This window comes from Nomascus leucogenys, chromosome 10 (assembly GCF_006542625.1).
Source record: "Nomascus leucogenys isolate Asia chromosome 10, Asia_NLE_v1, whole genome shotgun sequence".
Lineage (NCBI taxonomy): Eukaryota > Metazoa > Chordata > Mammalia > Primates > Hylobatidae > Nomascus > Nomascus leucogenys.
The window spans coordinates 60,620,277-60,676,054 of NC_044390.1; the positions used below are offsets into that span (position 1 = coordinate 60,620,277).

General features: G+C 54.3%; 1 protein-coding gene across 4 annotated transcripts; it reads right to left on the minus strand.

Moving 5' to 3' along the window:
- Positions 1 to 486: 486 nt before the first annotated feature.
- On the minus strand, positions 487 to 54,146 carry PDE4A (phosphodiesterase 4A). Of its 4 annotated transcripts, XM_030820874.1 has the most exons (16): positions 54,015 to 54,146; positions 53,137 to 53,342; positions 23,470 to 23,661; positions 21,228 to 21,264; positions 20,942 to 21,012; positions 19,450 to 19,499; positions 19,161 to 19,273; positions 15,218 to 15,311; positions 12,022 to 12,245; positions 10,627 to 10,725; positions 10,367 to 10,531; positions 9,007 to 9,106; positions 8,524 to 8,678; positions 8,204 to 8,326; positions 6,243 to 6,425; positions 487 to 3,218 (listed from the first exon to the last, which is right to left on the minus strand). In XM_030820874.1, exons 1-16 carry the CDS (start codon positions 54,060 to 54,062, stop codon positions 2,484 to 2,486), a joined length of 2,595 nt encoding a protein of 864 aa, XP_030676734.1. In that variant the 5' UTR covers positions 54,063 to 54,146; the 3' UTR covers positions 487 to 2,483. The 4 variants fall into 4 exon arrangements, with proteins under 4 accessions (XP_030676734.1, XP_030676733.1, XP_030676735.1 ...); XM_030820873.1 differs by lacking the exons at positions 53,137 to 53,342; positions 54,015 to 54,146 and adding an exon at positions 49,934 to 50,520; XM_030820875.1 differs by lacking the exons at positions 53,137 to 53,342; positions 54,015 to 54,146 and adding an exon at positions 39,265 to 39,506.
- Between the last annotated feature and the right edge of the window lie 1,632 nt (positions 54,147 to 55,778).

Below are 55,778 nucleotides of genomic sequence, written 5' to 3' on the forward strand. Positions count from 1 at the left end.
CACCTGTAATCCCAGCACTTTGGGAGGTTGAGACGGGTGGATCACCTGAGGTCAGGAGTTTCAGACCAGCCTGACCAACATGGTGAAACTCCATCTCTACAAAAAATACGAAGAATTAGCCAGACGTGGTGGTGGGCGCCTGTAATCCTAGCTACTTGGGAGGCTGAGGCAGGAGAATCACTTGAACCCGGGAGGCAGAGGTTGCAGTGAGCCGAGATGGCGCCATTGCACTCCATCCTGGGCAACAAGAGGGAAGCTCCATCTCAAAAACAAAACAAAACAAAACAAAACAAACCCTGTGTGGCTTGAATTTCCATTTTATAACCCGATTCAGGCTGGGGAATGTCTCTGTCCAAGCTCTACTTCACAATTCCGTCTGCTGGGAAACAAGTAGGGACAGAAACTCCCTCCCCAACCCAAGCAGACGGTGCAGCGGGGAGACACCTCAACAAACAACGTGGGGAATGAAGCCACATCAGCCAGGAATATCGGTGAAAGCCTCGGTTTAATTGGAGACAAGATCAAAGGATTATTGATCAACAGACCAAATGACTGATCGTCAAAGTGGACAATACACAAGCAGCTTACAGAGGTCCTGTGCCCACCCTGGGGAGAGGAGCCCTGCTTGGGGGTGGGGTCTGTCTCTCCAGTCACCCCCTGGCTCCTGGAGAAAGGGGAGGGGACAGGCTCTGCCCAGCCCCAACCCCTAGGATGACACGACTTCCCATAAAACAACAGCGGTGAGTCCACCCTTTTCCCAGGACTATGGTACAGTTTGTATAATACAGCAGGAACAGAGACTCTCCCAACGGGAGACCCCCTTCCCTACCTTCCCGACTGGGTCAGCCAGGGAAGGGCAAGTTTTTATTTTCCCTTTTTGCCTCCGTAGAATAATTTACAAACCAACCTTACAGTATGTACAAAAAAGAAAGAAAGAAAAGAAAAAAAGATAAAGAATGAACAAAAAGAAAGAAAAGGCCCACTCCGATCGCCGGCTGGGACAAAAACGACTTTCGCTACAAAATATGAACCCTGTACAGACAGCATCAAGGGAGTGCGAGTGGGGGGTTACATCCCCCTGGGGTGGACAGAGGGATGGAAGGCTAGGGAGGAGCTGGGGGCTACAGTACCGTGTGCTCAGAATTGGGTAGGGGGCAGGTGATGAGGTTGGTCCAGCTGCAGAACCAGGCCGAGGGGCGAGGGGAGGAGGGAGAGAGGGGGTCTTTCCTTCCAAACAGTCCCCCATGGCTTGGAGAAAAATGGCCTTGCATCTGTCTGCCGTATTGCTCAGGGACTAGCTGGGGGAGAGGGAGAGGCTTGGCAAGGTACGGATGGAGGAGAAATTATTTTGGTGCCAGGGTGGAAGGAAGGGTTGCCCAGGAATGAGAATGAAGGTATACACCATTATTGCTTCCTTCTAGGGCAAAAGGTCGGGGGGCTGTGATCAGAAAGTGGAAGGTGGGGTCCGGGGAACCCTGGAAAGGGGGGTGAGGCCAGGATGGGGGTTCTGGGCGCCTGGCCCTGCCTCACCCAAGGTGCAGGCGGCCACTGCAACCCCCTTGCCTGTGGCCGTGGGAATTATTAAGGCAGAAACAAGAGGAGAAGCAGCTAGAAGTGGGGTGGTGGGGGGGAGGTGTGAGTGGATCAGAGCCACCACCCCCCAAAACGGAAAATTCAAAGTGAACCCAAAATGGAAGGGAAAGGGGATGGAGAGTGGAGGAGGTCTAGGGCCCTCCTCAAATCCCAGGCCTGAGGCTGGCGGTGTGAACGCCCCCTTCCACACCACCCCCGTATCCTAAAGTGAACAGCTCCCCCAGCTCCCTGCCTTTCTAGTCAGTATCGCCAGGAGTATCGCCGGGATTGTGCAAAATCAAGCGGAAGACTTTTTTAGGGGGGAGAGGAGGCAGCAAACCAGACGGGCGCTGGAGCTGGGACCTCCCACAGTGACTGCTCCCCACCCTGGCTCCAGCCCCGCCTAGAATGGCTATTCCTGACCACGTTCTAGAAATCCTCCAAAATTCAGAAGCCCAGAAGGAGGCCCCACACCTGCTTGGGCCCAGGTAGAGACTCCCAGGCGGCTGGAAGACTGAGCCTGGAACTTGGGGGGCGGTGGGGGAAGGTGAGGGGAGGGGTTTGGAGGTGGAAAGGGGGAACCAGGAACAGGAGCATCTACAGTTGCTGTGTTTCTTTCTTTTTTTTTTCTTTTTTTGTTCTTTTTCTAAAAATGTTACAATTAAAATTCAAAAAAATAAAATCCCTTCCGGGACCTCAGCCCCTCATTCCCCAGCCCCCACCTCCAAAAAAAGGCCCCGTGGGTGGGGGCAGGGGGAAAGGGGAAAAAAGAAAAGAGAAAAAAAACAAAACACTTTTCGTTTTCTTTTTTCTCAGGAGGGCCAAGAGTCTTTGAGGCAGCGGAGGAGGTGGTTGGGGGAGAAGGGGAGTGAGGGGAGGAGTGGAGGGGAACAGGGACAGAGGTCTGGGGATCAGGTAGGGTCTCCACCTGACCCCCCCCCACCAGGAGCTGGGAGTGTGGATGTGTCCTCCCCGAATGTCCCTGCGCAGGCACTGCAAGCCCTCTTGGCAGCCTGGTGCTCTCGTTGGGCCTCCACCTCGGCCGCCGTGGAGGGGAGGCCCGGGAGGCCCGGGGCATGCTCTGAAACAGACAGGGTCCTCCAGGCAGGGAGAAGGGGGCTTTGAAGAGCCAGGGCAGAGGGGCTGCTGTGGCTTACAGCAACCACGGATTCCTCCTGGGACAAGAACTCATCCTGAGCCACAGGTGCACTGCCCGTGGACTGTGCCTGCTGTGTCAAATACACTTCCTCCAGCTCGGCCTCCAGGGATGCTTCCTGTGCCATAACTTCCAATGACTCCTGGGCCGGGGATGCCTCCTGGGCCCTGGTTGCATCCAGAGCTTCCTCGGCTCCTGACAATCCCTGCGCTGTCAATGCCTCTTGGGCTGTGCACGGTATCTGGGCCATTGATATTTCTTCCTCTTCTTCCTCCTCCAGCGTCAGCTCAAACTGGAACTTGTCAGGCGGAGGTGGGTGGCCTGGCCCCCTTGACTCCTCCTCGGGTGGCGGAGACGGGCTCTGCCGGATGGCGCTGTAGTACCAGTCCCGGTTGTCCTCCAAAGTGTCCAAGATCTCCTGGGCATCTGGGTGGACAAGGTCCGCCCAGGTCTCCCACAATGGGTGCACAATGTAGTCAATAAAACCCACCTGGTGGAGGGGAAGAAAGTATAAACGGGCGGCCTGTGGGGTGGATGATACCACCACATTATAGGAGCTAATGAAATGAAAAACATGCTTATGGGCCGGGCATGGTGGCTCATGTCTATAATCCCAGCACTTTGGGAGGCTGAGGCGGTCAGATCATTTGAGGTCAGGAGTTCGAGACCAGGCCAGCCAGCATGGTGAAACCGCATCTCTACCAAAAATACAAAAATTAGCTGGGCCTGGTGGTGCGTGCCTGTAGTTCCAGCTACTTGGGAGGCTGAGATAGGAGAATCGCTTGAACCTGGGAGGTGGAGGTTGCAGTGAGCTGAGATCGCGCCACTGCACTCCAGCCTGGGTGACAGAGCAAGACTCCATCTCAAAAACAAAAACAAAAAAATGTATACATTGATGCAGTTTATACACACACAGACACACACACACACACACACACTTTTCTTTTTTTTTTTTTGAGACGGAGTCTGGCTCTGTCGCCCAAGCTGGAGTGCAGTGGCTCGATCTCGGCTCACTGCAAGCTCTGCCTCCCAGGCTCACGCCATTCTCCTGCCTCAGCCTCCCAATTAGCTGGGACTATAGGCGCCCGCCATCGTGCCCGGCTAATTTTTCTATTTTTCGTAGATAGGGGGTTTCACCATGTTAGCCAGGATGGTCTAGATCTCCTGACCTTGTGATCAGCCCACCTTGGCCTCCCAAAGTCCTGGGATTACAGGCGTGGGTCACTGCACCCAGCATTTTTTTTTTTTTGACACAGTGTCTCACTCTGTCACCCAGGCTGGAGTGCAGTGGTGTGATCATAGCTCATTGCAGTCTTGAACTCCCCAGCTCAAGCGATCCTCCCACCTCAGTCTCCCCAGTAGCTGGGACTAAAGGCGCACGTTACCACACTGTTAATTACTGTATTTTTTGTAGAAACCGGTTCTTGTCACATTGCCTTGGCTGGTCTCAAACTCCTGAGCTCAAGCGATCTGCCTATTTTGGCCTCCTAAAGTGTTGGGATTAGAGGTGACAGCCACTGTACCCAACCCTGTATGTATTTCTCTGTTTTTCTTTTCTTTCTTTTTTTTTTTTTTGAAGACACAGTCTCACTCTGTCACCCAGGCTGCAGTGCAAGGGTGCGATCTCGGCTCACTGCAACCTCTGCCTCCTGGGTTCAAGCGATTCTCCTGCCTCAGCCTCCAAAGTAGCTGGGACTACAAACATATGTCACTATGCCTGGCTTGTTTTTGTAGAGATGGGGTTTCACCATGTTGACAAGGTTGGTCTCGAGCTCTTGACCTCAGGTGATCCACCCACCTCAGCCTCCCAAAGTGCTGGGATTACAGGCGTGAGCCACTGCACCTGGCCTATTTTTTAAAAAGCTAAATGCAATTCCAGCTACTCGGGAGGCTGAGGCAGGGAGAATTGCTTGAACCCGGGAGGCGGAAGTTGCAGTGAGCCAAGATTGTGCCATTGCACTCCAGCCTAGGCATCACAGCGAGACTCCGTCTCGGAAAAAAAAAAAAGTAGGCCGGACGTGGTGGCTCACGCCTGTAATCCCAGCACTTTGGGAGGCCGAGGTGGGCGGATCACCTGATGTCTGGAGTTCAAGACCAGCCTGGCCAACATGGTGAAACCCTGTCTTTACTAAAAATACAAAAATTAGCGGGGCATGGTGGCGGGCACATGTAATCCCAGCTACTCAGGAGGCTGAGGCAGGAGAATCGCTCGAACCCGGGAGGCAGAGGTTGCAGTGAGCCAAGATCACGCCATTGCACTCTAGCCTGGGGGACAAGAGCGAGACTTCATCTCAAAAAAAAAAAAAAAAAGCTAAATCCACAAACTATTGCTAGGAAGTTGCCTATGAACATAATAACTACATTATAAAGTGTATAACATTAGTTTTCCATGGGGTGTGTGTGTGAGTGATTTTGTACTCCTAGGGGACATTTGGCAATGTCTGGAGACATTTTTGGTCTTTACAAATGAGCAGGGGGAGGCCGGGCATGGTGGCTTATGCCTGTAATCCCAGCACTTTGGGAGGCTGAGGGAGGCAGATTGAGTGAGCCCAGGAGTTCGAGAACAACCTGGGCAACATGACAAAACCCTGTCTCTATGAAAAATACAAAATTAGCTGAGTGTGGTGGTGCATGCCTGTAGTCTCCGTTACCCTGGAGGCGGGGGTGGAGGATCATTTTAGCCCAGGAGGTGGAGGTTGCAGTGAGCCAAGATCACGCCCCTGCACTCCAGCCTGGGTGGCACAATGAGACCCTGTCTCAGAAAAAAAAGAAAAAGAAAAATGAAAACAAGGCCGGGTATGGTGACTCACCCCATATCCCAGCACTTTGGGAGGCCAAGGTTTGAGCCCAGGAGTTCAAGACAAGACTGGCAACACAGCAAACCCCTATCTCAACAAAAAATTTTTAAAAATTAGCCAGGTGTGGCGGTGTGCGCCTGTATTCCCAGCTACTCTGGAGGCTGAGGCAGGAGGATCGCTTGAGCCCAGGAATTCAAGGCTGCAGTGAGCTATGATCACACTACTGCATGCCACCCTGGGCAACAGTGCAAGACCTGGTCTCAAAATAAATAAATAAAACATAAATAAAAGAAAAACAGGAGGCTGGGCGCGGCGGCTCACGCTTGTAATCCTGGCATTTTAGGAGGCCGAGGTGGGTGGATCACGAGGTCAAGAGTTCGAGACCAGCCTGGCCAACATGGTGAAACCCCATCTCTACTAAAAATACAAAAATTAGCCAGGCATGGTGGTGCACGCCTGTAATCCCAGCTACTTGGGAGGCTGAGGCAGGAGAATCACCTGAACCCGAGAGGCGGAGGTTGCAGTGAGCTGAGATCATGCCATTGTACTCCAGCCTGGGCAATAGAATGAGACTCCGTCTCAAAAACAAAACAAAAAACAGGACAACTTAGCATTGTGGAAAGGCAGAGGAGGAGCTCCTGGGCCTCAGAACTTCAGGCCAAGATGGGCTGGGGAGACCCACCCTGTCCCCGTCCATCAGTGCCCCGAGCCTGTACCTGAGACTTCTCCACGGAGGCAGTGTGCTTGTCACACATGGGGCTGATTTCCATGCCACGCTCGCGCTCACGGTCACCCTGCTGGAAGAACTCAGCCATGATGCGGTCTGTCCACTGGCGGTACAGCTCCAGTGGCTTGGTGGGGTTGCTGAGGTCTGCACAGTGCACCATGTTCCGGAGGACCTGCATGAGTTCGGGGCACAGGGGAGACTTCAGAGGCTATGCCTCTGTCCCAGTCTGAGACCTCAGGCATTCTTTCTTTTTTAAGAAATGGGAGCTGGGCGCAGTGGCTCACGCCTGTAATCCCAGCACTTTGGGATGCCGAGGTGGGTGGATCATGATGAGGTCAGGAGTTCAAGACCAGCCTGGCCAACATGGTGAAACCCTGTCTCTACTAAAAATACAAAAAAATTAGCCAGGCATGGTGGCACATGCCTGTAATCCCAGCTATAGTGGGGCTGAGGCAGGAAAATTGCTTGAACCCAGGAGGCGGAGGTTGCAGTGAGCCGAGATCAAGCCACTGCCCTCCAGCCTAGGCGACAGAGTGAGACTCCATCTCAGAAAAAAAAAGAAAAGAAAAGAAAAGAAAAAGAATGGGGCTGGGCGCAGTGGCTCACGTCTGTAATCACAGCACTTTGGGAGGCCAAGGTGGGCAGATCACTTGAGGTCAGGAGTTTGAGATCAGCCTGGCCAAGATGGCGAAACCCCATGTCTACTAAAAATACAAAAATTAGCCAGGTCTGGTGGTAGGCACCTGTAATCCCAGCTACTCTAGAGGCTGAGGCAGGAGAATTGCTTGAGCCCAGGAGGCGGAGTTTGCAGGGAACCAAAATCCGTGCCCTCTAGCCTGGGTGACAGAGAGACCCGATCTCAAAAAACAAACAAACAAACAAAAAACCAAAAACAGAAAAGAAGAAAGAGAAAGAAGAAGGAAAGGATAAGACAGGACAGTAAAGGAAAGGAAAGGAAAAGAGGATCTTGCAATGTTGCTCTGGCTGGCCTCAAACAGTCCTCCTGCCTCAGCCTCTGGAGTAGTTGAGATTATAGGCGTGAGCCACCACACCCAGCTTTCAGGCTTTCTTATCTCCCACCTGGGGAGGGAGGGAGTAGGGAGTAGGGAGAGGAGGCGGGGAGAAGAGAGAACAGAGGAGGTAACAGGGAGAGGTGTGTGGGAGATGGAGAAAATATGGGAGGAGTCAGAAGGGGGGTGAGGGAAGAGAAGATGGTTAGGGAGAGGGACAGGGGACCTGGAAGGGGTTAATGAGAAGAAAGGAGGAATTGGGGGAAATGGGAGGAAATGGTGGGAGAGATGGGATTGGAAAGTGAAGATGGAGAAGGGGACAGACAGAAAGAAAGAGGTCAGGTGTGGTGGCTCACGCCAGCTATCCCAGCACTTTGGCAGGCCAAGACAGGAGGATAACTTCAGCTCAGGAGTTTGAGACCAGACTGGGTGACATAGTGAGACCCCAACTCTCCTTTAAACATACGAAGTAAATAAAAATAAATTTTAAAAAAGAGGGGTGGGCGCGGTGGCTCATGCCTGTAATCCCAGCACTTTGGGAGGCCAAGGCAGGGGGGCATCACCTGAGGTCGGGAGTTCGAGACCAGCCTGACAGACATGGAGAAACCCTGTCTCTACTAAAAGTACAAAATTAGCTGGGCATGGTGGCGCATGCCTGTGATCCCAGCTACACGGGAGGCTGAGACAGAAGAATCGTTTGAACCCGGGAGGCGGGAGGCGGAGGTTGCAGTGAGCCAAGATGGCGCCATTGCATTCCAGCCTGGGCAACAAGAGCAAGACTCCGTCTCAAAAACAAACAAACAAACAAAAAAACAGAAAGACACAAGAAGATGGGCCACTTGGGAGAAAGAGGCTGAGGAAGGTGCAGTTAGCTACCCAGACCTAAAGGCGTGGCTGGGGGAGTGTCCCCCCCTCCTTAAATGATGGGGCGTGGGGGCACCTGGATGCGGTCGGAGTAGTTATCCAGCAGGAGGACCCCTGAGCTGGTCACTTTCTTGGTCTCCACCATGGTCTTCAGGTCAGCCAGGAGGGTCATGTGCTTGGACATGTCCGTGGCCAGCACCTGCGGGCAAGGGGGGGGTCACTGGGGCCGCTGACACCCGCCCCCCAGACTGACCCGGGCCTCTGAAGTTTTCACCAGGTAGAAGCCGCCCGTTCTGTCCAGGTTGAAGGTTCCTCTGGGACTCAGACCCACTCCTCCCCAAAGCCCTCGACTCCTAGGCTTCCTTTCCCGCTCCGTCCCGCCCCAGCCCCGCCCACCATGTCGATGACCATCTTGCGTAGGCTCTGCCGCTGGCGCTTGCTGAGGTTCTGGAAGATGTCGCAGTTGTCCTCCTGCAGCAGCTTGAAGCCCACGGCCAGGTGGTGATTCTCGAGCACCGACTCATCGTTGTACATGAGCGCCAGCTCCGAATCTGCAGCCCAACCCGGAGGTCAGGGGAGGGCCCACGTGTGCAGCCCCAACCGCAGGAGGGCCAGCTCCGCCCCCAACTAGCTAACCCCTCCCCAGCCCGGCCAGCCTCGCCTCCAGCCCAGTCAGCTCTACCCTAGCCCGGCCATCCCCTTTCCAGCCCAGCAAGCCCCGCCCCCAGCCCCGCCTCCTGCCCGGCCATCCCCTTTACAGCCCAGCCAGCCCCGCCCCCAGGCCAGCCAGCCCCGCCTTCAGCCTAGTCAGTTCCGCCCCCAGCCTGGCCAACACGGCCTCCAACTCAGCAAACCCCGCCCCTGGCGAGGGCCACTCACTGGTATTGATGAGGAACTGGTTGGAGACCCCAGGGTGATCTACATCGTGGATGGCAGCCGCAAAGAGGGCGGCAAGAATCTCCAGGTCCGTGAACACTGCCTGGGAGTACAGAGACGGATGTTAGAAAAACAGAGTTGAAGCTATGCATGGTGGTGAGCGCCTGTTGTCTCAGCTACTTAGGAGGCTGAGATAGGAGGATCACTTGAGCCTAGGACTTCAAGGCCAGGAGTTTAAGGCCATCCTGGGCAACATAGCAAGGCCCTGTCTCAAATTTAATTTTTTTTTTTTTTTTTTTTGAGACAGAGTTCTGCTCTTGTTGCCCAGGTTGGAATGCAGTGGCACGATCTTGGCTCACTGCAACTTCCCCATCCCGGGTTCGAGCAACTCTCCTGGTTCAACCTCCCGAGTAGCTGGGATTACAGGCTCCCACCACCACGCCCGGCTGATTTTTTAAATATTTTTTGTAGAGACAAGGGTTTCGCCATGTTGGCCATTTCTGACCTCAGGTGATTCACCTGCCTCGGCCTCCCAAAGTACTGGGATTACAGGTGTGAGGCACCATGCCTGGCCCTCCCCAATTTTTATTTTGTTTTATTTTTTTTGAGATGGAGTCTCACTTTGTTGCCCAGGCTGGAGTGCAGTGGCGCAATCTTGGCTCACTGCAACCTCCACCTACTGGGTTCCAGCGATTCTCCTGCCTCAGCCTCTGGAGTAGCTGGGATTACAGGCATGCCCCACCATGCCCGGCTAATTTTTATATTTTTAGTAGAGACAGGGTTTCACCATGTTGGTCAGGCTGGTCTTGAACTCCCGACCTCAGATGATCCACCCATCTTGGCCTCCCAAAGTGCCAGGATTACAGGCATGAGCCACCGCACCTGGCCTAAAACATTTTTTTTTTTTTTTTTTTTTTAAATAAATAAGAGTTTTGGCCGGGCACAGTGGCTCATGCCTCTACTCCCAGCACTTTGGGAGGCCAAGGTGGGTGGATCACGAGGTCGGGAGTTTGAGACCAGCCTGTCCAACTTGGCGAAACCCCATCTCTACTAAAAATATTATAAAAACTTAGCCAGGTGTGGTGGTGGGCGCCTGTAGTCCCGGCTACTTTGGAGGCTGAGGCAGGAGAATCGCTTGAACCCAGGAGGTGGAGGTTGCAGTGAGCCGAGATCGTGCCACTGCACACTAGCCTGGGCGGCAGAGCGAGACTCCATCTCAAAAAAAAAAAAAAAAAAAAAAAAAAGAGAGAAGTGGGGTCAAAGAGAGATGGAGGTCAGAGACACAGGGTCAGAGAGACACACAGGAGGCTGAAGAGGCAGTCACAAAGACAGACGGGGACGGGGAGACAGGGCAGTCACTCACATCTAGCGCAGGCGTGGCCAGCAGTACGTGGGTGGACTGCAGCACGTCGGCTGCGTGCAGGCTGTTATGGTAGGCCACGTCAGCGTGGTAGTGATCCTCCAACGTCAGCATGTATGTCACCATCGTGTCCACAGGGATGCGGAATTTCTTCAGCAGGTCCCGCTCCTGAGAGCAGGCAGGGCAGGGTGGTGACCTCCGCCGGCCCCCAGTGCCCCGCTCTGAGCCCCTCACCCGGGCCCACTCCCGGCTGTCCCCATCACCTGGAATATCATGTACATGATGCAGGTGAGCGAGCGGCCTCCGGCGTAATCCGACACGCAAAAGATGTTCAGGCCCCACTTATTCAGGTTCTCCAGTTCCTGGTGGAGATGGAGGCCAGAGGTCAGTAGCCTGTAAGACTCAGGGCTCTGGAGAATATATCCTAGGAGTTTGAAGCCTTGGTCTGAAGGAAGCACCATTATTCCTCACCCAGTGGGTGACAGGTTCAACAGCACAGAATGTACTGCCCTGGTCCTACTGGGCTGCAAAATAACGAAAGCAATCACAGCCACTGTCTTTTGAGCACTTATGATCTGCCAAGTATTGCTCTAAGCACTTGATCTCATTTGGCAGGTGAAGGCACCAAGGCTCAGAGAAGCGATGTGACTTCTCCAAGATCATGCAGCTCATAAGTGGCAAAGCTAGGATGGGAACCCAGCACAACTGGCCCCCAGCACATCTCAGCCTCTTAGCTAAGCTGTTTACGAGCCCCAGGGGAGAAAGGAAGAAGGGCTTATTTTCCATGTCTCTCCAGAATCCAGAAAAGGGCCAGCACGTAGTAGCTGCTTAATAAACACCAGTTGGCTGGCTGCAGTGGCTCACGCCTGCAATCCCAGCACTTTGTGAGGCTAAGGTGGGTGGATTACTTGAGGCCAGGAGTTCGAGACCAGCCTGGTCAACATGGTGAAACCCCATTTCTACTAAAAATACAAAAATTAGCCAGGTGTGGTGGCACACGCCTTTAGTCCCAGCTACTCAGGAGGGTGAGGCAGGAGAATCGCTTGAACCCAGGAGGTGGAGGTTGCTGTGAGCCGAGATCACACTACTGCACTCCAGCCTGGGCGACAGAGCGAGTCTCCATCTCAAAATAAATAAATAACTAAAAATAAATAACTAAATGCCAGGTGACTGAATGGAAGATTCACTGGAGGAGGTGGCTCAAAGAGGGTTACAATAAGCCTCAGCTGAGTGAGTCACCAAAGATGGATCACTTCCACTGCCGCTGTCCCTTGGAAGAGCTAGGAGTGAAACCCCCATCTGGACTGTTGGGGACACTATGGGGGCACAGTCTGGATCAGCGTCACTGGTGTACACCAATCCCCCTGCAGCTGGGAGTGTTGCCTGCTAAGGCTCAGAGCTGCCCGCTTTTCCAGAAGATTAGTCCCAACAGGAGCTACAGGGAAGAGGTGATACGTCCACCCCTGGGGATGGCCTCCAAGCAATGAATGATACAGAGGTACAACGAGCCAGCATGCTTGCCTCAAGATGGGCTCAAACCCTCATCTCAGGCTCTGCTTCTAGGAAACCTGGCCTAAGACATAACCCAATGCCCAGTCCTTCTCAGGGTCCCAGGAGACCACCCCCTCCAGCCCTGCCCCTACTGAGCCCCCACCCACTTGGGCCAGGAGCTCTTCTTGATCGGTCTTCACCCCAAATCGGGGAATGTTAGAGTTGTTCAGGCTGTTACTATGCATCAACTTTTTCACCCCTGTGATTTGGGACATGGGCTGTAAGTGTGGTACAGGGGGCGGGGGCGGCTGGGAGGGTCTTGGTCGCGGCGCTTGCTGTTTTTCTCGTTCCTTCATCGTGGGTGATGGGATCTCCACTTCATTCTGTTTGTCTGCAGAAGATGGGGAGTGGGAACAAGTGTGAACACCCCCTCCACCCCTGGAGGCTCCCATATCCTTCAGCCCTCTACCACGTACGGGGAAGGCTCACCTGAAAGGGCAGAACCCTTCCAGCTGTGATGCTGCTGGCTACTCAGAGTCAGGAAACCAGAGGGGATGTGGGAAATCTTCCGGGAGGTGGTGGGCTGGAGTGGGGGCCCAGGGCTCTGGGATGGGCCCAGTCTGATCATCAGATTTGGATGGAGAGTGGTGTGGGAAGTCAGGAAGGGAGGTGGGGATGCCAGGGAGAGCCGCTGCCTACCCCAAACACCCAGGGAACCTTTTTGGGTGGGGAAGACCCTGGCATGGGGGCCAAGAATGCTGGTGTGGGGGGGTGGCATCACTGGGAAGAAAGAGGGAAGAGTGGTCTCTGGCTCCATGTCCCTGCCCCCCCCCTCCCCCACCCACCTTGGCACCAGCCTGCCTGGGGAACAGCCCCAGGAGCCTTTTCCTGAGCTTTCAGCGGCTTCCAGAGCTCAGCCAAGGTCATCCATTGTGACCTGGAGCTAGCTAGTCAATGAAAAGGCCTAATACGGGTCATTTGCATGTTATGCTCCCATTGGGTGGATCCTCAGAACTCAGAGACACACCCTCACTGGTGGGAGCACAGGAAACTCCGAACACTTTTTCTCTTGAGACGGAGTCTCGCTCTGTCGCCCAGGCTGGAGTGCAGTGGCGTGATCTCTGGCTCACTGCAGCCTCCACCTCCCGGGTTCAAGTGATTTTCCTACCTCAGCCTCCCGAGTAGCTGGGATTACAGGCACCCGCCACCATGCCCGGCTAATTTTTATATTTTTAGTAGAGATGGGGTTTCATCATGTTGGCCAGACTGGTCTTGAACTCCTGACCTCAAGTGATCCACCTGCCTCGGCCTCCCAAAGTGCTGGAATTACAACAGGCATAAGCCACCGTGCCCAGCCCCAACACTTTTCTTGAGCTTGTCTGGGCGGTTCCTGAATTTGGGGGCCTTTGGGGTGTGGTGATAAACTGCGAGGATTAAATGATCCTGAGTTTGGGGGGACATCTTTAGCTTGAGGGTTTTGAGGTACCCATGAACTTAAGGGTTCTAGTGAATCTGGGGTATTCTGGTGCATTTGGGGTTCCATTGAATTAGGAATCTTACAGGTGTTTGTTTTTTTGAGACAGGATCTCAACTCTGTCGCTCAGGCTGGAGTGCAGTGGTGCAATCATGTCTCACTGCAGCCTCGAACTCCTGGGCTCAAGTGATCCTCCTGCCTCAGCCTCCCAAGTAGCTGGGACCACAGGCACATGCCACCATTCCTGACTAGCTTTTTATTTTGTTTATTTTTATTATTTTTATTTTTTTTGAGATGGAGTCTCACTCTGTCACCCAGGCTGGAGTGTAGTGACGCGATCTCAGCTCACTGCAACCTCCATCTCCCAGGCTGAAGCAATTCTCCTGTCTCAGCCTCCTGAGTAGCTGAGATTACAGGCGTGCGCCAACATGCCCGGCTAATTTTTGTATTTTTAGTAGAGACGGCGTTTCACCATGTTGGTCAGGCTGGTCTTGAACTCCTGATCTCATGATCTGCCCACCTCGGCCTTCCAAAGTGCTAGGATTACAGGCGTGAGCCACTGCACCCGGCCTAGTTTTTAATTTTTTTGTAGAGACAGGTTCTCACTATTTTGCCCAGGCTGGTCTTGAACTCCTGGGCTCAAGCGATCCTCTTGCCTCAGCCTCCCAAGTCCTGGGATTATAGGCATGAGCTGCCTCTTCCTGCCTCTTACAGGTTCTTAAGCTTGATAATCTTCTAGAGATTAGGGTTCTAACATTTTGGGAGTCTACTGAATTGGGGGGGTCATACCAAGTTTGGAGACCCTATTGAATTTGGGGGGTTTTTCAGTTTGGAGGTTTGCTAAAGTTTGGGGGCCTTTTGTGGACTCGGAAGCACAGAACTTCCCTTCAGTTTGAGAACTGTACTGAGTTTGGGCATCTCTCTTGAGTTTGGACGTGTCTACTGAGTTTGGAAGGGAGTCAATCCAAGTTTGGAAATTCTATTGAATTTGGGGTTATACTCAGTTCAGGAGGCTTTTCAGCTTGGAGGCTTTTTTTTGTTGATTTTTTGAGACAGAGTCTCACTCTGTTGCCCAGGCTGGAGTGCAGCAGTGGCATGATCTCGGCTCACTGCAACCTCTGCCTCCCGGGTTCAAGTGAGTGCCTAAAACAAAGAGGTGTTTGTTTGTTTTGAGACGGAGTCTCACTCTATTGCCCAGGCTGGAATGCAGTGGCATGATCTTGGCTCACTGCAACCTCTGCCTCCTGAGTTCAAGAGATTATCTTGCCTCAGCCTCCCAAGTAGCTAAGATTACAAGCACACACCACCATGCCCAGCTAATTTTTTTTTTTTTTTTTTTTTTTTTTTGAGACAGAGTTTCACTATTGTTGCTTAGGCTGGAGTGCAATGGAGCGATCTTGGCTCACTGCAACCTCCACCCCCTGGGTTCAAGCGACTCTTCTGCCTGAGCCTCCTGAGTTGCTGGGATTACAGGCACCCACCACCATGCCTGGCTAATTATTTGTATTTTTAGTAGAGATGGGGTTTCACCATGTTGGCCAGGCTGGTTGAGAACTCCAGTCCTCAGGTGATCCACCCACCTCGGCCTCCTAAAGTGCTGGGAATACAGGTGTGAGCCACCGCGCCCAGCGCTTGGAGGCTTTTTAAAGTTTAAAAGGGTTTTAAGCTCACAGATGATTTCAAATGTTGGGTTCTATAGAAGCTGGGGGTCCCACAGAGTTTGGAGGCATCAGGAATGTGAGGGTTCTTGGATAGAGTGACTGTGACCTTTGGGGAGTTGAGAGTCAGAGTCCCTGGGAAAATGTGAGCAACAGGACCCAGGGTCAGGGGCAGCCCCCTCTCTACCCCAGGTGTCCCCCCTCCAATCCCACGTGTTTCCCCTCACTCACCCAGGAATGTTGTGGAAATGTACTCTGAGACCTGGTTTCCCGACCTGCTCATTTCTGACAGGTGTGTGAGCTCACGGTTCAACATCCTCTTGAACTAAGGTAAAGGAGTCAACAAGGAAGAAATGATGGGGGAAGCACAGTGGTGGCGAGGGTGTCAGTCCCTCCCAAGAACACCTGAAGACCCCATGAGTCCCTCCTATTTTTCTGCTCAGCCAACAGAGCCCCTATAAGACTGCTGGGGGGGTGGGGTCAGCCTTTCCTCTCCTCGCAGCTCTGGATGGAGGTCCCCAGGTTTGGGGCGTCATGATCAGCATAACCCTCCCTGCCTGAGGAAAGAGGGGCTTCCCTCCTCATTTCCCCCAAGGAGGAGCTAGAGGGGCACCTGTGGAAGGGAGGGGTTCCTGCCTAACAGGGAGCCAATGGGGAAGCAGGAGAATCCCGTCGCCATGGCGATGGGAGTCTCCTTAGCAACTCCCCCTCCAACCAGCTGCTGAGCTAGGGAAAAGGGGGGCAAGCCAGAGGCCCCTTAACCCTTGCCTTCCTAGAGCTGCCCCTGACCCAAGTCTTCCCAGACATGGACCCCAATCCTGGGGGTCCTGGCTCCTGGCCTCCAGCTCAGTTTGGAAAAAGGGAACGTGGTAGCCAAGCTCAGGGGGACAAAAAGGTTTGGCCGGGGTAGGGGAGAATGGTGAGCTGAGGAAATCCCAGTTTGATCACCCAGGGGAGGGGGAGGGGGGTTCCCATCATAGCCCCCTCTCCCCCAACCCCAGAGAGGTGGACAGATGCACGGATGAACAGAGTATACCCAAAACCGGGCTTGGAAGCTCCTCCTGGTCCCCCCATGCCACTCTGCACAGGCCTCTGCTGTGACATTGTACACAGAGGAGAAAGGGCATTGGCTCCCCACCCCCAAGCTCTGCCACAGCACCCCAAAAGCAGAAGCAGACTCTGTCCAGGGAAGCAGGAGGGACACCTGGCAGGAGGGGTGAGCCTGCATGGCCCAGGCTTGGACAGGGCACTCCCTCCTCCTGGTGCCACCCAGAGACCCTGGGTACAGAGACACACACATCCACACAAGATGGACCCACAAAATCTCACACAACCACACACACAATCACAGGCTCTCAGTCCTACACAGCGTCACACAGCCCAGACACACAGATCAAAGGGCATGCAAAATAAGGTGGTCACTGACATTTGGGGTCACATGTCCCCAAAATATCAGGCAGCTCTGGGCTCAGACACACAGCCCAACACACAACACCACGGTCAGAGCCAGATGATCTCAGACAGGGCCACACAGTGACCCAGGCAAACAAGCCTATACTCAGGCAGACACACACCATCGCAGACACACACACACATCCAGGCACTGACACAGTCACACCCAGTGAGGGACCCGCAGTCCACCCCCAGGGAGAGTCACACACCCCCAGCTGCCCGCCATCCACGCCCAGCCCTGGGCCACACACAGAGACAGTCACAAGGCTTCATCTCCAGGCCATACACGTGCACAGCTGCACACACAAGCCCACACTGGGGGCCCAGCTCGCCAGGATGCCTGCCCACCCACTACCCTGCACTCTCCTACCTGGTCCCACCAGCCCACCAGCCACGGCTTGGAGCAGGTCTCGCAGAAGAAATCCACCAAGGGCATCTTGGAGACTTAGCCCGCCTGGGGCTGCTGCACACAGAGGCTGGGCTTGGGGAGTCCCGGGGTTAACAACCACTGGGGAGGGGGTGCAGGGCAGGTGGGTAGTGGAAGGGGGAGCCGCGGAGGGGCCTGGGCCGGCCCAGCAGGGCTGGGGGCTCCCTTCCCCTCCGCGCTCCCGGCGGCAGCCCTGGTTACATGGTCCGCCAGCCCTGGGCCCCCATGGGCCCCCCTGCGGCAGTGGGTGGAGGCGGTGGGGGGTCCGTGCCCATGGGAGGGGGACAGGGCAAGGGTCCCAGGAGGCGGCTGCGGAGCTCTGTGTGTGCACCCGTGTGTGTGCGTGTGTGCTCACTGCAGCACTGGCAGGCTGCATGGGATGTCAGGTGGTGCTGGGGGTGGGGGGGCATTAAAGGGGCATCAGAGCCCATGGGCCTCAGCCAGAACCTAGGTGGGCTGTCCCCATCAGGACCCGTCCCCTCCATGGACACACCCAGAGACAGAAACACACACCCACTTTACACTCACAGATGTACAAACACCCTGAGACACACCTTCCAGGGACACCCACACACATCCAGGCACTTGACACTTGAATATACACAGATACCCAAATGCTTTCTGTTGTACACTTACAGCAAACACACACACCCAGAGACAGTCATAACTCTGATGTCCAACACATTTATAGGTCCACAGCTGAGCATATAGCAAACGCCTTCAGACACGCCCCATCCAAGGGCACAGACCCACATCCAGACCCACACCTATGGACAGACGCCGAGATACCAGCCACAATTTTTTTATTTTTTTTTTGAGACGGAGTTTTCACTCTTGTCACCCAGGCTGGAGTGCAATGGCACGATCCCGGCTCACCACAACCTCTGCCTTCCGGGTTCAAGCGATTCTCCTGCCTCAGCATCCCGAGTTGTTGGGATTACAGGCGCCCTCCAGCACACCCGGCTAATTTTGTATCTTTAGTAGAGACGGGGTTTCTCCATGTTGGTCAGGCTGCTCGAACTCCCGACCTCAGGTGATCCGCCCGCCTTGGCCTCCCCAGCCAGCCACACTTACAGACACACACTAAACACACCCACAGACACACTTTCCAACCATTGCAAATATCCATTGCCCTTGGACACAAACATATTCCGACAAATCCATAAGGAAATACACTCACAGATGCAAAAATACACACACACACACACACACACCATTGCAGAAACATCCTCAGACCCATATCCAGAGACATAGCTACATTTCAGATGTTTGATCCACCCTCAGGGACACAATCGCCCTCGGACTGCTATGTTCCCATACAAGCCTCCACCCACTGCTGTAAGCACCCCCCAACAAAGACACTCCCACCTACAGATCATTTCTTGATAGGCACCCGCCCACAAGGGCTGTTACCACTTTCTCCAACTCCAGGAAGCATCATTCACACATACTGCCTGCTTCCTAAATGGTGTCCCCTGGAGTCGTGCAGTGCATGGTCTGCACAACTGTACATGGGAGCATTGCAGTCACCCCTGCGGCCCTGCAAACACACACACATTCACAAACACATAGAGCTATACATTCAGTTTCCCATCTGGTCCAACTCTCCCCTGCAGACATGTGCACCCCTCTGGCACAGCCCCACACACCTATAACCCCACATAATCACCCGTGCAAACCTATACACTTCCACAAGTACACACTGGCGTGCCACTCTTCAGAATCTATTCCCAACACCCCAGCGCTGCAAATGCGTAGCCAATAAACCAGCAGCTACACAGACCTACAGCCACAGATACACCCCTGCAGACCATAAAAGCATAAAACCCCCCAACGGAAAGGGTCACCTATTGACATATGTACAACCAGACAGACACACCCCACCCCACAACACACACCAGGCTCCTCTAGCCCTGGGGAAAGTCATAATCTACAGGAGCTTCAAGCCTTGAAGCTGCCGTCCAGGGGTTGGCCCCACCCAGGGACTGACCCCATACCATAGACCCTACCCAGAGTTGGGCCCCACCCTCATGAGCCACGCCCAATAGTTGGTCTCGGCTACGGGCCTAACCTAGTGGTTGGCTCCACCCATAGGGCCCATCTCCACCAGCCCCCGCCCAGGGATTGGCCCTGCCCTAATCAGCCACACCCAGTAGCTATCTCCGCCCACAGGAACAACCTCGTGGCTGGCTCCATCCGCAGGCCGCGCTCACTGGTCCCATCCAGTGGTTGGCTCTACCCAGTGGCCCCGCCCCCGCCGGCCCCGCCCAGGGGTTCTGCCCACCACCTGCACACCTTGTGCGAGGCCATCTCGCTGACAGAGCGATAGGTCTGCATGGTCTCCAGCTGCTCCAGACACCAGTCCAGCTCCTCCAGAGTCTCCCGGGCCAACTGCTGACACGTTTCTTCTAAGGAAGGGGCAGCCAGGGTAGTGACTGAGAAGGTCTGTAGGCAGAAGCCCAGAGGCCCCAGCCCGCGGTGACGGGGTTCGCCAGGTGAGTGGACTGCTGGGTGGGGAAGGGGCTGAGGGACCCTCACTGGGGCAGCAAGAGGGACCCCTTCCCATCCCTCTGGGCTTAGCTACCTGACAGCGTGGCCTTGCAGACAGGGGTGGGGCCGCCCAGCGGGGACCGCCTGCAAAAATAAAAAATGGGGCTGCAACGTCAGCCTGGGTCCCCCCACCAGCTCCCTGCCTCCCGCTTTCCATGAACAGTGCCAATTTTCATTTGTCTGAAAGCTCACCGTGTCCTAAGGACGCTGCCATGTACTCTGCCTGCAGCCTCAATGAGCCCCAGAAAAATCCATTTTATAGATGTGGAAACTGAGGCTCAAGGAGGTGAAACAGCTTCTTCAAGACCACGTGGCTCATCTGCCTTAAGGTCAGGCCCTGGGTTTCCAAGATCTCTGCTCCCTTGACTAACTCTCCACAAATCCTCCAAGCCCCTAAGGATGTCTCTATCCCCCACCCCCAGAAGGACTGGCAGCTCTCAGCCACATCCCTTGCACTTACTACTCTGCACTTACTACGTGCAGGGCAATATTCTAGCACTTTCTAGACATCATCTCCTCTCCTCACAGCAGTTATCTAAGGGAGGCATTATTGTAATCCCCACTTTATTTATCTATTTATTTTTTGAGCCAGGGTCTTGCTCTGTCACCCAGGCTGGAGTGCAGTGGTGGGAACACAGCTCACTGCAGCCTCAACCTCCTGGGCTCAAAACTATCCTCCTGCCTTAGCCTCCTGTGTAGGTGGGAACCACAGGCACATGCCACCATGCTGGGCTAATTTTTTTTTTTTTTTTTTTGTAGAGACAGGGTCTCATTTTGTTTCCCCCAGGCTGGTCTTGAACTGCTGAATTCAAGTGATCCTCTTGCCTTGGCCTCCCAAAGTGCTGGATTACAGGCATAAGCCAGCATGCTTGGCTGTGATCATCACTTTACAGAGGGGCAATAGAAGCACCATGGAACGCCATTTGCCCAGCAACTTGGTGTCAAGGTCCAGGGTGGGCCTGGGGACTGTGGCTGTGGCCTCACCACCATGCATCCAGACCCCTAAATCTTTATTTATAAAAATCTCTGGGCCTGGTGCAGAGGCTCACACCTGTAATCCTAGCACTTTGGGAGGCTGAGATGGGTGGATCACCTGAGATCAGGAGTTTGAGACCAGCCTGGCCAACATGGTGAAACTCCATCTCTACAAAAAATACAAAAATTAGCCTGGTGTGGTGGTGCATGCCTGTAATCCCAGCTACCCGGGAGGCTGAGGCAGGAGAATCACTTGAACCCGGGAGGCAGAGGTTGCAGTGAGCCAAGATCACACTACTGCACTCCAGCCTGTGTGACAGAGTGAGACGTGATCTCAAAACAAACAAACAAACAACAACAACAACAACAAAAACACCTCTGTGTCTTAGGCGCTTGACCTGCAATGGCTCTCTGGCTCTCTGGGAGCTGTTGTCTGAACAGAGGTTCAGAGAGGTCACCTGCCTGCCCGAGGTCACACAGCAGGGCTGAGAGCAGAACCCGCATATACTTCACCTTATGATCACAGCTGTTGCAGCCCAGCCTTCACTTACTTGTTACTGGGAACCGGCACATTGGTCAGGAGTGAGAAGTTGCTACGGACGCTCCGGAGGCTGGCCAGCACCTGGGATGGGGAGCGGCAGTGAGGAGTGGGGTCCCCCAAGAGGGGCAGCGGGGCTGGCCCCTGTCCCCAAGTGTGGCGGAGCATTGGAGCCCCTTCTCTCCTTAACCATTTGGGAGGGGGTCTCCCCAGAGGGACGGCGGGGCTGGGCCCTGTCCCCAAGTGTAGCGGAGCATTGGAGCCCCTTCTCTCCTTAACCATTTGGGAAGAGGTCTCACCTGAGCAAACGGTGTTACGATGAGGTCTTCAGCGTGCCTGTGATTGAGGACAGAGGCAGGTCAGGGGTCAGCAGAGAAGCAACTCTCTGGGGTAGATGCCCTGTGAGGCTGGACCCAGGGAGGCTGAGAGGGAGGGAGGGGATTCTGTGGGACCTAGGGAAAGAACACTTGTACTGCATAAGGGTGGACATATGTCCAGGGCTGATCGTGGAAGAAATGGCAGTCAAGGAGTGTGGCTCAGGTAGGTCCGGGGAGAAGAGACAAAGTGGAAAAGGGGAGAGGGGAGAGATGAATATGGTTGGGTGTTTTTTTTTTGTCTTTTTTTTTTTAGACAGAGTCTCACTCTGTCACCCAGGCTGGAGCGTGGTGGCATGATCTCAGCTCACTGCAACCTCTGCCTCCCAGGTTCAAGCGATTCTCCTGTCTCAGCCTCCCAAGAAGCTGGGATTACAGGCATGTGCCATCTCACCCCACTAATTTTTGTATTTTTAGTAGAGACGGGGTTTCATCATGTTGGCCAGGATGGTCTCAAACTCCTGGCCTGGAACAATCTGCCCACTTTGGCCTCTCAAAGTGCTGGGATTACAGGCGTGAGCCACCGTGCCTGACCTTTTTATTTATTTATTTTTTCTTTTAAAGAGATGACATCTTATCCTGGCCAGCATGGTGAAACCTTGTCTCTACTAAAAATACAAAAATTAGCTGGGCGTGGTGACGCACGCCTGCAGTCTCAGCTACTTGGGAGGCTGAGGCAGAAGAATCGCTTGAACCCGGGAGGCAGAGGTTGCAGTTAGCCAAGATCATGCCACTGCACTCCAGCCTGGTGACAGAGTGAGATTCCATCTCAAAAAAAAAAAAAAAAAAAAAGAGAGATGAAGTCTTGCTATGTTGGCCAGGCTGGTCTCAGACTCCTGAGCTCAAGCAATCCTTCTGCCTCAGCCTCCAAATGTGCTAGGTAGGATTATGAGTGTGAGCTTCCAAGCCTGACCCGAGGTGAATGCATTGCAAGGGCGGGGCTTGATGAGGGGAGCAGTGAACAGGAAGGGGACCAAGGGGGTTGAGGTGTGCACAGCAATGGCTGGGGGCAAGGCCTGGAGGAACCCAGTGAGAGAGGAAGAGGCTGAGCAGGTTCAGGGGGAACTCATACCTCAACAAGTGTCACGATAAAGGAGGTTAGCTCAGGAAAACCTGGGGGAGGGGAGGGGGGTGGGTCAGGTGACATGCACACACTGTGGGAGGACGCAGTGGGTGGGCACTCACACCTTTCTGGCTGGACACGCTATAAAGTAACTGAGGGCAGGCGAGGTGGCTCATGCCTGCAATCCCAGCACTTTGGGAGGCTGAGGTGGGAGGATCGCTTGAGCCCAGGAGTTTGATACCAGTCCAGGAAACATAGTGAGACCCGATCACTATTTTAATATATTTTTTAAAAAAGGAACTGAGGGCCGGGCACGGTGGCTCACGCCTGTAATCCCAGCACTTTGGGAGGCTGAGGCGGGCGGATCACGAGGTCAGGAGATCGAGACCATCCTGGCTAACACAGTGAAACCCCGTCTCCACTAAAAAATACAAAAAAATTAGCCTGGCATGGTGGCAGGTGCCTGTAGTCCCAACTACTAGGGAGGCTGAGGCAGGAGAATGGTGTGAACCTGGGAGGCGGAGCTTGCAGTGAGCCGAGATTGCGCCACTGCACTCCAGCCTGGGCAACACAACAGAGCGATACGCCGTCTCAAAAAAAAAAAAAAAAAAAAGGAACTGAGGCCAGGCACGGTGGCTCACGCCTGTAATCCCAGCACTCTGGGAGGCCAAGGCAGGCAGATCACCTGAGGTCAGGAGTTTGAGACCAGCCTGGCCAACATGGTGAAACCCTGTCTCTACTAGAAATACAAAATTAGCCAGGCATGATGGCGGATGCCTGTAGTCCCAGCTACTCGGGAGGCTGAGGCAGGAGAATCACTTGAACCCAGGAGGCGGAGGTTGCAATGAGCTGAGATCGCACCTCTGCACTCCAGCCTGGACGACAGAGCGAGACTCCGTCTCAAAAAAGGAAAAGGAAAAAAAAAAAAAAAAGGAACTGAGCCCTTTATAGGAGGGGCAGGGTGCTGCTTACCCTTCACTGGGGAGGACAGGTTGGGGGTGCTGAGGAAGATAGGGGTGGGTGCCCCCCACTCCTTGCTGGGAAGGGCAGCTTCCAGCAGGACCAGGCCTGGGGGAACTGGCATGTGGGGAGAGGGATGCTCACGCCTCGCTGGTGACTGATGAGTTCCGGGACATGGTCTTGGGTGACATGTCATAGTCGCTGTCTGAGCGGTACAAGAAGGACTCCCGGCGCTGGCTGGTGGCCACCCCGGCGTGCAGCACGAGTCCTGGGCTCGCCTGCGAGTCCAGGGGGCTGCGGCCAGGAGATGGTGTCGGCCCATTCTCTGCTTCGAAGCTGCAAGAGATGGGCAAGAAGAGGGGTCAGGAGGCTGAAACGCTGTTAGGGAGGTCAAGAGGAATGAGGAGGCCGGGCGCAGTGGCTCACGCCTGTAACGCCTGTAATCCTAGCACTTTGGGAGGCCAAGTGGGGCGGATCACTTGAGGTCAAGAGTTCGAGACCAGCCTGGCCAACATGATGAAACCCTGTCTCCACTAAAAATACAAAAATTAGCCAGGCATGGTGGCAGGTGTCTGTAGTCCCAGCTATTCAGGAGGCTGAGGCATGAGAATCACTTGAACCCAGGAAGCGGAGGTTGCAGTGAGCCAAGATCGCGCTACTGCACTCCAGCCTGGGTGACAGAGCAAGACAACATCTCAAAAAAAAAAAACGTGGGGGGGTGGGATGAGGAGCCTAAGGGAATTCCTGGCAGACATTCAGGTGGAGAATTTTTTTTTTTTTTTTTTTTTTTTTTTTTTTTTTTTTTTTTTTTGAGATATGGTCTCTCTCTGTGACCCAGGCTGGAGTAGCGCAGTGGCACGATCTTGGCTCACTGCAACCTCCACCTCCTGGATTCAAGTGATTTTTCTGCCTCAGCCTCCTGAGTAGCTGGGATCACAGACATGCACCACCACACCTGGCTAATTTTTGTATTTTTAGTAAAGACGGGGTTCCACCATGTTGGCCAGGCTGGTCCTGGCCTCACGTGATCCTCCCTCCTTGGCCTCCCAAAGTGCTGGGATTACAGGCCTGAGCCACTGCGCCCAACCAAGTGGAGGATGTTAAAGAAAGACAGACACCCTAAAAGAGACGGGAGACACAGAATTGCAAAGATGGAACTTGTTGAGCACCGATGTGCACCCATCCCCACTGCTGTGCTGGGGACACCCCGAGGCCAAAATTTATGGGATCATTCACTCTTTCCTTTGTACCTCAAATCAGCCTTGCTGCCAGAATCTATCCAGAATCTGTCTACTTCTCACCCACTCCTTGGCCAGCTCCCCTCATCCCTAGCCAGGACTGGTTGCATTCACCTCTGCCCTAGTACCCCCCTCCTGTTTTCAACCCCCAGTCTTTCTTCAATGGCCACCAGGGGGAGCTTGGAAACACCTGAATGAGATCAAGTCCTCCCTCTGCTCAGAACCTTCGATGGATCCCACCTTCATCTGGGCAAAATCCAAAGTCCTCACTGCAGCTCACAGGTCCTGTCCCATGATTATCCCTTCCCCCCTTACTCATTCTGCTCCAGCCACAATGGCCTCCTCACTGTTCCCTAAAAATCTCAGACACAGGCCAGGGTGAGGCGGCTCATGCCTGTAATCCCAGCACTTTGGGAGGCCAAGGTGGGTGGATCACTGGAGGTCAGGAGTTCTCGACCAGCCTGGCCAACATGGCGAAACCTCATCTCTAATAAAAATACAAAAACTAGCCAGGCGTGGTGGTGGGTGCCTATAATCCCAGCTACTTGGGAGGCTGAGGCAGGAGAATCACTTGAGTCCAGGAGGCAGAGGTTGCGGTGAGGGCCAAGATCTTGCCATTGCACTCCAGCCTGGGCAACAGAGCAAGACTCCATATCAAAAAAAAAAAAAAATCTCAGACACAGTCCTGCCTCAGGGCCTTTGCACAGGCTGTTTCTCCAGTCCAGATTTGCAGCGGCCTTCCCTCCTTCAGGCCTCTGCTCAAATGTCACTGCCACAAAGAAGCCTCCCCTGACCAACACAGCTAAAATTTCAACCATAATAATTTTTTTTTTTTTTTTTTTGAGATGGGGTTTCACTCTTGCTGCCCAGGCTGGAATGCAATGGCACGATCTCGGCTCACCGCAACCTCCGCCTCCTGGGTTCAAGCGATTTTCCTGCCTTAGTCTCCCGAGTAGCTGGGATTACAGGCATGCACTACCATGCCTGGCAAATTTTGTATTTTTAGTAGACATGGGGTTTCACCATGTTGGTCAGGCTGGTCTGGAACTCCCGACCTCAGGTGATCCACCCGCCTCGGCCTTCCAAAGTGCTGGGATTACAAGCGTGAGCCACCATGCCCAGCCCATTTTGTATTTTTAGTAGAGATGGGGTTTCTCCATGTTGGTCAGGCTGGTCTCGAACTCCCAACCTCAGGTGATCTCCCCGCCTCTACCTCCCAAAGTGCTGTGATTACAGGTGTGAGCCACCGTGCCCAGCCCAATACTATTTCTCTTCCTTAAAACACACACACAAAAACTAAAATCCCACTACTTACTTGACATAATCTATATTTATCTTTTTTTTTTTTTTTTTTGAGACAGTCTTGCTCTGTCACCCAGACTGGAGTCCAGTGGTACTATCTTGGCTCATTGCAACCTCCGCCTCCTAGGCTCAATCAATTCTCCTGCCTCAGCCTCCCGAGTAGCTGGGATTACAGGCATCTGCCACCACACCTGGCTAATTTTTGTATTTTTAGTAGAGATAGGATTTTACCATGTTGGCCAGGCTGGTCTCGAACTCCAGACCTCAAGTAATCCACCCACCTCGGCCTCCCAAAGTGCTGGGATCACAGGCTTGAGCCACCGCACCTAGCCTGGTGTTTTTTTGAGATGAAATCTCACTCTATTGCCCAGGCTGGAGTCCTGTAGGGCAATCACAGCTCACTGCAGCCTCAACTTCCTGGGCTCAAGCTATCCTCCACCTCCACCTCCCAAGTAGGTGGGACTACAGGTGTACACCAGCCAGCTCAGCTAATTTTTTTTTTTTTGAGACAGGGTCTCACTCTGTTGCCCAGGCTGGAGTGCAATGGCACATCCTCAGCTCAATGCAACCTCCACCTCCCTGGCTTAAGAGATCCTCCCACCTCAGCCTCCCAATCAGCTGGGCCTACAGGCACATGCCACCACCCCCAGATAAATTTTGTATTTTTTGTAGAGATGGGGTCTCACCATGTTGTCCAGGTTGGTCTGGAACACCTGGGCTCAAGCAATGTACTCACCTTGGTCTCAAGTGATCCACCTGCCTTGGGCTCCCAAAACACTGGGATTACAGGCATGAGCCACCGTGGCTGGCCCATTATATATTCTGGATACAAATCCCTTATCATGTATTTTTCTCCAAGTTTGCAGTTTATCATTTAGTGATGGGGTCTCATTCTGTTGCCCAGGCTGGATGCAGTGGCACCATCATAGCTCACTGCAGCCTCCTGGGCTCTAGCGATCCCCCCACCTAAGCCTCCCGAGTAGCTGGGACTATAGGCACGTGCCACCACACCCAGATAATTTTTGAATTTTTTGTAGTAATAGGTAATATGTAATATTACTAATATTACATATATATACATATGCAATATTGCTAATATTACATATATGCATATGCAACACTGCTAATATTACATATACGTATGTGTAATATTACATGCATGTATATGTAATGTTACTATATATTACTTATTATATATGTGATATTAGTAATATTACTTATATATGTAATATTAGTAATATTACATATATTAGTAATATGTAATAATAGTAATATGGTAATATGTCATAATAGTAATAAGGTAATAGTAATATGGTAATATGTAATAAGTAATTATAGTAATAAGGTAATATTTAGTAATAGTAATATGTTGCCCAGGATAGTCTGTAACTCCTGGGCTCAAGAGATCCTCCCGCTTTGGCCTCCCACAGTACTGGGATTACGGACATGAGACGCTATGCCTGAAGCGAGTCTTCTTACACATTTTTGTTTTGCTTTGTTTTGTTTTTGAGACAGGATTTCACTCTGTCGCCCAATCTGGAGTGCAGTGGCGCGATCTCGGTTCACTGCAACCTCTACCTCCCAGGTTCAAGCGATTCTCCTGCCTCAGCCTCCCGGGTAGCTGGGATTACAGGCATGCACCAGCACATCTGGCTAATTTTTGAATTTTTAGTAGAGTCAGGGTTTCACCGTGTTGGCCAGGCTGGTTTCAAACACCTGGCCTCAAGTGATCTGCCCACTTCAGCCTCCCAAAGTGCTGGGATTATAGGTGCCTGCCAGGCCTAGGAGATTTCAAACTTATTTCTTAGTAGAGAGACCATTCCCGTAAAGTCTTATGGTGACTCTCTATAGGCTGACCTAGAAAGGGGAAGCGGGCGGTTCCTATCCTCTCTGCCTCTCCACTTGCACCCAGTCAGAGCATAGCCTGAAATCTACCTACCAGTCTAACCCCAGAGACTACGCAATGGGGAAAGAACTGTCTTTTCAAAACGATGGTGCTGGGAAAACTGAAGAGGTGGACCACATACAGAAATTAACTCAAGGCCGGGTGTGGTGGCTCATCCCTATAATCCCAGCACTTTGGGAGGCCTGAGGCGGGCAGATCACCTGAGGTCGGGAGTTCGAGACCAGCCTGGCCAACGTGGTGAAACCCCATCTCTACTAAAAATTCAAAAATTAGCCGAGCGTAGTGGTGGGTGCCTGTAATCCCAGCTACTCAGGAGGCTGAGGCAGGAGAATCGCTTGAACCCGGGAGGCGGAGGTTGCAGTGAGCCAAGATCACACTACTGCACTCCAGCCTGGATGACAGAGCGAGACTCCATCTCAAAAAAAAAAAAAAAAATTAACTCAAAATGGATCAAATACCTAAACATAAGAGCCAAAACTATAACACTCTTAGCAGCTTCACGACATTAGATCTGGCAATGATTTCTTGAATTTGACACCAAAGCACAGGCAACAACAAAAACAAACAAGAGGACTTCAACAAAATGAAAGACTTTTGCGTATCAACAGAGGCTGAGGTGGAAGGATGGCTTGAGACCAGGAGCTTGTGGCCAGCCTGGGCAATATAGTGAGACCTCATCTCTTAAAAAAAAAAAAGGGGCCGGGCACAGTGGCTCATGCCTGTAATCCCAGCACTTTGGGAGGCCGAGGCGGGCAGATCACTTGAGGTCAGGAGTTCAAGACCAGCCTGGACAACATGGCAAAACCGTCTCTACTAAAAATACAAAAATTAGCCGGGCATGGTGGTGTGCACCTATAGTCCCAGCTACTCAAAAACAAACAAAAAACACACACAAAAAAACGTGTTTAATTATCCAGGCATGGCAGTGTGTGCCTGTAGTCCCAGCTACTGGGAGGCTAAGGCTGGAGGATCACTTGAGCCCAGGACGTTTGAGGCTGTAGTGAGTGAGCTGTGATCGCACCACTGCACTCCAGCCTAGACGACAGAGGGAGACTTTGTTTCAAAAATAAATAGGCCAGGCCTGGTGGCTCATGCCAGTAATCCCAGCACTTTGGGAGGCCGAGGTGGGCGGATCACTTGAGTCTAGGAGTTTGAAACCAGCCAGGGCAACATGGCGAAACCCCGTCTCAACCAAAAAAATACAAAAAAAAAAACCCAAAAAACAATTGGCCGGGCGTAGTGGCTCACGCCTGTAATCCCAGCATTTTGGGAGGCCAAGGTGGGTGGATCACGAGGTCAGGAGAGATCGAGACCATCCTGGCTAACACGGTGAAACCCTGTCTCTACTAAAAATACAGAAATTAGCCGGGCGTGGTGCCATGTGCCTGTAATCCCAGCTACTTGGGAGGCTAAGACAGGAGAACTGCTTGAACCCGGAAGGTGGAGGTTGCAGTGAGCTGAGATCGCGACATTGCATTTCAGCCTGGATGACACAGCGAGACTCTGTCTCAAAAAATAAATAAGGCCGGGCACGGTGGCTCACGCCTGTAATCCCAGCACTTTGGGAGGCCTAGGCGGGTGGATCACGAGGTCAGGAGATCGAGACCATCCTGGCTAACACGGTGAAACCCCGTCTCTAATAAAAAATACAAAAAATTAGCTGGGCGAGGTGGCGGACGCCTGTAGTCCCAGCTACGCGGGACGCTGAGGCAGGAGAATGGCATGAACCCCGGGGGGCGGAGCCTGCAGTGAGCCGAGATCGCGCCACTGCACTCCAGCCTGGGTGAAAGAGCGAGACTCCATCTCAAAAAAAATAAATAAATAAATAAATAAATAAAATAATTAGCCAGGCGTGGCGGCTCTCACCTGTAATCCCAGCTACTAGGGAGGCTGAGGTGGGAGAATCACTTAAACCCGGGAGGCAGAGATTGCAGTGAGCTGACATCGTGCCACTGCACACCAGCCTGGGCAACAGAGTGAGACCCTGTCTCAAAATAATAAATAATAAATTGTAAATAATTTGACTTAGTAGACAAATGACTTGAATAGGCATACCTGCAGAAAAGATATTCAAACAGCCAATAAACACAAGAAAAAAATCCTTAACATCACTCATCAGGGAAATGCAAATCAAAAGAAAGAGATACAGGCCTGGCAAGGTGGCTCATGCCTGTAATCCCAGCACTTTGGGAGGCGAGGTGGGTGGATCACTTGAGGTCAGGAGTTTGAGACCAGCCTGGCCAACATGCCGAAACCCTGTCTCTCCTAGAAATACAAAAATTAGCTGGGTGTGGTGGTGGGTGCCTGCAATCCCAGGTACTTGGGAGGCTGAGGCAGGAGAATTGCTTGAACCCGGGTGGCGGAGGCTGCAGTGAACCAAGATCACATCAGTGCACTCCAGCCTGGGTGACAGAGCAAGACTCTGTCTCAAAAAAAAAAAAAAAAAAAAAAGGAGATACCATGTCACACCTATTAGGATGGTTCCTGAAGGGCCTTTTACTTTTGAAGATCTTGGGGTTCCTCTATCCCCTGCATGCAATGCCAAGGAGGGTATTTTGGGGACAGCTGTGTCCTGAGCCACCTTCTCTCCAGGATGCCACTTGTAACTGACTTTTACCCGTGTCATGTTTCCCAATTGCTCTCCCCTCCAGACAGCTGGTCTCTTCACTCCAAGAGAAGGGACTGTGGAGCCAGGAGGCACTCCTACCTCCATGCACCCCATCTCTCAGCCTCTGACCTACCTCCTGGGCCTCAAATTTGAGTTCCAGAGACAGACCTTGCTGAAGGCCTGGACTCTTCACATCCCTGAGGTCACATCACCTCCTCTCTCACCTGCTGCACTCTCCGTTCCAACCAGGTCTCTCTGCTGCTCCGATTCCTCCCCACTCACAAACAATCCATTCCTACCTGCTGTTGAGAGAACCACCGTAACCCTAATCAAAAATGTTTGTAGGCCAGTTGCGGTGGCTCACGCCTGTAATCCCAGCACTTTGGGAGGCCAAGGCGGGCGGATCACCTGAGGTCCGGAGTTCAAGACCAGCCTGGCCAACATGGTGAAACCCCATCTCTACTAAAAATACAAAAATCAGCTGGGCGTGGTGGCAGGCGCCTGTAGTCCCAGCTACTGGGGAGGCTGAAGCAGGAGAATCGCTTGAACCCGGGAGACGGAGGTTGCAGTGAACCGAGATCACACCAATGTACTCCAGCCTGGCTGACAGAACGACACTCTGTGTCAGAAACAAACTAACCAACCAAACACACAAAAAACCCTCAAAACAAACAAACACGTAGAATCACCACACAACCCAGCAATCCCACTCCTAGGTCTATCCCCAAAAGAACTGAAAGCGGGGATCTCAAACAGATACATGTACACCCATGTTCACAGCAGCATAATTCACGATGGCCAAAAGGTAGAAGTGACTGACGTGTCCATCAACAGATGAATGGATCAACAAAATGTGTTATATCCATTGAATGGAATAGAATTCAGCCTTAAAAAGGAAAGGAATTCTGACACAGGCTACAACATGGATGAACCTGGAAAACATTATGCTCAGTGACCCAGCACTTTGGTAGGATGAGGCGGGCGGATCACCTGAGGTTGGGAGTCCGAGACCAGCCTGACCAACATGGAGAAACCCTGTCTCTATTAAAAATACAAAATTAGCCAGGCATGGTGGCACATGCCTGTAATCTCAGCTACTCAGGAGGCTGAGGCAGGAGAATCGCTTGAACCCAGGAGGTGGAGGTTGCAGTGAGCCGAGATTGGGCCATTGCACTCCAGCCTGGGCAAAAGAGTGAAACTCTGTCTCAAAAACAAACAAACAAAAAAAAATTATGCTCAGTAAAATAAGCCAGTCAGAAAAAGACAAATAATGCATAGGAAATTCCACTTATATGAGGTCCCTGGAGTACTCAAACTCGGAGACACAAGGTAGAAGAGTGGGTGCCAGGGGCTGGGGGAGATAAGGAAATGGTGTGTTTGTGCTTTAAGTTTCGATCTGAGAACACTAAAAAGTCCTGGCCAGGTGCAGTGGCTCACACCAGTAATCCCAGCACTTTGGGAGGTGGAGGTGGGCGGATCGCAAGGTCAGGAGAGCGAGACCATCCCGGCCAACATGATGAAACCCCGTCTCTAATAAAAATACAAAAATTAGCTGGGTGTGGTGGTGCGTGCCTGTAATCCCAGCTACTTGGGAGGCTGAGGCATGAGAATCACTTGAACCTGGGAGGCGAAGGTTGCGGTGAGCCGAGATTGCGCCACTGCACTCCAGCCTGGCGACAGAGCGAGACTCTGTCTCAAAAAAGTATTGGAGGCTGGGTGAGGTGGCTCACATCTGTAATCCCAGCACTTTGGGAGGCCCACGCGGGAGGATTGCTTGAGCCCAGGAGTTTGACACCAGGCTGGGAAACATGGCAAGTCCCCATCCCTAGAAAAAATGAAAAAAATTAGCAAGGCATGATGGTGTACGCCTGTGGTCCCAGCTACTCAGGAGGCTGAGGTGGGAGGATCACCTGAGCCCTGGAGGTTGAGACTGCAGTGAGCAGTGATGATGCCACTGCACTCCAGCCTGGGTGATAGAGTGAGACCCTGTCTCAAAAAAAAAAAAAAAAACAGTCCTGGAGATGGATGGTGGTGATGGTTGCACAACAATGTGAATGTACTTAATGCCACTGAACTATACACTCGAAAGTGGATAAAATGGGCCAAGCAGAATGGCTCATTCCTATAATCACAGCACTTTGAGAAGCTGAGGCGAGAGGATCACTTGAGTCCAGGAGTTTGAGACCAGCCTGGGCAACATAGCAAGACCCTATCTCTACAAAAAATTTAAGTTAGCTGAGCATGGTGGTGCATGTGTATAGTCCCAGCTACTCAAGAGGCTGATGCAAGATGATTGCTTGAGACCAGGATTTGGAGGCTGCAGTGAGCTGTGATCATGCCACTGCACTCCAGCCTGGGCAATACAGTGAGACCCTATCTCAAAAAAAAAAAGGCCAGGCGCGGTGGCTCACGCCTGTAATCCCAACACTTTGGGAGGCCAAGGCGGGCGGATCATGAGGTCAGGAGTTCGAGACCAGCCTGAGCAACATGGTGAAACCCCGTCTCTACTAAAAATACAAAAATTAGCTTGGTGTGCTGGTGTGCGCCTGTAATCTCAGCTACTCAGGAGGCTGAGGCAGGAGAATCACTTGAACCTGGGAGGTGGAGATTGCAGTGAGCCAAGATGGAGCCACTGCACTCCAGCCTAGGGGACAGTCTCAAAAAAAAAAAAAAAACCCACTCTTAAGGTGAGATAATCATAGATCATCAGCTTGGACCTTTGACGATAATGTCCATTTATTTATTTATTTGTTTTTGAGATGGAGTCTCACTCTGTCACCCAGGCTGGAGTGTAGTGATGCGATATCAGCTCACTGCAACCTCTGCTGCCAGGCTCAAGCGATTCTCCTGACTCAGTCTCTCAAGTAGCTGGGACTATAGGAGCGCGCCACTACACCTGGCTAATTTTTGTGTTTTTAGTAGAGACAGGTTTCACCATGTTGGCCAGGCCGGTCTGGAACTCCTTACCTCAGGTGATCCACCCGCCTCAGCCTCCCAACGTGCTGGGATTACAGGCGTGAGCCACTGCGCCCAGCCAATAGTGTCCATTTTTTGAGGACCTGCTGTGTCCTGGGTGCCGGGCTAGATTCTTTCAGGCATAGAGTAATAATAACAAGACATTGAATGCTTGCTGTGTGCCTGGCATTATGAAAGTGCTTTATACACGTTAACCCATAGAGGGCTCCAACCCACTCTATAAGTTAACATATAGGTCCTGGTTTTTTGTCGTTTTTTTTTTTGAGACGGAGTTTCGCTCTCATTGCCTAAGCTGGAGTGCAGTGGCGCCATCTCGGCTCACTGCAACCTCCGCCTCTCAGGTTCAAGAGATTCTCTTGCCTCAGCCTCCCGAGTAGCTGGGATTACAGGCATATATATCACCATGCCCAGCTAATTTTGTATTTTTAGTAGAAACGGGGTTTCTCTATGTTGTTCAGGCTGGTCTCGAACTCCCAATCTCAGGTGATCCACCTGCCTTGGCCTCCCAAAGTGCTGAGATTACAAGTGTGAGCCACTGCGCCCGGCAACATATAAGTCCTGTTAACATTCCCATGGCATAAAGAGACAAGGGTTGGTGACTTCATTGTCTGAGAACTGTGTCCCGTCTCCTAAGGTGGATTTTTTTCCAGCTCCAGAGAAGGCGAGAGGAACATAGCTACACACAGACGACGCCCCACCTCCAACTCCCCGGCCTAGGAATTTAAACTGCAGTTTAGGAAGGTGAGACTCTGTTCCCACGCAGGTACCCAGCTAGCACATCCTGGCACATCCACCGGCCCCAAGGGACTCAGCTCACGTCAGCAGGAGCCCAGAGGCCTGGATGGGAAGAGGACGCTCCCTGGGGCCCTGCTGTTTGTGTTTCAAGACCTGATGTCCCTGGGCTGAGGGAGGACAGAGGGGAGGGGACAGGGCTATAGAACTGCTGCCTGGGAGCTGGTGGGGACAGGGGAGAGTCAGGGCCAGCGATGCCCCAGAATCAGACCCCTGAGCCATGGAGAGTCACCCCTCCCTGGCTTGCCACTGACTGCTCAGGGTGGCCCAAAATTAGGCCAGAGGCCACTCCAGCAACATCCCCATGGGACCCAAGGCTGCAACCCAGACACAGGGGTAGCTGCCAGCCTTACATCACAGCCACATGCCCAGACACTCCATTGGAGGTGAAATGACCTGCCCAAGACTCCCTTTTAGGCAGGCTAATCATTGTTTTTTGTTTGTCTGTGTGTGTGTGTGTGTGTGTGTGTGTGTTGATACAGGGTCTTGCTCTGTCACCCAGACTGCAGTGCAGTGGGGCGATCATGGCTCACTGCAGCCTCAGCCTCCTGGGCTCAAGCGATCCTCCCACCTCAGCCTCCTGAGTAGCTGGAACCACAGGTACACACCACCACACTGAGCTAATTTTTTTTTTTTTTTTAAGCAGAAATGAGGTTTCACCATGTTGCCCAGGCTGGTCTTGAACTCCTAGACTCAAGCAATCTGCTTCCCAAAGTCTCGCCCTCTCAAAGTGCTGGGATTATAGGCATAACCACCGCATTTGGTGACACTTTCAGATGAAGTTGCTACCTGTTTCCCCCTCCATGTGGCCCCTAGGCCTTCCCACCAGGGCTTTTGGGAACATGAAATTGGGCTTGTTGAGGGCTATGCAGCCAGGGAGAGTCTAGGCCTTGGGGATGACTACTGCAGGGACTGACGGGACAAAAACAAGCTAGGGAGTGGGGGCGGGGGAAAGGAACACATTGGTAAAGATTATAATAACAAGAACTATGGCCAGGCGCAGTGGCTCCAGCCTGGGTGATAGAGATGCTGTCTCAAAAAAAAAAAAAAAAGCTGGGCACAGTGGCTCATGCCTGTAATCCCAGCACTTTGGGAGGCCAAGGCAGGCAGATCACTTAAGGTCAGGAGTTCGAGACCAGCCTGGCCAACATGGGGAAACCCGTCTCTACTAAAAATATAAAAATTAGCCAGGCGTGGTGGCAGGGCACTTGTAGTCCTAGCTACTTGGGAGTCTGAGGCAGGAGAATTGCTTGAACCCAGGAGGCAGAGATTGCAGTGAGCCAAGATCACACCACTGCACTCCAGCCCGGGTGACAGAGTGAGACTCCATCTCAAGAAAGAAAAAAAACCAAACTTGGCCGGGCGCGGTGGCTCAAGCCTGTAATCCCAGCACTTTGGGAGGCCGAGGTGGGCGGATCACGAGGTTAGGAGATCGAGACCACCCTGGTTAACACGGTGAAACCCTGTCTCTACTAAAAATACAAAAAATTAGCCGGGCATGTTGGCGGGTGCCTGTAGTCCCAGCTACTCGGGAGGCTGAGGCAGGAGAATGGTGTGAACCCGGGAGGCGGAGCTTGCAGTGAGCCAAGATCGTGCCACTGCACTCCAGCCTGGGTGACAGAGCAAGACTCCGTCTCAAAAAAAAAAAAAAAAGAAAAGAAAAAAAACCCAAACTTATGTGAAGGCCACATGCTAGGCATTGTGCTAAACTGTAACATGCATTAATGCTCAATTTTCCAGACAAAGAAACTGAGGCCAGGCATGGTGGCTCACATCTGTAATCCCAGCACTTTGGGAGGCCAAGGTGGATGGATCACTTGGGGCCAGGAGTTTGAGATCAGCCTGGCCACCATAGAGAAACCCCATCTCAACTAAAAATACAAAAAAATTAGCTGGGCTATGGTGGTGTACACCTGTAATGCCAGCTACTTGGGAGGCTGAGGCACGAGAATTGCTTGAACCCGGGAGGCAGAGGTCGCACTGAGCCAAGATCACTCCACTGCACTCCAGCCTGGGTGACAGAGTGAGACCCTGAAAAAAAAAAGGAAGAAAGAAAGAAAGAAACAAACAAACAAACTGAGGCACAGAAAGGATAACTACCATGGTTATTAGTAGCAAGCATGGATTTCTTTTAAAATTTATTTATTTTGTAGAGACGAGGGTTTTGCTATGTTGCCCAGGCTGGTCTCAAACTCCTGGGCTCAAGCCATCCTCCCACCTCAGCCTCCCAAAGTGCTGGGATTACAGGCATGAGCCACCACGCCCGGCCTAGAATGTGGATTTGAACCCGGGCAGCTGAGCTACAAAGCTGCGTCGAGTGTCTTCCCCTGGGGCACACAGGGCAGGCAGGCCTGGTGTCTCCCCCGGCTCCCTGTGCTTTTCCACCTGACTCACTTGTAGGTGGTGCCAGGCAGCCTTTACGGAAAGGCCTGGCATTTGCTTTGTGAAGGTCACACGGAGGTTGAAGGCGGGTGCTGGTGTGTATCTCCCAGGCAGGCGCGTGGTGCCAGGTGACACAGCTGTTTGGGGGGCTGAGTATGTAAGAGACTGGGGGAGAGGGAGGTCTGTGTGCCCCCGGGCATCGCACATAGACATCTCTGTGGCATCACACATCTGCCTGTGTGAGCAGGGGCTGCATGCTCATGGGTGCCTGTGTGCATCTCTGTGTCTTTATCTGTGTATTTCTGAGTCTGGGTGACTTTATGAGACAGTGTCGCACTGATACTGTGACAGTCCCTGACCCCTGTGTGGGCACGAGGTGCGTTCCTGTGTGTATCTGGTGCAGGTGGGAGTCCAGCTTGCAGGAACATGTGTGAGCCCTGGTGTGTATTTTGGTGAGAGTGTGTCTCACCAAAATACAACGTCCCCCACTGTGGAGGAACGCAGCGTAGACGAGGATGTGCGAGGGCTGGGCCAGGGTTGCTGTGGTCTGTGTGTCACCTGTGTGTGGCCATGAGTCAACTGCAGGGTCCTCTTGGTGCAGCCAGGAGACCCACACCTAGTACGGTAAACAGCAGGTGACCCGGATTGCCCTGTGTGCGGCCCTGTGTGCGTGTCTGTGTTAGAGACCACGGAGCAGGAAAGCAAGAACAAGGCTAGAAACCCCTGAGAATTCTGAGAACTTAAAGGCCACTCACAGCCCCAGCTCAGTCCAGCCTATTCTAAACACCCGCCATGTGTCCCAGAATCTCCCCTCCCCACCCCCAACCCAGCTTGGTTTTCAGCCTGGCAGCTCCAGCATGAGACGGGGTGGGGAAGGTAAGGCTGGAGACACTGAGCCAGGCAGGGACTTAGGGACCTGGTTCTAGGCCAGTGGCCTGGGAGTGGAGCCCAGGTGACGCTGGACACCCATATTTGCAGTCAGAGTAAATGCCAGAAGCCCAGGTTTAGGGGCACAAAGAGGGTGACAGGTCCTACCTTGGATAGGCAGGAATGGACCCAGCACCCACTTTGAGGGCTGCCACCTTCAAGAAGCCCTCAGCAGCACCCCAGGCCTTTAGGGCCAGGAAAGGGGGTGGGGCCCCAGCCAGATCCTGGAAGCCACTTAGGGGACTCACCCAAGTGGACTCAGCACCCCCACCCCCCTCAGCACAGCCAGTGCCCTTCAGCATTAAAAGACAGGACTGACTGGCCATGGGCCACCCACCTGACAGATCTGCCCGGAGGGTGCCGACGGGTGTCCTCATCGCTGAAGGAGAAGTGGGTCAGGGACTCGGGGCCCGTGGGGGGCAGTGCCAGGGCAGGGGGCCGGGGCCGGGCCCGGGGCGCTGCACCGGAGCGCATGGGAGCCTAGCGCCGTCGTCGGGGCGCGCATGGGGATGGCGGCAGGGCAGTGTGGCGCGCGCTGCTGGCCAGGCCCAAGGTGTCTGCGGCCTCCACTGCCGGCACCGCCTCCACGCCTCTGGTGACCCCCCCCCAGGGACAGCCCCAGGCGGTCGGGCGTTCCCCCGTCTGCACGGGGGAGGGGGGCGCACGGACGCTCTGTCTGCCTCCCCCTGCAGGGGTCCTGCGGAATCGGATGCACACTTCGCCCCTGTCTCCTCCCTCCTAGGCCTCTGGGGTGCCCCGGGGCTCCGGTTTCCCGGCTCCGGGTCCGCCCTCCTGCCACCGCCTCCGGCCCCGCCTTTCCCCCCCTCTGCGCCCTGACGTCGAGCTGGGCCCGCTCGAGGTCTCCGATCGCTGTGCGCCCCCGGGGAAACGGGACTCGAGTGTGGGGCCGGGTGACATAAACCCAGGGGAGGGGAAGGCACGCTCAGCGGTGGGGAGGAGAGACAAAACAGAGACAGAAGAGACAGAAGGGGAGACAGAGACGCAGGACGCAGAGAGAGACCCGGAGAGAGGCAATGATTTCCCTACACACACCCTGCGGACCCCACGCGGGGCTCCCAAAGGCCCTGGCCCCTCCTCCTCTACTGTCCCCGCCCCATCTCGTTCGTGAGGCCAGTCGCTGGGCCCGGTCCTGCCCCGCCGTGCCCTCCTTCAGTCTGTGCCTCAATTGCACGCGGAAAGTAGGTGGAAGAGGGGGAGGCTGAGGACCCAGAGAAGCCTCCAGGGCCAGCCAGTGCCCAACTCCGGGCTGCCAACTTCTGCCTCCAGGATATAAGGACATTAGAAAGCCAGACCGGATGTGGCCTCGGGGCCTGTCACCCCCAGACTTCCCGTGCCCGAAGCCCACCCCGTCTGGCCAGAAAGGGAACTTCCATTTGCCCTCCGTGGCCCGGTACAAGGAGTGACACCGAGCCTCACCGCAAGGCCACCCCCAGAGGGCATGACTGGCCCCATTTCACAGGCCAGTAGACTGAGGCTGACAGAACTGAACACATATCCCCAGGATGAACACATGACCTGGATGGCAGGTCGCCCTCACTCCTCCAAAGCGTGACCGCAGCTTCAGGTTTGCACAGGAAGTGGGAGGGATGCAACATTTATTAAACGTCTACTGCATGCCCTATCAGAGGTCTCCACGGCAACCCTGGCGAGCAGGGATGATTTTGATCGCTGCTATGTGACAGAAGAGGAAAGTAAGGCTGGAGAGAGTGAGCCACGAACCCCAGACCCTGGCGTGCGCCAGGTGGCCAGGGGCGACTTGAACCCATGGCCGCCAGCGCTGCACTTACCCAGCCCCAGCCCACGCCTGGCGGCCCAAATCCTGGAAGCTGCGGAGAAGCCGAAGGCGCCTGCGGAAAGTTGGGGACGGGCTGGCGAAGAAGACGGGCGAGGAGGGCGGCGAACGCGGGCGGCGGGGCGCGCGCGGGGCCAGGGGCTCCGGCAGGAATGTCTCGTCCTCAGCCGCCACCGCCACCGGGAAGGCCACCAGCTGCAGCTCCGGGATGCGGCCTAGGCCGCGCGGCCGCGCCATGGCCGCGGGGCGGCCCCGCCTCAGCAGGCACTGGGGAGCTGCGCCGCCCACCCCGCGAGGCCCACGCAGGCCGCCTGCCCAGCCCCAGGCCCGCGGGCCCCACCCCGCCCTGTCTCCTCGGCCCTTCCGGCTTCGCGCTAGAGCCGCCCCCGGGGCGGGGCGGGTCTGGGGCGCCCGCACGGCTTTGGCGGGGACTCCCCCGCAGACCCCAAAGCTGCCCGCGTTGGCTCTGATGTCCTCACAATTGCCGGACGCGTCCCCACAAACACCAGGGATACCCCCAAATCTGTGGGGACACTCCTGCAAACTCCCCGTGGTGTTGACAGGCCCCGCAAGCCCCAGGAGCCACCCCACAGTCCCTCAGAATCCCAAGGAGCACCCTCACTGTCCCTGAGACAACCCCACACAAGAAGTCCAGGGGTACCCCTCCCAAATCCCGGGGCTTCTCAGCACAACTTAGAGGTGTTTTGAGACACCCTCATAGACCCTGGGGCACTCTCATGGCTCTCCAGATGCCCCCATAATCCTAGCAATATCCTCACTGTTTCTGAGACGTGCCACAAGCCCCAGGAGTGCCCCAAGAATCCCAGGGTGCACCCACAAATGCCAGGGATGCCCCCAAGTCTCTGGGGGCGCTCCCACAAACTCCCTGCCAGTGGTGCTCTGAGAGCCCAGGGAAAACCCTTCAGATCCCAGAACCCCCACCACAGTTCCTCAGATGTCCCAAAATTCCTCCAGAGCTCCCCATCATCCCCAACTCTCATCATCCCATCATGCATAGACCCTCCCCCAGTACCCCCAGAATCCCCCACACCCACACAGCCATTTTCATAGACCGAATATAGGTTCCCACCAAATCCTAGAGTTCTCCACAGACCCCATGAACACTTCCACAGTCCCTCAGATGTCCCTTAATCCCTGAATGGTTCTACAGCATCTCTGAGATGCCCCCACAAGTGCTGAGGCCCCAAGACAACCTCAGGAATGCCTTCAGACTCAGGGGATGCCCTAGTAACCATGGAGATGCCAGCAAAATCTGGGGTGCCCCAATAGACCCCAGGGACACAACTAGATTCCTCTCCAGCTCCTAAGACAGTCTCACACCCTAGAACAGAATCCCAAGATGCACCCCACAGTCCTTGGGGACAACCTAGAATGCCACCCACAGCTTCTGAGATGTGTCTTACAACTCTTAAGACACCCCTAGGCTGGGCGCGGTGGCTCACGCTTGTAATCCCAGCACTTTGGGAGGCTGAGGCGGGCGGATCACGAGGTCAGGAGATCGAGACCACGGTGAAACCCCGTCTCTACTAAAAAAAAATACAAAAAAATTAGCTGGGCGTGGTGGCAGGCGCCTGTAGTCCCAGCTACTCAGAGAGGCTGAGGCAGGAGAATGGCGTGAACCCGGGAGGTGGAGCTTGCAGTGAGCCGAGATTGTGCCACTGCACTCCAGCCTGGGTGACAGAGTGAGACTCCATCTCAAAAAAAAAAAAAAAGAAAAAAAGACACCCCTAGAAGGCGGGTGTGGTGGCTCATGCCTGTAATCCCATCACTTTGGGAGGTGAAGGCGGGAGGATCACTTGAGCCCAGGAGTTCGAGACCAGCCCAGGTGACATGGCGAGATCCCATCTCTACAAAAGATGACAAAAATTAGCAAGGCATAGTGGGATGAGCCTGTGGTCCCAGCTACTTTGGAGGCTGAGGTGGGAAGATCACCTGAGCCAAGAGGTTGAGGTTGCAGTGAGTTATGATGGTGCCACTGCACCATCTTGAGACAGTGAGACCCTGTCTCAAGAAAAAAAAGAGAAAAGAGGGTGAATCTCTATTTTCTTTTCTTTCTTTCCTTCCTTCCTTTATCTTTCTTTCTTTCTTTTCTTTCTTTTTCTTTCTTCCTGTCCTTTCTCTTTCTATTCCCCCTCCTCCCTCTCTCTCTTTCTTTCTTTTCCTTTTCTCCTTCCCTTCCTTCTTTCCTTTCTTTTCTTCCTTTTCCTCTTCCTTTTCCCCTTCCCCTTCCTTCCTTCCTTCCTTTCTTCCTTCCTTCCTTTCCTTTCTCCTTCCTCCCTTCATCCCTTTCTCCCTTTCTCTCTTTCTTTCTTTCTTTTTTGACAGTCTCGCACTGTCACCCAGACTGGAGTGCAGTGGCACAATCTTGGCTTACTGCAACCTCTGCTTGCTAGGTTCAAAGGATTCCCGTGCCTCAGCCTCCCAAGTAGCTGGGATTACAGGCATGTGCCACAATACCTGGCTAATTTTTTTTGTATTTTTAGTAGAAATGGGGTTTCACCATGTTGGCCAGGTTGGTCTCGAATTCCTGGCCTCAAGTGATCCACCTATGTGAGCCACCGCGCCCAACAGCGAATCTCTATTTTTGAGTCCACCTCTGTGAGATATCTTTCCTTCTCTAGTGTTGGCTCTGATGCCATGGGGCCCAGAGTGAGGAGGCCTGGGCTTGCGTGTGGCCTCTGGCACTTCTTAGCCATTTGATCTTGGGCTAGTCACTTCACTTCATTGAGCCTCAGTTTCCCCAGTTGTAAAATGGGTATAATACTACCACTCACCCCATGAATGGACACATAAAAGGCTCAGAAAAGTGTCTGAACCTAGTAAGCACTCAATATGAGCTACAGTTATTATCATTATTTGACAAATATTTACTGAAGGCTTATAATATGCAAATCACTATACTAGCCAGAGGGTATAGATGATGATGATGATGATGATAATGATGATGATGGTGATGATAGCAACTAACCCTTTAGAAAGCTTCCTGTGCATCCAGTGCCTCTAGCTATGATCTCTCTCTCTCTCTCTCTCTTTTGAGACAGGATCTCACTCTGTCATCGAGGCTGGAGTACAGCGGCACGATCATAGCTCACTGCAGTCTCAACTTCCTGCGGTCAAGCGATCCTTCAACCTCAGCTTCCCGAGTAGTTGAGTAGCATGTGCGCCACCATGCCTGACTAATTTTTTTTTTTTTGAGACGTAGTCTCTCTCTGTCGCCCAGGCTGGAGTGCAGTGGCACAATCTCGGCTCACTGCAAGCTCCGCCTCCCGGGTTCACGCCATTCTCCTGCCTCAGCCTCTCTGAGTAGCTGGGACTACAGGTGCCTGCCACCACGCCTGGCTAATTTTTTTGTATTTTTTTTTTTGTGTGTGTATTTTTGTATTTTTAGTAGAGACGGGGTTTCACCGTGGTCTCGATCTCCTGACCTCGTGATCCGCCCGCCTCGGCCTCCCAAAGTGCTGGGATTACAAGCGTGAGCCACCGCGCCCGGCCTAATTTTTTGTACTTTTTCTAGAGATGGGGTTTTCCTATGTTGCCCAGGCTGGTCTTGAGCTCCTGGACTCAAGTGATTTGCCTGCCTTGGCCTCCCAAAGTGCTGGGATTACAGACATGAGCCACCACACCTGGTCTTATGATCTCATTTAATCCTCACAAAATACCCACCAGATACCTACCAGGTGATACTCTTTTTTTTTTTTTTTTTTTTTTTTTTTTTTTTTTTTTTTTACAGAGTCTCACTCTGTCACCCAGACTGCAGTGCAAGTGACATGATATTGGCTCACCGCAACCTCCACCTTCCAGGCTCAAGTGATCCGCCTCCCTTTCAGCCTCCCAAAGTGTGTTGGGCATGAGCCACTATACCTGTCCCAGAAATGCATTTTTGTTCACTGACCATTAAGGTTTCAATGCCCTTAGCTTCTCTGAATTGTTTTGCCAGTTCGTCAGATCAGCCCTTGGGAATATGGTTTTTACTAGGCCCATTTCAGAGACGGGGAAGCTGAGGCCCAGAGAGGAGTGACTTGGCCAGGGTCTCCCAATCTAGAAAGATCAGAGCTGGATTATGGACCCAGCTGTCTGGCTTCAGAGACAGGAATTTTAGCCATGAGGCTACACAAGCCCTTTATGGATGAATTTCCTTCCAGCCCAATGATGCTTGTCCCGTCCTAGGAAGCCAGATGTAAACTGAGGCCTAAAGCCAACCTTGATCATGGCCTCATGGCCTATGAGCCCTTACATGAGCTGCCTGTCACCTCGCTCCCTCCTTTTTTTCCACTGCCTCCACGCTCACTCTGCCTCAGACACACTTGCCTCCAACGTGTCAGACACACTTGCCTCCAACGTGTCAGACACACTCCCACCACAGGACCTCTGCACTGGCTCTTCCCTCTGGTTGGCACCCTCTTCCATCAGACACCCATGTAGCAACCTCCCTCTTTTGTCTTTTGTTAGACGGAGTCTTGCTCTGTCACCCAGGCTGGAGTGCACTGGCACGGTCTTGGCTCACTGCAACCTCCACTTCCTGGGTTCAAGCAGTTCTTCTGCTTCAGCCTCCTGAGTAGCTGGGATTACAGGCGCTTGCCACTGCGCCCAGCTAATTTTTGTATTTTTAGTAGAGATGGAGTTTCACCATCCTGGCCAGACTGGTCTTGAACTCGTGACCTTGTGATCCACCTGCCTCGGCCTCCCAAAGTGCTGGGATTACAGGCGTGAGCCACCGCGCCCGGCCCTTACCTCCCTCATTTTATTTGGGTCTTTGTTCAAATGTCATCTCCTCAGAGAGGCCTTCCCTGACCTCAGGATCCCTCTTTTTTTCATATCCTATGTGTGACCATCTTGAATTATCATACAGCTTTACTTGCTATATCTTTTTTTTTTTTTTTTTTTTTGAGATGGAGTCTGGCTCTGTCGCCCAGGCTGGAGTGAAGTGGCTCAATCTCGGCTCACTACAAGCCCCACCTCCTGGGTTCATGCAATCCTCCCACCTCAGCCTCCCAAGTAGCTGGGATTGCAGGCGTGCGCCCAGCTAATTTTTGTATTTTTAGTAGAGACAGGGTTTTGCCATGTTTTGGCCAGGCTGGTCTTGAACTCCTGGCCTCAAGTGATCCACCTGCCTCGGCCTCCCAAAGTGCTGGGATTACAGGCCTGAGCCACCGCACCCGGCCCTTTACTTGCTATTTCTGCTTCACCCTCTAGTCTGACAATTTCAGGGCAGCAGGGATTGTGTCTATGGCAAGGGTGTGCAATCTTTTGGCATCCCTGAGCCACACTGAAAGACGAAGAATTGTCTTGGGCCACACATAAAATACACTAACACTAACAATAGCTAATGAGAAAAAAAAAAAAGAAAAAGAAAAAAATAATCTCATTGTTTTAAGAAAGTTTACGAATTTGTGTTGGGCTGAATTCAATGCCATCCTGGGCCACGGGTTGGACAAACTTGGTCTACAGCATTCTCAGCCACAGTTCTGAAGGCGCTCAGTGTTTGTGGAGTGAACGAATCTGCTAGAAATGAGGAGACTGAGGCTCTGACAGGTGAAGGTCACACAGCGAGTACAGGACAAAAGCTGGATTTACTTATTTTATTTTTTTCTTTTTGTAGAGACAGGGTCTCACTATGTTGCCCAGGCTGGTCTCAAACTCCTAGCCACAGGCAATCCTCCCACGTCACTCCCAAAGTGCTGGGTGTGAGCCACCTCGCCTGGACAAAAGCAGATTTTAACTCTTTTCTTTCCTTCCTTCCTTCCTTTTTTTTTTTCTTTTTTTTTTTTGACAGGGTCTCACTCTCTCGCCCAGGCTGGAGGGCAGTGGCCCAATCTCGGCTCACCGCAACCTCCGCCTTCCAGGCTCAACCAGTTCTCCTGCCTCAGCCTCACCAGTAGCTGGGATTACAGGCATGTGCCACTACCACCTGGCTAATTTTTGTATTTTTAGTAGAGACGGGGTTTCACCGTGTTGGCCAGACTGGTCTCAATCACCTGACCTCAAATAATCCACCCGCCTCAGCCTTCCAAAGTGCTGGGATTACAGGCATGAGCTACCGTGCCCAGCCAGATTTGAACTCTTTCATACTCCACAATGAAAAGAGTGGGCTCAGATGCCCTCACAATTCTGTTCTCACCCTGCCAAACTGTGGCTCTCCCAGGTTCAAAGCCCCAGTTTTCCTAAAGCCATAAGAGCCTGCAGTCAATCTGTTACCAGTGAAATATGGGGCACCCTCCCCGTCAGCCCGGTTTGCGGCTTGGGGGACGCCCCCTTTCTCTCTGCTGATGTCATTTGAGGAAGTACTTTCTCAGAACACCAGCTCCTAGCTGCCCAGCGCCTACGTCAAACATATCAGCTTCACCACAGCCCTGGGGGTGGACAGTTCTTATTTTTCAACCCCGTTTGACTGATGAGGAAACCGAGGCTCAGAGAGGCACAAGCACTGGCCCCAAGTCACACAGCGAGTCAGCGGGCAGGGCTGCCATGTGAATGTTACCCAGCAGTCTGGAGTGGAGGAAATTTGTTTTTTGTTTTTTGGTTTTTGGTTTTTTTTTGAGACAGAGTCTCGCTCTGCTGCCAGGCTGGAGTGCAGTGGTGCCATCTCGACTCACTGCAACCTCCGCCTCCCGGGTTCACGAGATTCTCCTGCCTCAGCCTCCCGGGTAGCTAGGATTACAGACGTGTGCCACCATACCCGGCTAATTTTTGTGTTTTTAGTAGAAACGGGGTTTCACCATGTTGGCAAGGATTATCTTAAACTCCTGACCTCATTCGTGATCCGCCCACCTCGGTCTCCCAAAGTGCTCAGATTACAGAGCCACCGCGCCGGGCCGAGATCTGGTTTTTAACTCCTATTCTCACCTTCCTCGCTGTGTGACCTTGGGGAAGTCCCATGGTCTCTGTTTCCCGGGCAGAAGTGCAGAGCCAAGGATGCTGGGGTTCACCGGCCTGCTGGGCAAGCGCGCGAAGGCGGGACGGGAACTCCACGGCTGCAACTTTTCGGCCAGGTTCCTCCCTGTCCTCCAGACGGCAGTCCCCACAGCGTGTGGCAGGGACTGGCGCATGGGGAAAGCGGCCTGGTCCCAAGCCCGGGAGGGCGAGGACCCCACACGCAGCCTGCGGTCAGCCGGCCTGGCGCCCGCTCTCCAGGACGCTCAATAAGCATAAAATAATAACACTGGGCGCAGCGACGGTGGCGGCGACTTTGCTTTGCTCCGGAACTGGCGGCGTCCCTGTGGCAGGTCCGCGCTGGGAGCGCACACCCAAGCTGTGCCTTCCTCGTCGTCCGGCAGAGGGCGCGCGGGGAGACCCGCTCCCAACCCACATCCAGGGACTTGGGAGCGCCAGGGACAAGGGGGAGGCGAGGACCCAAGTGGAGACAGAGACCAGCGACCAGACGGAGACCCCAGCTCGGCTGCCTCCACCTGCTCCTGGGGCCACGCTCTGCCCCCACCTCGATGGGGAAGTTTTAAGGCCCAGGGAGGGGGGACGCAGGGTCTGTATGTTGGCCCCGTCCCCAGTTCAGTCAGCTCCCCACCCCCCACCACCAAAGTCCTCCTCTTCCTCCATCTCCATCTGCCTCTTGACAGATCGTGGCTGTGCCATGACTCAGCCATCTCATACATCCTCAGGTCTGGAGGGGAGGTTTGGATGACATCTCGGGTTGGGGGTGGGCAGTGCCCTCTCTCTGGGGATTCCTTTGACCCAAATCGGGGAGCTCGCTGGACTCCTTTTGCGGTAGCTGGATGAACTCCAATGTGGGGAGCACTGAATCCTGTATGTGACCTGGTAAAACCCCCTTTTTGAAGAAATGTCTGTTCTAAGCATTGAGGTTGCCATCAGAGACCTTCCTCCTTTTCCCTGGGAATGGGGGAGGACCCTGGCACCGATGCCAGCTACAGCCCACCCATCAGTCCCAGCTTTGGACCTCAGCACACACACTGAAGGGTGCACAGGCCCACAGTGAAACAGAAACCCGAGTCTACGTGGGGATGTGGTTAAGGTTCCTGTTTTTTCTACTCACCCTGGAGAAATGGGATCCACCCAGGTCCCCCCTCCTTAGTCTAGGTCCCTGAATGGAGATCTACTGATTATGTTAAGTCCTTTACACACATCCCCAAGCTCACAGAACCCTTAAAGTGACCCCCAAATGGCAGTGCCAACAACAGCCCCACTTTACAGACTGGAAAATTAAGGCTCAGAGAGGGCAAGACACTTATACAAAGATGCACAGGAATTGGGCGGACCTGTGTTGCAATTCCAGCTCCCCCATCTCCTGGTTGTGTGAGCTTGGGTGAGAAAGATAAAAGGTTTAGCCGGGTGCAGTGGCTCATGCCTGTAATCCCAGCACTTTAGGAGGCTGAGGGCGGATCACCTGAGGTCAGGAGTTTGAGACCAGCCTGGCCAACATGGTGAAACCCCATCTCTACTAAAAATGCAAAAATTAGTCAGGTGTGGTGGTGGGCGCCTGTAATCCCAGCTACTCCGGAGGCTGACGCAGGAGAATCACTGGAATCCGGAAGGCAGAGGTTGCAGTGAGCCGAGATCATGCCACTGCACTCCAGCCTGGGTGACAGGGGAGACTCCGTCAAAAAAAAAAAAAAAGAAAGAAAAAGGGTTTTGTCTCTGGGCTCCAGTTTCCCCATATGCCAGCAGGAATACCCTGCTGGAATACCCAGGGCACTGGGGATGAGGATGCATATGGAAAAGTCCCTGGCATGGAGCCAGAGGGTGAGCCATTGCGAGATGGATACCCACCAAAATAATGATGATTATTACCACTCAGCCACTGTCACCTAAGACTCAGTGTCCCAGAGACCAGGCTAGGAGGAGTCCCTGGAGCCTTGCAAAGAAATGGGGCCCGGATCCTAATTCATTTCACCCACCCCTTGGTGTCTTAGGACAGTGACCTGTGCCAGTTTGGCCCCCTGCCCCAGTTTTAGCATTTTCTGTTGATTCCAGCTTTCTCTTCCTTCAGCCTCTCTCCAGTTCCCTCTGGGAAATGTCAGCCCATGTATGCTGGGCCCATGACACTTACTTCCTGATAGGTACAGGGGTGCAGGGGGACTGGGGCTGGGGGGTGACCAGAACAGAGGTGGGGGTGGCCTGGAGGGCTGCAATGACTGCTGAAGACCCCCAAAGAGACTTAGGAAGAGTAGGGCTACATCTTAGGGGGGCCTCACTCAGGAGCTCCAGGGATAAGAAGCCCCAATCTGACCGTCTTGGTGATATCCCCAGCAGTGGGGCATCCAGGTAGAGCACACGGGCAAAGCTGTCAGTTGCACACATCGCTGGAGCACAAGCAATCAGACCCTGGAGCACCATCAGAGCAGGAACAATAAGAACACCAGGTGGTTAGGGGACACCAGTTCTTAGGATACACCAGGCAGAGGGAACACAGACCACATGTCGGAGCACCGATGCTCAGACGTGAGCACCTGGCGAAGACTAACACACAGCCACGGTGTTTCAATCACAGTGTCCAAGGAGCACAGACTGTTCCACGAACTCAATCACATTGTTCCCCAAGTGTAAACACCCCAGTGCCACAATCACTGCTGCCAGAAATGACACTGTCACAATCACATTGTCCCTAGACCACCGACACCATTGCACAATCACTGTCCTAGGAGCAGAAACAGTCACTCTATCCCAATCACTGCATCCCATGAGGCCACAGTCACCCTGTGACAGTCACAGCGTTCCTAGAGCACACACAGTCACTGTCACAAACCCTGTCCCAGAAACACACAGTCACACTACCCTGGAAATACACAGTCACACTGTCCCTGGAGGACACATAGTCATCGTGTCACCATCACAAGACCCCAGAAGCTCACACAGAGCACACAACTGAGGCAGCCACAGCTGGTCATACCCGGACAGCTGGAGCAAACGGAGGTCAGTCGGAGGATACCCTCAGAGGAGACCAAGCTCAATACATACGCACCTTCACTATGCTGTCACCTCTGCAGTCGGGGACTCCTTCCCTCTGTGCTGGGACTGCGGCCCCCCTCCACTGTTTCCTGCCTCTGAACAGCTACTTAACCCTAACACTCTTGCCCTGAGAGGGGAACTCCAACCTAACACAAGGCTCCCAAAACAGTGCTCCCCCAAGAGGCACCCTCTGGATTTCTGACCCCAGCTGCTGCAGGAGGAGTCCACTAACATCCCCGCAATAGAGTCCTCTATCCCCTAGAAGGACCCTGAGAGCATCCCACCCTGAACTAAAGATACTGGTCCTAGCAGGCACCCCCTTACGGAGTGCCCCAAGAGTACCCCAAACACTGCGAATCTAGCCCTCAGTATAGTGCCCCCAGGAAGGTCCCTCCAAGTGGTTCCCAGTTAGCAGCTGTCCTGCACTGTTACTAAGAATACAGACCCCTAAAGGTGCAGCCCCCTTCCCCAACCCAGACCTCGTTAACACCACGCGCAGCATGGCGCCCCCTAAATGGACCCCAAGATGGGCTTCAGCAGGAAGCCTCCCGTAGCGCGCACAACCAGGGGCCAGGTCCTAGACGCCCCCGCAGCCGAATTCCCTCCGCCCCCGCCAGCCAAACCGACCCCACCCGCATCCTAGCGCCCCCTGCGGCCGGCAGCTCGAGTTGCCTCCTCCCTGCGCGCCCATCCGTTCCGCGCGCATCCGCCGCGGGGAGTCTTACCGCCTGCTGCTGCCTCCGCCCGCGCCGCCGCTGCCGGTGCCAGTGCCATGGAAGGACGAGGGCCAGGACATGCGGGTCGTGCGCAGGCCGGGCCGGTCGCTGGTGTCCATGGCATCGGCGCGCTCTATGGGCCGGTGCGGCTGCCGCTCCGGCTCGGCGCGCTCCGCGCTGTCGGAGTAGCCGCGCTGCTGGATACGGATGGGGGTCCGAGGCTGCCGCCACAGGTGCTGGGGGGGAGGCTTCAGGGTGGCCTGGCCCTCCCGGGGCCCGGGCAGTGACAGAGACAGGCTCCTTTCCGAGGGGACGGTCGGGGGCTCCATGGCGCCGGCCCCCACTTGCGCCCCGGGGGGCCCTGGCCCTTCCAACCTACACCCCGCTTAGCTGCGCACAAGCCAGCGAGCCCAGGGCCCCGCGGGTGCGCCCGGCCGCAGTAGGGCCATGGCGCCCCGGGGACAGACCCGGGGGCGCTGCGGGCCAATCGCCCCCGGGCCGGGCTCTGCGGCTGCCTCTCGGCGCTTGGAGCTCTGCTCAGTGCCGGGCGGCGCTCTCCGCGCTCCGCGTTCCGCGCCCAGCTCGGCGCCAGCCCCGGCTCCTCCGCCCCGTCCCGCCCCTCCCCGCCCCCCGCCCGCCGCGGCTGTCAGCGCCGCCCCCCTCCTCCTCCGTCCGGGCCAGCGGGGGGCAGCTACCTAAGGAGGGGGGGCCCTTCCCGCCTACGCAGATCCCCGCTCTGGGCTGGGAGGGGGCGCTGGAACTCGGCTGTCTTCAAAGCACCCTGCTTGGCCGCGGCGCGCACGGGCACGAAGGAGTTAAACGGTTAATCCGATCTGGAAGAAGACACCGGACTGGTTGCCAGAGTGTCAGTCAGTCGGTCCATCATGGCGAGGGCGGAGTCCGGTGCTGGCGTGTCCTCGTCGCTACCCCTGGCCGGGGGTAGTTTTTGAGGAGTGGTCCTAGTGCCACCGGCGCGGTGCCTGCAGCGGGCGGCGGAAGAGTGTGTGGGATCTCCTGTCTGTGCGTCGGAGGATAGTGATGGTGCGGGCCCGGGGCGGGATGTGCGCGCACGTGGCCTCTTCCGAGGGTTGTCTGTGTTTTCAGTGTCTGCTGGAAGTGTGTGTGCGCACGTGGTTGGCTGCTGTTGTCTGCCCGTTTCTCTGGATTTGGCTGTGTGTATAACTGTGTGTGTCTGTGGGTGAAGGATGTGTGCGCACATGTGCTACCTATTTGGAGGATGTGCATCCCTACGTGGTCTTTTTTCAGGTGGCCTCGGGACTGTGAATGTGTTCTCAAGCGCTTGGATGCGTTTGTGGTCGGTGTGTGCTTGCGGAGTTGTGCACGCGATTCGGCCTCTGTCGTCTGACTGTAGTGTCGGAGGGCGTCTATGTATGTTAGTGTGTGCGTGTGCGTGAGTGTATGTGTGTGGTCGGCCTGGGGCCTCTGGGGTATTTCTGGGGTGTGTCCCATTGGTTCCCTTGTGGCTCCAGGAAGACACCCTGTGGCGGATACCGCAGCTGCCCGCCCACCGCTCTATACATCGCTGCCTCTTCTAAAGCGCTTCTGCGAGAGGTAAACTGAGGAAGGCCCCGGGTAGCCGCGGAGCGCACCCCCGTGCCCTTTTCAGGCGAGTAAACAGGCGAGCCTCCTCCCTGCGGCCCCCGCCAGCAGAGCCCCCCTTCCGGCACCTAAATCGGGAGTCGCCGTGACTCACGCTCCCGCCTCCCCCAGCGCCGCGCCGAGCGAGCGAGCAGAGAGCGAGCGGGATCCGAGTGCGCCCCCATCCCCCTCAACCCCCCCCAAGGCTGGCTGCTGGGCGAGGGGAGTGCACGCGCCCGCGTGTCCCACCTCTCCCCCCACGCCGATAAGAGCTCGAACGCGAAACTGCTCTGCTGCGCGACCCGGGGACCAGACCCATGCCCCCGTGCGCCCCCTGTCACGGGCTCCCCAGGGCAGGCGATGCCGTCTGCCACCGCCCTCCCCCCGCGCCCTTCTCCTTATTTGAAAAAAAAAAAAAAAAAGACTGCCGGTCTTCAACCCCCACAGCCACTTTTCTCCCCGCCAGAGGGGGCTCCCGGCGTGGGCGAACGCCGAGCAAAAACCGGCCCCCCCATCAGCAGCCGCCGGGTATTCCAAGGGCCAAAACTGTGTTCCCCACTTCTCTCAGGAACTCCCCCCCATTACACACTCAAAACGGCTTCTAGGGAATTTGCAGGGGCTGCGAGTTCTCCCCAGATCATATTTGAGAGTCCTGGGCTGGGCCAAATTCTTGGCGGGGGGATGCTGTAACGTTGGTTAGAGATCTGGAAGGGGGTGGGAGTGCGTAATGTGAGGTGGGTGGGGGTGTCAGGCCACAGCTGGGGTTGCAGAAGAAGGAGGAAACGAGGAGCGGTGGCCTGAGCTGGGGGATAAATTGATCTGGACCTGAGGCTAGTGGGATGGGCGTGGGGAGGTATAATTAAGCAGCTCCAGGGGCGAGAGACAGTCACTTGCTCTCCCTATCTGGAAATGAACCATTGGACCATGATGGAAACAGAGACCCTGGAACCCTCCAATTGAGTAGATGGGGGTGGGGGTGGATTGGAACTGCCGAGAGCGGTGACCAGAGGAGGGCATGGGGGCAGGGGCCGGCCGGAAGCCAGGACCAGCTCAGCTATCTGACTTTCCAGCTTATTCTTGAGTCAAGAGGAGGGTTGAGTACTCTGGGAAACTGGTTGGGTACCTGAAAGGTCCCCAGATGAGAATCAGCAAGAGGTGCTGTGTGAACCCAGAGCTCGCAGATATTTCTCACATCTCCCCAAGAGAAAGAAAAATGCCAGTTCAGACCCCTTCCAAGACTCCACCATCCCCTTCAAGGCGGAGAAGAAACCTGATCCTCCCAGGCGGGGACATGAAAGCCGGTGCACAGCCGCCTGATCAACCTGCCCCAGCTCTGTGAATATGGGAGCATCTTGGGGGTTGGAGACATGACACTCCTTTCCTCAGTCCTGCCCCTTGCTGACTCAGGCAGCTGGAAAATGAAATAAGGGGTTCCTAGAGCCCGCGAAGGGTGCCTTGGGGTAGGGGTGTCACAGCCCGCCACAGGACAAGTTGCAGCTAGTTTTGCAAACGGCAGGGAGCATGGAGATCGGGAAGGGCTGGTGGCTGGACCTAGCCCAGTTGGCACTGTGCCTCCCCAACCCACCTCCCACTCTGCTCCCTCTCCTACCTACCTGTCGTTCTCGGCCCTGGTGATGGAAATCCGCGGTGGGATCAGCAGCGGCAGCGTGGTGGGCCGTGGCGGCAGAGGGACCCCAGGGTCCGAGGGCTCAGGCTGGGCCCAGCCCAGGCCAGGACTGGACGAGAGGCGGCGGCGAGGGCGACGCAGGTCGGCCCCCAGCATGTTGGCACGGCCGGATTCGGGGGTCTCCCTCGACCTCTGGGGAGGGACAAAGTGGAATAGGGGCGTGGCCTGGCTGGGAAGCTCTGAGCCCCTCTCCCCAAGAACACCCCTACCTAGCTGTCTAAGGGAGTAGTTAATGGGGGTATAGGCTCCCCTTCACGTGTGAGCCACTCGCTGACCCCTCCCACAGAGGGTGCCCTACCATCCCTTAGGTCTGAGAGTGCCTCTTCTCAGCCATAATTTTTTGTGAGGTCCCCTCTCGATGCCCCAGCCTTGGGGTCTGTAACATCTAGACATTCTGTCTCAAGTGTGAGACCTCTCTAACACATCACCTTTTTAGGGTCTTTTCCCAACCTCCACGTCTAAGAGGGCCCCTCTTGGTCTTAATGTCAATGCCCCCCTCCCATCCCTCACGTCTGAGACTCTCAAGACCTCACTACCCCTAGTGCCCCCTCCCACCTCCTCGCCAAAATCCTCTCCTCATTTGAGAAGCCTCTGCCTGCTGTCCCTGGGCCGGGTGAGAGCCTCTTAATCAGGGCAGCAGGAGAAAAATGGAATCAAGGGGGTAAACTGAGGCACAAGGGGACCAAACTCCTCACAGCTTGGAGGTAGTGAAGCCACGTTCAGGAAATAGCCGTGGTCACTAGAGGGCGCTAGTCTCCCCCAGGGGCGAAGCCCCGCCCCTAGCCCAAGCCCCTCCTCTCGCACCTCGTCCCCGGTCCCTGCCACGGACAGGGCACTGCGACTCCTCTTCATCTCGCCAACCTAGCGCGCCGTTGGGGCTGCGGTGGCCATGTCGGCAGGGCCAGAGCCTCATGCAAGACCAAGCCAAACGCATCTGCCATCAGTGCCCCAGGGCTCCCCCTGCCGGCCAGGCCTAGAACCCGCCCCCGCCCCTTGCCTATTGCCTCTCCTGGGGCGTGACGTCAGCGGGCTGACGCACCACCAATGTGGTGACGTCGCCCGCCCGTTGCCAGGGCGACAGCTGACGTACGGCTGGGCTCCTGACGGCGTCAATGCCGGGGTTGGCCACTGGGGGGCCGGGAGCCTCCGGGCCCAGGTCGCCCCAGCCCCCACCCTTCCTCCCGCGGGGGCTTCCCCGGCTCGGGGATCCCGCAGAAAAAACTGGGAGCTCCCAGAGCTGGCCGCGTGCGGCGCGTGGTCCGAGCCGGGGGCCGGAGGAAGCGTCTCCTCCGAGCTGTTGGGCTTTTAAGCCTTAAACCCGAAATAGCTCTGATGTGCGGGGGCCGGGCGCAGAGAGACGGCGGCTTGGGCACAGATGGGGGACGCACAGGCAGAGGCGCGTGGAGACAGACAGGGACGTGTGGAAATAGAAACAGACAGACAGGGACACAGACGCCGTTCCCGAAGACGGGTGCGCTCTGCAGCCACCGATCTTTGTCTGAAATGCTTGGGGGAGGGAGAGGCTGGCTTACTTTACCTTGACACCCAGGCGCTGAAGATTATTGCTGTGCGGCCATGGGTCAGTGTCTTAAACTCTGTGAGCCTCAGTTTCTCTTCTGTGAAATGGAATGATATTCCCTACAGGGTCCATGTAAGAATGAAATGAGATCAAACCATATTGAACAGAATAGTGTCTGGCACTCAGTAAATGTTTAATAAATGGTAACATCTGACCCTGTGGGAACCTGTTAGAACTCGATTCAGATCATGATCTTCCTCTACTCAGAGCCCTAATAGCTCTTACCTCACTCAGAGGAAAAGTCAAAGTCCTCTCGTGGCCCACACAGTCCTGCTAGATATGCCCAGTCACCTCCGTGCCCTCAGCTCGAGCCATACTGGTCTAGCTGTTTCTGGACACAGCAAGCATGCTGGTGCCTCAGGCCCTTTGCACTTCCAATTCTCTCCACCTGGAACTCTTCCCCCAAATATCTGCAGGTTGGCCAGGTGCAGTGGCTCAGGCCTGTAATCCCAGCACTATGGAAGGCCAAAGCAGGTGGATCACTTGAGGTCAGGAGTTCGAGACCAGCCTGGCCAACATGGTGAAACCCCATCTCTACTAAAAATACAAAAATCAGCCGGGTGTGGTGGCGGGTGCCTGTAGTTCCACCTACTTGGGAGGGTGAGGCAGGAGACTCGCTTGAGCCCGGGAGGCTGAGGTTGCAGTGAGCCGAGATCAGGCCACTGCACTCCAGCATGGGCAACAGATTGAGACTCCATCTCAAAAAAAAAAAAAAAAAAAAAAAAATCCGCAGGTCCCTTACATCTTTTAGGTCTTTACTATATCTCGTCCTTTCAGGCATTTCTTTCTTTCTTACCCCACCCCCACTTAAAATTATAATACAACCTCCTAGGACTTCTGGTCCACCTTTTCCCACTCTTCCCCCCTCATACCACACTATGTAATTTATTTATTACATTTATTGTCTGTGTCTCCTCACACTGGAATATTACCTGCAGGAGGGCACGAAAACTTTAATTATTATGTTAACAATAATGTAGTATTCATTA

Coding starts and splice junctions, on each gene's coding strand:
- PDE4A (XM_030820873.1), bottom strand. CDS start 50,253: ATGGAGCCCCCGACCGTCCCCTCGGAAAGGAGCCTGTCTCTGTCACTG. Junction 19,500..20,941: donor GTGCCGGTTCCCAGTAACAA/GTAAGTGAAGGC, acceptor TTATTTTTGCAG/GCGGTCCCCGCTGGGCGGCC. Junction 8,327..8,523: donor GCAAGATGGTCATCGACATG/GTGGGCGGGGCT, acceptor CCTTGCCCGCAG/GTGCTGGCCACGGACATGTC.